The sequence below is a fragment of the Salvelinus fontinalis genome, chromosome 35 (assembly GCF_029448725.1).
Source record: "Salvelinus fontinalis isolate EN_2023a chromosome 35, ASM2944872v1, whole genome shotgun sequence".
NCBI lineage: Eukaryota > Metazoa > Chordata > Actinopteri > Salmoniformes > Salmonidae > Salvelinus > Salvelinus fontinalis.
This window is the reverse complement of record NC_074699.1, coordinates 19,496,716-19,557,663: the sequence shown is the minus strand read 5'-3', so window position 1 is coordinate 19,557,663 and position 60,948 is coordinate 19,496,716. Positions and strand designations below refer to the sequence as shown.

General features: G+C 42.8%; 3 protein-coding genes across 3 annotated transcripts; 1 reads left to right on the top strand and 2 right to left on the bottom strand.

The window, feature by feature from the left end:
- Positions 1 to 602: 602 nt before the first annotated feature.
- LOC129834469 (uncharacterized) lies at positions 603 to 34,299 on the bottom strand. Its single transcript, XM_055899476.1, has 43 exons — positions 34,152 to 34,299; positions 33,751 to 33,843; positions 33,288 to 33,516; positions 32,915 to 33,028; positions 32,649 to 32,829; positions 32,373 to 32,431; positions 32,235 to 32,295; positions 31,480 to 31,638; positions 31,236 to 31,353; positions 31,053 to 31,103; positions 30,872 to 30,949; positions 30,734 to 30,790; positions 30,580 to 30,639; positions 30,428 to 30,483; positions 29,998 to 30,097; positions 29,769 to 29,912; positions 29,517 to 29,611; positions 28,518 to 29,235; positions 28,142 to 28,271; positions 24,719 to 24,765; positions 20,233 to 20,359; positions 19,780 to 19,939; positions 19,119 to 19,383; positions 13,785 to 13,997; positions 11,580 to 11,698; positions 11,302 to 11,363; positions 10,287 to 10,460; positions 9,669 to 9,746; positions 9,504 to 9,550; positions 9,349 to 9,405; positions 8,585 to 9,082; positions 8,269 to 8,347; positions 7,582 to 7,708; positions 7,446 to 7,476; positions 5,910 to 6,050; positions 5,681 to 5,812; positions 4,861 to 5,014; positions 4,713 to 4,762; positions 4,386 to 4,538; positions 4,189 to 4,253; positions 3,238 to 3,357; positions 2,816 to 2,956; positions 603 to 2,692 (listed from the first exon to the last, which is right to left on the bottom strand). Exons 3-43 carry the CDS (start codon positions 33,505 to 33,507, stop codon positions 2,446 to 2,448), a joined length of 5,688 nt encoding a protein of 1,895 aa, XP_055755451.1. The 5' UTR covers positions 33,508 to 33,516; positions 33,751 to 33,843; positions 34,152 to 34,299; the 3' UTR covers positions 603 to 2,445.
- An 839-nt stretch (positions 34,300 to 35,138) lies between these two features.
- On the top strand, positions 35,139 to 44,568 carry LOC129834467 (RNA polymerase-associated protein CTR9 homolog). Its single transcript, XM_055899474.1, has 22 exons — positions 35,139 to 35,302; positions 35,548 to 35,646; positions 36,492 to 36,731; positions 36,829 to 36,946; positions 37,039 to 37,128; positions 37,211 to 37,467; positions 37,562 to 37,669; positions 37,760 to 37,996; positions 38,115 to 38,333; positions 40,274 to 40,457; positions 40,548 to 40,822; positions 40,914 to 41,001; positions 41,143 to 41,291; positions 41,403 to 41,519; positions 41,814 to 41,959; positions 42,051 to 42,122; positions 42,324 to 42,459; positions 42,666 to 42,809; positions 42,955 to 43,079; positions 43,166 to 43,265; positions 43,365 to 43,471; positions 43,574 to 44,568. The coding sequence occupies exons 1-22, from the start codon at positions 35,258 to 35,260 to the stop codon at positions 43,965 to 43,967; spliced, it is 3,450 nt and encodes a 1,149-aa protein (XP_055755449.1). The 5' UTR covers positions 35,139 to 35,257; the 3' UTR covers positions 43,968 to 44,568.
- A 1,525-nt stretch (positions 44,569 to 46,093) lies between these two features.
- LOC129834468 (eukaryotic translation initiation factor 4 gamma 2-like) lies at positions 46,094 to 53,244 on the bottom strand. The gene is made up of 21 exons (XM_055899475.1): positions 53,059 to 53,244; positions 52,180 to 52,290; positions 51,946 to 52,011; positions 51,738 to 51,863; positions 51,381 to 51,483; positions 51,146 to 51,277; positions 50,961 to 51,027; positions 50,723 to 50,874; positions 50,530 to 50,640; positions 50,264 to 50,446; positions 50,035 to 50,170; positions 49,774 to 49,937; positions 49,559 to 49,660; positions 49,326 to 49,454; positions 49,124 to 49,228; positions 48,802 to 49,017; positions 48,443 to 48,701; positions 48,146 to 48,350; positions 47,824 to 48,032; positions 47,599 to 47,720; positions 46,094 to 47,450 (listed from the first exon to the last, which is right to left on the bottom strand). Exons 8-21 carry the CDS (start codon positions 50,804 to 50,806, stop codon positions 47,385 to 47,387), a joined length of 2,091 nt encoding a protein of 696 aa, XP_055755450.1. The 5' UTR covers positions 50,807 to 50,874; positions 50,961 to 51,027; positions 51,146 to 51,277; positions 51,381 to 51,483; positions 51,738 to 51,863; positions 51,946 to 52,011; positions 52,180 to 52,290; positions 53,059 to 53,244; the 3' UTR covers positions 46,094 to 47,384.
- Between the last annotated feature and the right edge of the window lie 7,704 nt (positions 53,245 to 60,948).

Sequence of the window (60,948 nt, the reverse complement as noted above, 5' to 3'; positions counted from 1 at the left end):
GGCACAGATGGATGTTGGGAAAATTGTTTCTTTTTTATTGACTTTGGCACCTCACACAATGATTTCCTCCATCTGCCCATTGCTCAGTCATTAACAAGCTCATGATCCCTGGCATCCTCTGATGTGACTCTGACACACAGCGAAATCCCACTTCCAGCAAAACACCTCACCCCAAACTAGTACAGCAGGAAATGACGCAGGCAGAACTGAAAAATAAGCAAAAGTCGTTTTTTGCCGTATGAGAAGAGTCAGTGACATTTAAACGTCCCAAAAGAATGGACATCTAAAGAGGACATCTATATTTTCTTTTGTGACATTAATTTAATATTAAAATAGAGAGAATCACTCAAGCAGCCTTGACACACTGCAGCTACAGCTTAATGGAGCCAAGTAGATTACATAAGTGGTTTCCTGAGAGATATGAAAGATCTTTCATTTTCATAAGTGTAGGGCGGAAGGGAACAAGCACTGTGTTGAAAAATACAATTACTGTGTCACTCATTCCACCGAGGTTAGCATGAGAATTCTGCCAATACACCTGTTTGCTTCATGTAAACGACACCTGTTTGTCTGACGTACATTATTTACTATGGAAATGAATGCTGGGAGTTTTAAGGCACCTTTATTTCAAGGCGAAGATGACACAACAGAAAATCCTGGCACACAAGTGCAAAGAAGATAAAACATTTCTCATGCTGTCTAAAAGTGCTCTCGTACATGAAGGAAATCTTTTAGTGCTCGGAGGACGCAAACCAACACAGTAACAACAAATACAAACAAGAACCATCAGCTGCTAAATATTGCACTTGAGGAGCTACTTTGGAATGTGCTTGTATTATAGATTTTCCCAAAAAGTATCTGCTTAAATACAACAAATATAGATATTTTACTAAATATTTTCAAAAAATTAAAAAACATATCTCTTTAAATATCTCTGTAAATCTCTTCAGGGGATGTCCGCTTACTGGACCTGAGAGAATGAACATAAAAGTAACAGAGTGGTAGATTAATGTACATTAGTCTAATGTCTACTGATGTCATAAGGTGAATGCACCAATTTGTAAGTCGCTCTGGATAAGAGCGTCTGCTAAATGACTTAAATGTAAATGTAATGTCTTAGGGAACTCATCAGGAATCATCCATCTCCACCCAAGGGGCCACATTCAGTCCTCCAGGATGACATTCAGAATAGGACAAGGAATAATAACAATACATTGTGAATATATACAGTGAGGTCCAAAAGTATTTGGACAATGACAAATATATATATTTTTGGGGCTCTGTACTTCAAAACTTTCGATTTGAAATGATAAAGACTATAAAGTGCAAACTGTCAGCTTTAGTTTGAGGGTATTTTCATCCATATCGGGTGAATCGTTTAAAAATTACAGGACTTTTTGTGCAAGATCCCCCCATTTTAGGGAACCAAAACTATTTGTACCAATTCACTTCTATGTGTATTAAAGTAGCCAAAAGTGTAGTATATGGTCCCATATTCATAGCACACAATGATTACATCAAGCTTGTGAATACAAACTTGTTGAATGCATTTGCAGTTTGTGTGTCAGATTATTTTGCGCCAAAGAGAAATGAATGGTAAATAATGTATTGTGTATTTTGGAGTCACTTTTATTGTAAATAAGAATAGAACCTGTTTCTAAACCCTATTTAAATTCATGTGGATGCTACCATGATAATTATGAATGAATCGGGAATAATGATTCATTCCCCTCCAAAATGCTAACCCTCCCTGTTCATTCTGTTCATTGTGTCATTCAGGATTATCCGTAATCATGGTAGCATCCACATTAAAGTACAAGTGCTCAGAAAAAGAGGATATTCTTATTTACAACTCCATGACACAATACATTATTTACCATTCACAACCAAAACAAACTATGAAAGCATCCAACAGGTTAGTAGAGTCAAAAGGCAAATATTACATTTTGAACTTCTTTAATACACATATAAGTGAATTTGTTCAAATACTTTTGGCTCCCTGAAATGGGGGGACTACATACAGAAAGCGCTGTATTTTCTAAACAGTTCACCTGATAGGGATGGAAAGGCCCTCATATTAAAGCTGACAGTCTGCATTTTCACCTGATAGTCATTGTATCATTTCAAATCCGAAGTCCTGGATCTCACTGTAGATAAGAACATATTTCATCACACTATTATACTTGGCCCCCTAAGCAACAATCATACATCACCATCAGAAACATTGAGGCGGCTTTCCTAACACAACATCAATATGCCTTGATAAAGTTTATGATCATTTGAAGGCTTACCCTCTGAAACCAATAAAAAACTAAATAAATGCTCGCAAAGATACACCCCCCCCCCAAACCCTAGATCTTCAAAAGCCTATATTCAAGTTCAGCTCTTGATGTATCATGGAAAAAAGAGTCTATGGACTGAGAGAAGTATGAGACAGGCTCTTTGTTATTCTGGAGTGGGATTCTTTGGCTGTACTCCTACATTCAGTCCAAAGATCTTCTTCTTGCCCTGAACCATGGCTTTTTCTGCCGACATGTCCCCATGGTTGTTATAGCGATCACTAAAGTATGTGAAAACACTGACGGCCAGGAACGTGATCAGGAACAACGTCAAAACAATCCAGAGAAGTCGGTTACGGCGGAAAACCTTGGGGCAACGCCTGTCAAGGACAACTAGGACCTCTTCAACCTTACTGTAAAGGCAAAATTGAGAGGGGATTCAGAACAATTCAAGCTATACACCCAGTCATTATACAGTGGCTAGTATAACTACATCATCATTTATTTTCAATTGATCTACATGAAGTGAAAATTACCCGTTGAACTTTTCTTTTCTGCTGACTTCTTTTCTTTCATCCTTCTTTTCTGGATTTTTCTCTACCTTCTTCTCCTCTTCCTCCTCCTCCTCCTCCTCCACCTCTTTGACTTCTTTACTTCTCTTCAGTCCCTCTTGGTAGCTGTATTTGGAACATTACACTTGTTTTCTCATTAAAGGCACATACGCTGAATGTAGAGGAAGTATCATAAGGCAGCAGGGGCACATTACATATAAACTACTTCACTATTGCAATGCTGACTGTACTGAATGTACTGTAATATTATGTTGATTTTTCATACTATTATGTACTGACACTATTATGTCAGTACAGCCACTCTTCTGTCAGCGTGCACAGGGTGTGTGACTGTGGGTATGTGTGTGGGTGGTCAGGGTGAGCGGGTACATAGAAAAGGGCCTCACCCTTTATTGTAGGCCTCCTCCTCGATCTTTGCCTTGATCTCTGATCTGATCTCCTCTAGGTTGATGGAGGGCTTGGCTGGGGCAGATGGCTCAGCTTCCTGCTCTGCCACAATCTTTCCACTGCATTGTTTCATTGCGGAAAGAACACAGAACATTTTACCAACAGATATTATGATGAGAGAGAGGAGTGCATCATGGTCATTAGGCTTTCCATCATAACACTGTGGCCTTGTGTTAATGGACAGGCTGGAACGCAGTTGAATGGCAACGTGCGTGGATGGCACCATCACTGCCAGGCAAGCTTGCGTAAAAACCAAAAGTACAAAGGAAAAATGTGTACATGGGGACTCTTTAAACGTCCCTGGCTTTTACTGAGCAGACACTTGATACAATTGTTATTGTCTCTCTCGCTCTGAGAGATCCTGAGATTTTGGCATGGGGCAAACTAAGACAGCACACCACTTGAATGCTCTCTCTCTCAGACTCCCCTTATTACTAAGCCAGGGATGGAGTCTCTGGCCTGGCTTTTGTCAAGCTCCCCAGCCCAAATGTTTAGATTACATCTCAGAATATCCCATCAGCCAGTTGCAGTTGGGTTTTTATGGAATGTTGCACAGCTATTTTGGGTGCATAGACAATCTGGGAGTTGCATAAGGGTTGTGCAGTTATCTGCTGTATATGGCCCCTGGTATCCGGATGGCAATGATTAATCAAGCTACTTCCTGAAGGTCAAGTACACAAGGCAAAGATTCTGAAACAGCACAAGATGTCTTCTGATAAGGATGTATATATATTAAGGCCCCGCATCGCCCATTGTTTCACAGCGCTGTGAACTGACCTTGGGAACCAGGCAATACAGGCAAGGAGATAGATTGTGCTGAGAACAGTATGTACAGTATATTCATGGGTATGCATTTGGCGAACATTATGACAGAGGATGGAGGAACATACCTCTCAGCTATAGCTGGCTGTGTAGTATCAGTGGGAAAGTTGCTTTTCATACTGTTGGCTTCACACTGTAATTAACAAGATCAAACAACATGCATGTCGACGAAGCAGACTGATAATATCCTGTCTATTTAAGTTTACCACTTAATGATGTGGTCAGGTTGACAGGCTGAGAAGGCTGTGATTGGGAAGAAACATACCAGGACAGGAAGTGCTTGGCCCATGGTGAGTTGGGGGCTGGGTCCCATGGCAACGCTGGGGCCGGGACCTGCCATGACCGGGGTCTGACCAGGGATGTTCAGGAGGTTAAATTTGGGGACCACCGCAACACTGACCCTCCGCCTGGGCAAAGCCTGATAAGGAACAATTGGAAGGGAGAGAGAGAGGGTGAGAGAAAGAGGGGAGAAGAAAAGAGAGGGAGAGTTCAGTTGAGAGTTCAGTTGGGGGGGATTATCCTTAAAAAGTGTCACCCTGATATAACCAGTCAAACCCAATGGAAACACTCTGTTCAACACTACAGCACCAACCTTTCCCAGGGTCAGGGACATGGACCTGGATGGCCGTGGGACTCCATCATCTAACCAAAGAACACAGGAGAACGTAGTTGAAGTCAATCCACATTTTGCAACAACTTGCCCTTCATGCACTGGAGATAAAGGGTTTGTGCAGGTGTACCTCCAGTGTCTATGGATCCTCCATAGCAGCGACTAGAGTTCTGGTTGGCCAGCTTCTTGAACTCCATCAGCTCAGCGTGGTCCTTCTCATAGGTCCTCTTCAGATTCTCCACATACTGCATCATCACCTCTGTGGCCTTGTTCATACGTTTCTCCTGTCACACACAGGGTTCCAAAAGGGTTCTTCGGCTGTCACTATAGGAGAACCCTTTTGGGTTCCATGTAAAACCCTCTGTGGAAAGGGTTTTACTTGGAACCCAAAAGGGTTCTACCTGGAACCTAAAAGGGTTCTTTAAACTGTTCTCCTATAGGGACAGACAAAGAACCCTTTTAGGTTCTAGATAGCACCTTTTGTTCTAAGAGTGCAGCAACAGGAGTGTCATTACTGTCTATGGGCTGGAGAGTTAACCATACAGTCACAGCAGAGAGAATATAAGAGGGAGAGAATATAATTTTGAGAGGGACTCCAACACTGTGGAAAGCCATCATCATGTCAGGTCTGGGGTCAGGTCTGGGGTCAGGTCTCGTACAGCAGCAATGATGTTAGTCTATAAATCACAACGGACAAATCCCTGTGTCCTTCCCTAGTCATTTATTGGAGTTGGCTTTGGTGTGAACGATAACCTGAGGGAAGCATAACAGGCTAAATCTTTCACAAACATATCTTATTTGAAAAAATAAAATTCTCATGACAGTGGAGCATGGAAAAGTGTTTTCACTTTCACTCAATGTTTTCTTCTCTCGTTCAGGGGTTTCCTCGAATCATTAAGGTACTCTGTGGAGGGCCCATCCTATCCTATCCTATGCCTGGGTTCCAGTACCTGTCTGACTGCTCCAACCATCTCAGCTCTGCTGGAGAGCCTGGTGGCTAGACGGTGCAGTACTGCTACTGTCTCTATGAGGCACTGGTAGGACTCCCGCTGCTCCATGTTACTCCACTGTGGTGCCGTGCACTGAGGAGGCAACAGCAACAAAACAAAGGGCCTTGATAAATGAAAGTGAATCAACAAATTTCATATTCTGTGTTATCATGGCCTACTAAAGGCTGACCTTCAGAGAGCCTTTGAATTCTTCTAGTTCCTTCTCCGTGTTTTCCTCGGTCAGGGTCCGCTCCCGCTCCGCCTGTTTGAGCCGTGTCTCCAGAGTGTAGTTGTCATTCCGGAATGCCAGCGACAGTTGAACAAACGCGTTCTGTGGGGAGGATATGACTGTGTTCAATGTTCATGAAACGGTCACCAGGGAAACATTAGATACCATTATTAAGGACTGAGACACGCCAACGCACTGGACCACCACACAAAGTAGATCAGAGGGGTCAGGTCAATTATTGGGCTGCCCAAGAAAACATGAATACAGTATGGGACTGAATAAACACATGGATCACTGAAGATCCTTGATAACATGTTAACATAACATAACTGTTATGCTAGCAATGTACAGTATGTGCTAATGTAAAGCACAACTACACCAGCTGGCTACCCAGCTACCATGTAGAACTACACCAGCTGGCTACCCAGCTACCATGTAGAACTACACCAGTTGGCTACCCAGCTACCATGTAGAACTACACCAGTTGGCTACCCAGCTACCATGTAGAACTACACCAGTTGGCTACCCAGCTACCATGTAGAACTACACCAGTTGGCTACCCAGCTACCATGTAGAACTACACCAGTTGGCTACCCAGCTACCATGTAGAACTACACCAGTTGGCTACCCAGCTACCATGTAGAACTACACCAGTTGGCTACCCAGCTACCATGTAGAACTACACCAGTTGGCTACCCAGCTACCATGTAGAACTACACCAGTTGGCTACCCAGCTACCATGTAGAACTACACCAGTTGGCTACCCAGCTACCATGTAGAACTACACCAGTTGGCTACCCAGCTACCATGTAGAACTACACCAGTTGGCTACCCAGCTACCATGTAGAACTACACCAGTTGGCTACCCAGCTACCATGTAGAACTACACCAGTTGGCTACCCAGCTACCATGTAGAACTACACCAGTTGGCTACCCAGCTACCATGTAGAACTACACCAGCTGGCTACCCAGCTACCATGTAGAACTACACCAGTTGGCTACCCAGCTACCATGTAGAACTACACCAGTTGGCTACCCATCAACTAGCCAGTGTGTTGACAGTGCTGCTTGCTACCAGGCCTGAGATGAGCCTATAACGTGCAGCGAAGCTGACAGATGAACTCCTGGTGTCATGCTGTCATGATCAAAGGGTCTCTGCTGCAGCATTCCAAACATCGTCCCAGAGTACTGAGGCAAGTGTTGAGAGGAAATCGGTGACCTCTACTGTCCTAGTGCACAACATGTATCCCCCTGGGAGGGACAGGCGTCTGGGCAGGCGGGGCTAAAGCCTAGTCCAAGTGCTCTGCACTCAAACAACACAGCCATGTTTGCATTTTCTCCATAGAGACAGGAAATTGAGGCTCCCATTAGTCTCAATCATTGGTAGAGACTAGGGGCTTCCTGTACATTACATTCATGAGGCCACAGATAGAGGGAGAACATGCACTATAAAACTGGTTACTACTGTATAATACCCTCTCCAGAGTAGATACTCACCTCAACTTCTTTTTCCGTGAGTGGAGGTGCACTACAATATAATAAGAGAGGAAATATAGGTTCAGTATGTAAGTAGAAAGACCAAAATATATGGTAAAAGGTCATTCCCTGTCAGTCTAAATACTGTGATACCCACCAGCCTGGTAGCCCTCTGTGCAGTTTGAGTTTCCTCAGCATGATGTCTGAGATGTTGGGCATGGCATCTGACTTCTCTTTAGCCTCCTCATCAGTAGGAGACCCTGCAGGGGGCAGAAGAGAGGGACCTGGCCACACACACACACACACACACACACACACACACACACACACACACACACACACACACACACACACACACACACACACACACACACACACACACACACACACACACACACACACACACACACACACACACACACTTAGTTAGTTACAACGTGGCTATCTGGTCTCAATGGGAAAACCTAATTTATTTAAATAATCAGATTACTATTTTGATAATCAACTTACTTCTGAACAACATTGTACTGCAATTTTCTTGGATCACAAACTATTTCACTGATGTCTTTTCAATATTAGCTGACCGGGTTCTCTCACTCACACCATCTGCTGGTGCAAACTTAAAATAACATTTCAGGTTGCCAATAAATTGCAGCTCTGTGCCAAACTTAGAACAGAAAATCTCTCGGGGTCAGTAAGGACTCGCATCCTGTGACGTAGCTGGGAGCCTTGACTCCTTTCCCCCTCACTAGCTAAAAGTCTACTGTCCACTCCAATGGTCTGTTACACAGCACTACACACAGCACTGTCTCCTCTCCAGGTCAGACACGGGGAAACCCAGTACCTCTTTCCTGTTCAGCTGTTTCACTCAAGTCTGCCAACTTTGACCCCACAATGCTTTGGTTCCGCATCAGCTTGTGCTCCTGTATACAGAAGAACAGTGCAAATTTAGATTTTTAAGAGCTTTCATGTTGTAATAACTGTGTCGTACAAAGATGTTTACAAGACCAAAACATTACAAGAACAAAACATTCTCTCTCATGATTTTAGCATTTACCAAAAGGCTCTTAAATCCCCCAAACATGCAATAAATGTCACATTAATGCTATCAGGTGAAACTCAAGGGATGAGCCCCGGTAGTTAAAAGGCTCCCATCGTACCTCTCTTATTTTGGACAGCTTCTGCACGTTGACAGGCTGTACAGGGAAGTCCTTGTACCCAGAGGACATGAGCAGGGCATCCCGGGTCTTGTCTTGAAAGGAGAAGGTTTCCTCGTTTGTAGAGGGGAGACTTGGTGCCCCATTTCTGGCGTTGAGAGTTCCAACAGTGTCCCAGGACACAGCTCTCATTAGGGGAGGAAAGGCCCCGATGGTCTTGATCTCTGCTGTGCAGGGGGCCTGCTGAGTGGGGGGCCGAGGGACAGGCTTGGCCACCCCAGTGGCAGGGGCCTGGTTGGGGGCTCGGGCCAGAACCTCCTCTGGCTTATTGACTAGTACTGGTGCTGGGCAATTCTTAGCTGTTACCCGGGGGTCAAAGTTCTCCTTCTGGCCCCCACTGGGCTCCCTGGGGGGTGGGGGAACAGAGTAGCGAGGAGCCAGGGTGCCTGAGGACACCTTACGCTTCTCATTGGGCTTCCAGTCCACCAACCTCCTGGTGCTCTAAAAACAGCAATATCACAATTCTTTAAACACTGTCAATTCAGGAGAAACTAATTGGATTTTCGTGGAGAGGGGGCGCAAGAATGTCAACATTTACAATTTTCTATCTTAAATGAATTATTGTATCCAACATAGCTATGAGCATAGCTATTCTGGAGTGTAAACTCATGAGTGTTTTTACTAACTACGTATTGCATTTTCATGTATGACTAACTGTTCCAGGGTGCCACTTGAGAATGAGAGTGGTGGTGAGAGTGCTATGCTACCTCATGCTCCGGTGTACTGGTATCAGCCTGCTCCCTCGCAGACAGAACCTCCAATCGCTGCCAGAGAGGAACACAAAACAACACACATCAATCAACATACTGTTAAAACACCATTACTGAGTGCATCAGACAAATATAATTCCAATTGGTCTTACCAGGCTGACAGGCGACGAGGGGGCATAGTTCACCTCTGTGGCTACAGCTGAAAGAAAAAGGTTTACAAAAAAAGCTGTATAATTAAATGTCTTTTTATGCAAGGATTTTCATGCTCTCCTGCAAAGAGAGTGAATATTCTCTAACAGACAGAAAGATGGACGTACCTATTTGAGGGGCTGTGATAAGAGAGCTGCTTCTGGACGGCACAGGTGAGGAGGATGGTGTGTGGTTAGGAGAAAGACCTGTGGATAAAACATACACATGTGTTTTATGTTTGAACAATGAAAGTACAGTATACTGCATCAGCATCGCATTCCAGATAACAACGCAACATAAAAACTATAGATATTGGGACTTCATTTGATATCTGCCACTGTAGTCTGTTACGTGATGGAAGACTGGACTTATCTGGCGTGCATTCAGAATTCTGCAAGACGAAGGCATGAGGGCACGTACGTGATGTTCAGATAACTCCGGAAGTCAAGATAGAAACATACAGCAATTACAATGACTCACTTACGCAATTCAGCTAGCAGACCTGAGGGTTTGTTGGCTGCTCATTTCATTTCATAACCAGCGTTAAGAGTCAAAATATTGTTCAACCAAGTCTACAATCCACCAGCTGATTAAATCTCTTCTGTGTAAATTGTGGTCATTATCTGAATAGCTTAATACTTACATACTGTACACTGTATACTGTACAGTAAGACTTACCGTAAAGTACTTTTATTTTTCCCTGTTTCACTTGTATACCAGTCTGTAAACCAATGAGTGTCTCTCACCTGTGGGGGATTCAGAGAGGCTGCAGGTGGACTTTCGGCCCCTGCGGCTCAGGAAGCGGTCGCTGACTTTCTTGGCCTCCTGCAGTAGCACCAGGTTCTTCTGACGGTCCTCCTCCGAGAGCTGCAGCTCAGGCAGATGGTCTTTCACCAGGTCTATCACATTGCCTGTACTGTCTGAGAAGGATACACATGTACACACACACACACACACACACACACACACACACACACACACACACACACACACACACACACACACACACACACACACACACACACACACACACACACACACACACACACACACACACACACACACACAAGAGTAGTAATTAAAATACAAACGTAGACAATAAGAGACAAATGGCAACAACCAATAGTATTCTCTCTGAGCTCAGCAACAGAGCAACAACCAACATCAATAGTAATCAAAGCAGAAGCATCCCGGCGCTGAGAGCTTTGGCTCTGATTTTCTAAGGACAAAGGGCCCCAGTTCTGTATGCTGTCAGACACTGATGACCAAACTTATACATTTCAATAGATGGAATTAAATTAGCCATACAATGTTATGAAGAAAAACAATGGACTTATAAGTTTTGTTAACATGAGTGTCACGCCCTGACCGTAGATTGCTTTGCATGTTTCTATTTTTTGTTTGGTCAGGGTGTGATGTGGGTGGGCATTCTATGTTTGTATGTCTATGTTTTCTATTTCTATGTGTTTGACCTGGTATGGTTCCCAATCAGAGGCAGCTGTCTATCATTGTCTCTGATTGAGAACCATATTTAGGTACCCTGTTTTCCCACTGTTAGTTTTGGGTGGTTATTTTCTGTTTAGTGTTTGTTGCACCTGTCAGAACTGTTCCGGTTATTCCTTTTTTTATTTTGTATTTAGTGTTCAGTTTCGAATAAATAATATAAACACGTATCACACTGCACCTTGGTCCTCACCTTCTTCCTCTGAATGCCGTTACAATGAGGCTATATTTAGCCTTTAAGTATTTGACTGTACCCACCGACTGTAGTGATGGGTCCTGCCAGGGAGTTTCGGGACAAGCGAGGTCTGGGACTGTGTGGTCTGGGAAAGAGAAACGTTTCAAATTAACAGACGCCATGTTCTTACGACACAGTCTATATTTACATTTACTCTAAACACTTGAAGAAGGATGGATTTTATTTTCTAGAAATATCTCGATGCTGGCTTGGTTAAAGTGGATCATTTTCAAGAGGTGGTTTGCTCTCAATCCATCTTGATATGAACAGTCCTGTTCTCAAGATGAAATAACACATGTACCTGGTCTGTTCCAGAGGGCGACCGTCTGCTTGGACCACGGTCACAGTCGCTTGCTTTGGGAAGACAATGGTGGGAGCAGGCATCGCCACGGTAACAGCTCTACTTTCAACTGGTGTATACTAGATAGAAAAATATGTGAAAAACAAAAGTTTTAAAATAAGTTAGGAGAGGTGTAACTTTAGTTATGCAGCAAGACCAGAACTAGACTGCACGAAAAAGGTTTTGAGTGGACTTTTGAGGGACCGGGATAACAGAAATGGGATCCTGCCATAGACAATCTAATATTGTCTCTCAAATTCATAGATATGGATATTGTTACTGCAATGACGTAAATTGGGGGACATTTTCATTTAAATCTTTCGAAACATTAAATCATGCAAAACAAAGATTACAGAGACATTTGAGTAAACATGTCACCAAATGGCTTGTGTCACTGCAAAGGCATCAAAACTTTCTCATGCTCGAGCCTTTAACCTTCCTGCTTATGTACACATCTATAAAATCTTGTGTACACACTTTCACAGAGATGTTTGGTGACTTGGTTCCCCAAACTGGAGACTTGCTGTTTTCGTAAACTTTTAATGTTGATATTAATGTGAAGACAGAGCCAAACATACACCTTAATGTCTCTCTAGACCCTCCCTGATGTTGACCATGGCTGGGACTGTATGGGGAACGTGGTGGAATCAGCAGGGGGAAAAAGACACTTCAACTTCAAGGCACAACCATTTCAAAGCACTTTTAAGGGAAAAAGAAATAAACTTGTGGTCCTCTGTTATCGGTGGGTATTTCAGTGAGGCACTTAGCTCTGTTGACTAGCAGGTGGTCCCTGGTTTCCAGCAGCAGCATTTTTAGCTCAGCAGCACAATGTCAACAGCCTGAACCCCTGAACATCAGAAACTCTAGACGTCCCTCTGGACTAAACACCCTGAACTCACTGGACCTCAGCATCCCAGGAGAGTGGAAGGACAGAATGAACACTCACTTGAACCATGTGATCTGTAACTAAGTCAACCATGTTAAGTATATTTCCAACATTAAAGGCCATTCATTTTTTATTTATATCCTAGTATCTAGTTCTATCCTGAGAGAAAAGTATGCAAATAAACAGGGAGGCATTAAATTATACTTCACTGAGACCTTTGTCCTGGAAGAAAATGCTAATAAATGATATCCCTATAACAGTCTAAAACTGCTGAAAGGTCAGGGCTATGGTTTAATAAAGGAGGATCATTTTATACGGTTGCCATACCCCCAGGTTAGATTACAGAGGCTCATTGCATACCTCAGTGAAGTCTTATCTAGGCCGTGGTTATGACTGACTGGAACGGATGACAGTGTACTCCTAGGAGGAGTAACTTAGTGGTTCTGGTGAGGCAGCCATCCGCTCAACACAAATCTGTTGTGTCTCTACAGTGTAAACCAAACAGCTGTATATAGCTCCTGACTGTACACAGGCAGCTTTCAGAAAGCCTCTACTTTTTGTCTCAAAGAGTTTCAATGGCATGTTTTCTGGGAGACATACTGGACTAGGCAAAGCCACATTCAGAGACTCATAAAACATCCAATCTATCCACTGCTCTGTACAAGTCTACTCAACTAAATTAACATTAGGGTGGGGAGTCACACAGGATCTGAACAGGTGACAGAACAAAACAACGAGAGACAGTTCAGTCTTCAGAGTAGAGCCAAGATCTAGAGGGGTCTGGACACACTGTGCTAACCTGTCTTGACCACCAGCGCAATGCAAATGACCTCATCAACACAAAAAACAGGGTAATAAGAGACGCCGGAAAAAAGTTTGTGATCTGGACAGAAGAGGAAAGAACATCCCGCTCATGATTTTGCTGGGATTAATTACATATTTTCATTGCTGAGCAAAGCTTTGTTCCTGAGTCAAAAATAGAAGTGTGTGAAAAGCAGGGAGTCATTGGTACTAAAGATACACACATCCATAACACACTAACATGTATTAGCAATGAATATGTGAGCAACACTATGAGCATAGATATGAGTGAAGCCTATTGCTCATATTGCTCATATGCTATTGTTGCTCACATATTCATTGCAAATCCGTATAGCTTGCCAACACTGAACCTTAGGTTCCAGGTTCAGTATTAATGACCTAGTGCCATGTATAGCTCTGAGTGCAACATACCACAACTTTAGAGTGAAGGTTTATTAACGTAATGGATAGGTACTCACTGTGCTGGGTGAGCTGGAGGAACTGTCGAGCTCCTCAGGGGAATCCTCCTCTTCTTCAGGGAGGACGGGCATTACGGGGGGCTGTGGGGCACGGGGTCGTGTCAGGGGGAAAAAAAAGGGGCTCTCAGCTGGAGTGGGTTGGGTAGGGGATTCCTCCAACTGCTGTTCAGTCTGAACCCAGGGAAAGCAGTACAACTCGTGGCCCCCTCCTTCCTGGAACCAGAATTATATGCATGCAAGCAGGAAGTCACACAGGCACAACTGAGAATACACAGCCTCTGATAGCTTCTAACTGCAAGGGAAACCACAAAGAAGCATGACACTTCCTCGAATAGGATAAGTGTATAGAACATTTGCCTATGAATGGGTGTGCCAACTGGTGGCTATGCCTGTTTGAACTTTGATGTTGGATGACAAAACCTATGATATCATAAGGAAAGGGCCTTGTAGACATACATTCAAAGTATGTAAATAGTATTCTGGTCATCTCCATGTAAAAGGACCAACATGTGAAGTTTATAGGAGCATATCACATTTGATGTCAAATGAAAGCTAAGCCTATATTTTTGGGACATGAAGGCATAGATTTTTCAATCATTTTCAATTCTAAAAGTTTGGCATAAGTAATGTATTTGATTTGTGGGTAAACAGATGGAAAATGTGTCTTAGAAAACACCTACCAGAAAAAGTCTTAAAAGGTTTCAGAAATACATCAAACCCCAATGATGTTGATGTAAAGACCCCTGCTAACTAATATCAACACTTATATTTCGTTTTGGAGAAATGATTTTCCTTCTGTAAGTTTAAGAAATATTGCCTAGTGTCTTGTCATTCTGTTACCAAAAACCCACATATCTATAAGATAGTTTCTCATTTCTCTCCCTTATGAGGGAGGATAATGAAATTTCACAGAAATAACAAGTAAAGGTAGGCCTAGCAATTGGTTATCGTGTTTCTACTGATAAAAATGTTGTTTAAGAATTATTAAGTGATTAAAATGATTTTCCATTGTGACGAATTCTATTGCAGTGATTATGTTGCAGATTTTTCAATCACTCTGTTACCAATCATAGTAGTCACAAACCACAGTTGCAGTACAGCACAGTACAGTACAGTAGAGCACAGTAGAGTACATTGTAATGGACTGGACTCTACTGTACTTTTCTTTACTGTACTGTACTGTGCTCTACGGTACTGAACTATACTTTACTCTATTTGTATTTTCTCTACTGTACTGTACTATACTATACTGAATTCTACTCTACTGTACTGTGCTGTACTGTGCTGTACGATGTCCAAACTTGTGAAACATAGACGTCTATGACTGGTACAGATTTGGTCCGGTCTGGACCAATAATAGCCAGTGTGTAGAATAATACCAAAACATGCAAAGGAGGATATTACATTTTTCTACCTTTGTGCACCTATTCAGGATGTATCACCATGAATATAAATTACATTCATAATTGCATTTCTGTATAGTCCAGATTAAGCACCCATGATGTGATTTCTGTTACCATCATTCTACTACCGGGTGTTGATCCATTACCAAGTGTTGATCCACCAAAATATACTGAACAAAAATATAAACGTAACAGGTAAAGTGTTGGTCCCATGTTTCATGAAATAAAAGATCCCAGAAATGTTCCATACATACAACATTTTTATTTCTCTCAAATGTTGTGCACAAATGTGTTTACATCCCTGTTAGTGAGCATTTCTCCTTTGCCAAGATAATTCATCCACCTGACAGATGTGGCATATCAAGAAGCTGATTAAACAGCATGATCATTACACAGGTGTACCTTGTGCTGAGGACAATACATGTGCAGTTTTGTCACACAACACAATGCCACAGATGTCTCAAGTTTTGAGGGAGCATGCAAAAAGATACATGCTGACTGCAGGAATGTCCACCAGAGGTGTTGCTAGAGAATTTCATGTTAATTTCTCTACCATAAGCCACCTCTAACGTTGTTTTAGAGAATTTGGTAGTACATCCAACCGGCCTCACAACCGCAGACCACATGCCAGTCCAGGACTTCCACATCTGGCTTCTTCACCTGCGGGATCGTCTGAGACCAGCCACCCGGACAGCTGAAGAAATGGTGGGTTTGTATAATCGAAGAATTTCTGCACAAACTGTCAGAAACCGTCTCAGGGAAGTTCATCTGCGTGTGTTGTCCTCACCAGGCTGTTGACCTGACTGCAGTTCGGCATCGTATCCGACTTCAGCGGGCAAATGCTCACCTTCGATGGCCACTGGCACACTGAAGAAGTGTGCTCTTCACGGATGAATCCCGGTTTCAACTGTACCGAGCAGATGGCAGACAGCGTCGTGTGAGCGAGCGGTTTGCTGAACAGAGTGTCCCATGGTGGCGGTGGGGTTATTGTATGGGCAAGCATACGCTACGGGCAACAAACACAATTGCATTTTATCGACGGCAATTTGAATGCAAAGAGGTACCATGACTTTTTTATAAGGTCTCTGTGATGACAGATACGTATCTGTATTCCCAGAAATTTTAAATCCATAGATTAGAGCAGTGTTTCCCAACCATGGTCCTTCAGTACCCCCAACAGCACACAGTTTCGTTGTAGCCCTTGACAAACACACCTTATTCAACTCACTGAGGGCTTGATGATTAGTTGACAAGTTGAATCAGGTGTGCTTGTCCAGAGTTACAATAAACATGTGTATTTTTGAGGGTCGGGTTGGGAAACACTGGATTAGAGCCTAATGAATTTATTTCAATTGACTGATTTTCTTTTATGAACTGTAATTCAGTAAAATCTTTGAAATTGTTGCATGTTGTGTTTTTTTTGTTTGTTCCGTTTCGATCTTTTTCCAACTCAAGGTGCCATATCATAGCTAACACCCCATTCTTTCTGCAGACATCTTTGAATTATTTGTGAGTTTTTGGAAAATGTGGTCAATTAAAAAAATAAGAGAGATTTTACTGTCATTCTGTTACCGAACTTTGCATCTGCACTGTTCATCTAGTAAATGTGTTTTAGTAACATTTTCAGTGGCAATTGTTAAAAGTAGACTTCTGTGTATAGGGGTACGGTTTGTTAAAGGCTCAGTGCAGTCAAAAAGTCGATTTTCTGTGTTTTGATATATATTTCCACACTATGAGGTTGGCCTAATACTGTGAAATTATGAAAATGATAATAATACTCTTTCAGTGTAAGAGCTGTTTGAAAAGACTGTCTGTACTTTCAGCCTGTTTTGGTGGGATGGAGTTTTGGCCTACATCACTAGGCTGTAAATGTGTTAATATTAGACCAATAAGAAAGAGAGTTCCAAACCTCTCTGCCAATGACAGCTAGTTTTCAGTTTTCCCCTACCCACTCAGACAACTCCCAGAATGTCCTAGCAAAATTCTTGCTTGAGAAATTGCTCTTGCTAAGAAGCTGTTTTTTGTTTTTTTGTTTTCTTTTTGACCATTTTGAATGAAAAGAATCACAGTAGCTAGGTTTCCATCCAATGTGCGACAGATTTTCATGCAAATTATCAAAAATCGGCATAAAACAATATGCCCATTTTCCAGCAGAGATGTGTTTCCATCAAACAGACTTTTTGCGGATAAAAGGCTGTGCACAATGACGTAGTGCACATAAAAAAGACTTTTGCACATGTGGTTTAACCAACACCTTGCAGATACAGTGCTGTGTAGGCTTCCTACATTATGAGATTATTACGGATAAGAGCGTTATTATTTGTATTTGTCAAATGGCAGCCAAGCATCGATCATTATGAAACCAGAATAAGACCCTCAATATTTATTGGAAAGGAGCATCAAACTCATCACCTTGCACATTAATCACCCCGTGAAGTTCATCATAACTTATTTAATCTGTAGCTTAATAAACTGCATGGTTTCCCGAGTCGTAGTGGGAGGACCACACAACATATCATCACTTGACTCCAAGTTTACTTCGATATGATGGTTATTATATCAATATTTGCTCATACATTTCCACCATTTTCCCGATAATTAATTTTACCCACACAAAAAGATCTCACCATGTCAAACGAACAAATTGTTTGTCGGCATTTATAAAATTGTACCGGCATTTTATGTTTCCATCAGCCCGGTTGTGACTTTTTTTCATGCGTTAGGTAACTCATCCGCATGAAATGGTTGGATGGAAACGTGGTTAGTAAGGTACTTAATTGTTATGAAGAAATGATTTGATATTGAGGTAGAAACGGCTGCATTGGGCCTGTAAACATTTTAAAGTGAAAGAGAGAGTCTCAGCGTCACAATGGAATCGCCCTTCTCTCAAATAACTTGGTTATGATGCGATGAATTATCATTGCAATATTCCAGATGCAGCACAACTCTCTAGCGGCATATTACTGTAATAACGTATCAGACAAACCATCACACAGACATGTCAGCTGCTTCTCTCTAGTGTTAGACCTGACTAACAAGTCCTGGAGCTTCCAGAACAGTGCATAAACAAGTGCTTTCTCTCCCCAGAGGCGGGGGTGGATGAGCCAAGTTAATCTGGGAGAACGGGAATCCCAGAGGAACGCATTCTTCCAGCTATTAAAGTTAGATATATTTGATTCTGAGAATGAACAAAGAAAAACAAGATACCGTTGTCTTGTAACGAATCTAAACATCTACGACAGGCAAATCAAACGTGGAGACAGCGAGGTAGCACAATGGAGGATGAAAGGTTAGAAGGGTTGTAATTAAATCGTCATAGAGCAAGGTTATCTTGAACTACCTTATTTACACGAAAACGAGCATATCTAACCACACAATCACAATCTGATTCTAAAGGGGAAACAAATACAAGTATTTATCCTATCCAACATGCCTATGGAAATAATACTCTGGGAAAATGTCATACAGCAGAGCCAAAATCATCCAAATCAGACATGCCATCAGTCAGAGCTCTGTCGGGGTTGACGGAGGTCACATTCTAACTGGAGTCTCCCTCTTTGAGCCTAATGGTCTTTGCCAGGGCTCACTACAGGACCCCCTGCTCCATTCTAACCCCCCCCCCCCCCCCCCATCCTGCCCTGCCTCTCTAACCATCAGCCAACCCGTGCCCCCCACAGCCAGCAGACAAGCACCACTCACTCTGTTCCTGGGTATGGGAGGGGGTGTTTGTGTAGGAAACCATGGCCTTGGAAGGATGTGTACACCTTAAATGGGTAAAATAACTTGCTTATGTTTCTGTCTCTGCCCATTTAGAATAGTGTGTGAGTGTTATTTTTTAACCACAATGATTTGGGAATCACTAGAGTATTTAATCATAAAAGAGGCTATCCTCATTAAAGATATCATTGAAAAGTATTCAGTCCTAACTTACCTTATCTGAGCCTGTTATTAAAACAGTCGGTAGATCTCGAGAATGGAAACTCCCACAATGCTCTAGATCACACCCAATATCTGTTGGTTGTAATGCGTTGCTCCTCCCACGATCTTCTGGTTCAGAGGCTTTACTACCAGCACTGTCTCCTGGGTTTGATGGCTGACTTCTCCCACAGTCTCCAGGCGGCAATGCTTGGCCACTCCCACAGTCGCGGGCCTCTGACTGACAGTAGTCACGGCAACTGGGATCCTCCGATCTGAGACTGATCAAACACATCAACACACTGTTCTTTATCCATAATCAACAGTTAAATCTCTCCAAAATCATATCAAACACAATTATAACCCGTATTTCAGCTTGAATATTTGTGATAACTTCCACTGCTTCCTGCTCTGTGAAATACCACCACCTCCTCATTTTATATCCAGACAGGTGGGCCTTTCCTAACAAACTTTATGCAATCTTCTGACAGTTCCCGCTTCCTCCTAGGAACAGACTGAGTGCCCTTGTATATTATTGGGGCGCTGGTGTGTGACCATGTAAACACTGGCATCCCTGCACAGTCTCACCTTAGCCTAGCTCTTCAGTGTGGGGGGATGTTAATCTAAACACATGCAATATCCTCTTCCTGTAAAAGAGAGAGAATATAAACACGAACCCTGCTACATTCTCCTCAGTGTGAGCGGCAGCGTGACTGACACAGGCAGACTGAGGGGGTGTATCCGTTGGGACGGTAAGAGGAGGTGCACACTCGTACTGGATGAAGACTTGTGATGGAGACACTGGGGGCGCTTGTGTCTCTGACACTGGGATGGAACCTACGAGAGGGAGGAACCAACACGGTCAGACAGGGAGGTCCCAGTCACACTAACAACATGGTGTAGGCAGTAGCAGACATTTGAAAACAAAACACATTAAACAAGCAGATGGACAGGAGATAGGAACAGAAATGACAGGCAAATGAATGGTAGCACTGTATGACCTGCCAAAAGGAAGTGGAAGAAATGTGAGGTGCACATGAGCATTTCGCTGCACCTATTATACCTGCTGTAAACTGTGTATGTGACGAATATATTGGATTTTGATTTGAAGATGACAGTGGATCTATTACCTAAAAATGCAGGTGCAGGACCATCACTGCTGGTACTTTTGTGCTTTTGGTCTGGGACTAAGTCAGGACATTGGACTTGGCTTGGTTTGTTGTCATCAGTGCAGGGTGGCTCTGAATCGTCACAGCTCTGACAGAGAGAAAACAACATATTCCATTAATCCATTCATGAACTATGCTGTGTCATCCACACTCATCATCTCCTAGTCCCTACCTATGTTTAGTGTTTCATGGGGCTGTTAGCCGTATCAGATCAAGCCGATTTTGACATTAAAAAAAGAAAAAATAGAGAGAGAGAATGCATCAATGGATTTTTCAGACATGCCGGCAATGAGGGATTCAGTGTTATGTGTTCAGTATTCAGTAAGCAGAAGGAAAAAACAATAAGCTGTAGAACATAACACATTCACCCTCTTATCTTTGCTCATAAGTAATCCAGAGTGCACATTTCATTGAGGAATGGCTTCCTGAGTCCTGAGTCCAGACACAGTACAGTAACAGTGTATGCTGGTAAATGTCATGACAAACATGGCTAACGTGGCTAGAGGATGCTGGGAACATGAGGCTAATAGACCCATCCCTCACAAGGGAGGAAGTAGACTGTTTAGCGTTCTTCTAGGAACAAGAGGGATATTGAGACCAGGCCTCAGCAAGATGAAAGTACTTATGTTCTTATTGTCTAATTGTTTTTATAGAGTTAAAAAGCGCATTGTCCACACCCAGGACCAGCAAATGTGAGCTAGAACAAAACCGTGAAAAACTATTTCTATTCAGTTTGAAATACTTATATATAACTGGAGTTGATTGACCCCTTTGTAAGGACATGGCCTTTTATTTTCCATAATCACATTGAGCCAATGAGCCAGGAGAACCATGTGCCATTCTCCGATAAGAAAAACAAGACCCAACACTGACCAAATTAAATCACTGTCCTGTTATGGCCTTCACAAAACACAATGTCCAGATAGGCCAACTTTCTACAACTGGAGCTGTGATGAACCACTCATAGACAACACAAAATGCACCCGAATCTCCTGTCTAACATACACAATAAACAGACAAAGGATTTGTCATAAAAGTTCATAACAAGCTGTTATAAATCTCTAGTGCATTGTCAAACATCAGAGAATGCTGCTATTTTCATTAGTGTGAGGTCAGGTTCAGTACCAGAGGTCTCCTCCTCATCAAGCCTGCGTATTTACTCCTACACACTTCTATATCTGCACATGATGAAGGAGATGACATAGAGAGAACACTTTCAAACATAGTTAAGATACTGATAAAACGATAATCTAAAGAACAGTCACACAGTGACAAATAAAGGCAGTCCAGAAAGACTGCTGTACTGTGGCTGTGCAACATTGCAAAGGTTTTGACACACTGTCAATGTTTCAACTAAATATTATTAAGTAACTGGTTCCACAGCTTTTTTGTTTGTTTTACTCAACTTTTCGGTCAAAGCGTTGCCTGAACTTAAAAACATGTGTTGGCCCAAACTTAGCTCCAACATTAGAAAACGTAGGCAAAAAGTCAGTCAACTTAAAAAAATGTTTGCTTAAATTGTCTCATATGTTCAACTATAAATGATTATTTGGGTGGTGTAGCAGGAAGATCATAATGCCTTCAACCAAGAGGTTGTGAGTTTAAATCCCAGGTGAGAACGTGTTGAACAAAAATTACCGTATAAATGAACATACACAATGCAATCATGTATGTCAACATGTGTCAAATATGTAAGTTGAAAACATTGTACTGTATGGTAACAGCACTCTGTGTGTTACTAGTTATATAGCTTTTTTTTAAGGTAAGATGCCCAAATAATAATTTTTAGTTGAATGAGCATATGGGAAAGTTGAGCACACATTATTTCAAGTTGATCAAGTTGATCAAAGTTTTCTCAAGTTAGAGCTAAATTTGGACCAACAATGTTTTGTTGTTGTTCAAGTAACACTTGGACCGAAAAGTTGAGTAAACAAAAAATATTGTGGAACCAGTTACTTAATAACAATTTATTGAAACAACTAGATTTGTGGGTGTTGTTTTTTGTTTTTTTTACAGTGCAACACTGCAATTTAGAAGCAATGTCCTGGGCTGAGATCGTTTCTGGGAGTCCACAGTGAGAATCAATTTCAAAGCAAACAGAGTCGAGAGGGCCAAGCTGAGCTGCAGGAGTCTAAACATAGAGACAATGAGATGAATATTGCAGTGTAATTGAATCTGATTATTTCCTGCCGGGACCGGGAGTACATCCACGCCTGCAAGGCTCTGTCCACTGGACACACAGGGCCTCTCAGCCTCTCTCTCTCCTGATCAGAGCTATTTTTGGGAACCTCCAGCCTGTCCCCTTTAGCAGGTAGGTCCCTGAGGGCCACAGAGTTACCTCACGGCAAGGCAGAGGGCTGGCCTCGTTGCTCCCTCATGATAAAGTGAGCTGAGCAGAGCGTTCGCCCCGGCCCCCTTCTCCCCTGTTACGTAAGCCCTCTGCCTGTTGCCAGATTTGTTTAAAATTTGGTTGTGTAAAGCACAGGGAGTACAGAACCGGCAGAGGAAGTGGTGGTTACACAGCCACCATCCCAGATAACAGGATATGGAGGGAGTGTGAGAAAGATGAGAGATGGATGGGAAGAGACAGAGGGGGAGGCAAGTGAGCTTGTTCAAAACACCAATGCCATTTAGGCGATCATGGCTATATACAGTATCGCAATAAAACAAATAAATCATTAGCATCTGCTGGTCATGCATAGAGTCCCAGTATGTGCAACTTCCAACTAAGTCTTGTAATTATTGTTCTCCCTTAGCAAACTATTGCTATCTTCCCAATAAGTGACAGCCTGTAAACCCTCAGCAGAGATATGCATATTCCAACTTAACCCCAAAGTGCTGATGAACAGCGCAAATGTTTAACATGCCTGTCAACTCGATGCACATAGCCACAGATACTAATGATAACGTGCATAGCATGCAGCTGCAGACTCACTAATCTCTAAACAAATAAAACGTGCGTACAATACATCATCTCCACCTGTCCACAGAGCAGAGAATAGATCAATAGCTGTACCTGTAACCTCCTGTGAGAGATACCACCTTCACTGCTTAGCTCCACATAAACTCCACATAAAACACCCGACAGAACCTTCCCTCAGTCAAACTGTAATTCCCAGATTTTTTCACAGAAAACCTAGCTATCCCTGGCTGTCTCTTTTCCTTTCCCTGTCGTTTTTTCTAGCACCAGCCTCTCTTTCACTCCTAGGAGCTTTGACCATTTAAGGAGAAGGCTCTGTGTGCCTCTCTGGGCTGCTGCTGTGTATGTGTACAGCTCTTCTCTAAGGCTGCCGCTCCACTCCACTCAGCCCTGACTGATCACATCTCCTGAATTACACTCCAACTCTGAGCTCCAACTCTGAGCTCGTACTCTGCCTGTGAGCGCCAAGTTGCTATTTTTTCTCTCTGTGATCATTCTGTGGGGGCAAAGGTCTGACCAGGGAAGGGTAGAGTTTGGACGTGTGTGTTTGATCAAAACACCTTATAACTCAAACTATCATTCCTCCATCCCCCACCAGATTGGAGTCTAGGACACGGTTTAGGGTGTAAACAGTGTTGCAAGCAGTCACATAACCTCAAGAAATGAAGGGTGGGTGGGTAGCTCCTACTGAGCACCTAAAATAAACACAGACATACACGCACATACATACTCATGCACATGTACACATCTGCATCCTCTGTTCTCTACATACAGAGGCACACAGTAAAAAAGCTCTCATGATAAGCTTCTCAAATGTCATGGATTATCTGAGGTTATACGCTTTTTTACAGGTCATTAATAGACCATAAGACCATAAGAGACAGTATGAGAAACAGGGGACACTACATATCACATAAAGTAAGTGGAAGGTGGAACCAGTAACAGCAGACACATTATGGAACCTGTTTACATTTTAAATCAGATCACAACAAAGAGAAAAGGCCTTCTGTTAGTGCGTGATTATTAAATGATCCAATAATGACACAGCTAGCCTGTATCTCACTGTTCTGGGAGCAGCAGTACAGTTTGCTCTAATATGGGCTGACATGCCTCTGCTACAGTGTGAGGATAATTGTTTATCTCAGGTTTGGGTGCCCAGAAAGGATTAGAGAGAAAAGGAGAAAGGGCTGTAGAAAACATTCTAGATATTCCTCTCGTATTTTACTCAATTAGATCAAAAAGCAAAGTTCCATTCAGAGGCACAGGCTGTCAGCACATGTGGGATCATGCTACTGAACAGATACAGAGAACAAAGAGCCTAGTCATCCAGGTTATAAGACAAACATAATAATGATTCAGGCAGTGAACTGTCACTACATCAGGAAATACATGAAATCGATCAGAATTGTAGGCAAAGTGGGAAGACGTGTAGTAAAATATGAACTTGCAAACAATATCTCTTCTTTGTTACGTTAGCCTATACAACACCAAAAGTACCAACAAAAAAAGAATATACATATATCTTACCTTGCTGCCACTGTTGCTGCCTCCTCCAGTTCGTGAATAAATGGCACCTGTTTGAACCAAACCAGAGAAAGTGAGAAGGGCTCAATTTGCATCTAACTGGTACTGTACTGTATGTCATGTAAATTAATGCCATTAAAATGCACTAAATTTGGGAGTATTCCTCTGAGGATGACGCACCGATTGAGCTGTCTGTCTAATTGGTGGACCGGACAGTATTTCAGAAAGTCCTCTACCTCACCCCCTACCTCCATTTCTAGGGGCAACAATAACCTGGCAACCAGTTTCATGGGACGCTTGATCCTCTGGTTGAAAGCACTTGGCCCACGGCAGACCTATTGTGTCATATCCTTTTGAACCTCTCCTGAAAGACAGTGTCATCCGTCATTGCGAACAAACAGAAATCTAAATGACACCAATGCTACATGCTACTTGAAGCATCCTTATCACTGGAAACGTCCTCATGGCTTTCAGATCTAATTACAGAGGAAATAGAATGATCACAAGGATGTATAATTCATTCATACTGGGGTCAGTGGCAGGTTGAGAAAAGAAACCACATCACAGCTATCCAACTCCAACAGTGGACAGACAGGAAAACATCCGTTCACACTTCACGTTGGCAAAACATCTTGGAAGCACTTCATTCCTGTCTAGTATTTATTTTACAACGTCGCCACCAAGAGCTCTCAGGCTCAGAAAAGCATAAATGATCATAAGAGCCCTTTTGCTTCTGACTATAGTAGAAATGTCCCATTTGCTCCTGCCACTGCTGATTTCAGCAAAACAATTTCAATATATTGTTACATGTGTATGTGAATTGAGCCAATCTCTTGATAGTGACATACAGCTGCTCAACAAGTCTTTGCTCGAGCCCTATAGATATTGCTCATGTAAAAACCCATAAACACCTGTACAAGTGATACTGTACATAATGATAGGGCCTACAGTACAGTATGTACAATATTGCTTTAGTTTACCGTACTACTAAATACAAATGTTTTGGCACAAAATGTTCAGTATGAACAAAACATACTTGAATTCTAGTTAATATGTTCTAATAAACACAAGCCCATATTAAACTGCCCTGGTTGGTATGGAACCGATGTGCAGGGGATATAAAATTGCTCTTAGGGTTTTACGGGTAAATCGGAGTAGAGGGACTTAGTAGAATGTAGATAACAAGGTAAACAGACGAAGGCTACTATCCTACAAGCTTATTTCAGGAGATGTTACAGTCAGTGTGTTGGAATACTGGCCTTTTACTAACACCTTAACAGGCCTACATTCGCAAAGTGTAGTCCAAATATCCTGTTTGGGATAGGGGACACTATTTTCACGTCCGGATGAAAAGCGTGCCCAAAGTAAACTATCTGCTACTCAGGCCCAGAAGCTAGGATATGCATTTGGATAGAAAACCCTCTAACGTTTATAAAACTGTTAAAATAATGTTTGTGAGTATAACAGAACTTATTTGGCAGGCGAAACCCCGAGGACAAACCATCCAGGAATTTTTTTGTTGTTGAGTTCATTGTTTTTTCTATGGGAACTTAGATTTCTGTGGCACTTGGTTGCAGTTCCTATTGCTTCCACTAGATGTCAACAGGCTTTAGAAATTGGTTGATGTTTTTCTTTAGAGAAATTAAGAAGTACGGCTATTCAGAAAGAGGGTCGAGCATATTGTACTCCTTTGTTTGGGGCCCGCGACCTGAAGCTAGCTCCACTTTCATTTTAGCCGCAATTGAACACAGTGTATTCCATCTTAAATTTGATCAATTATTTACGTTTTAAAATACCTTAAATTGGATTAGGAAAATTGTTTGAAATGTTTGAACCAAGATTACAGGTAACGTATTAGATAAATGGTAGTCATGTTGGGCGAGTTGGAACCGGTGTTTTTCTGAATCAAACACGCCAAATAAATTGACATTTTGAGAATATAACGACGGAATAAATCAAACAAAAGGACCATTTGAGATGTTTATGGGACATATTGGAGTGCCAACAGAAGAAGATCTTCAAAGGTAAGGCATGAATTATATCGTTATTTCTGAGTTTTGTGTCGCGCCTGGCGGGTTAAATTATGATTGTCATGTGTTTGTTTGATGGGATGCTGTCCTCAGATAATAGCATGGTTCGCTTTCGCCGTGAAGCCTTTTTGAAATCTGACACGGTGGCTGGATTAACAAGAAGTTAAGGTGTATTTTGGTGTATTGCACTTGTGATTGTATGAAAGTTAAATATTTCTAATAATTTATTTTGAATTTTGCGCTCTGCAATTCCACCGGATGTTGTCAAAAACCCCTAGCCGTAAAAGGATATCTTCATTTCCATGCGGGGAGGGCTGGAGGTTCATCCTGTCTTACTGGATGGATTGCATTTGATTTTGAATATCATGCTAGAGCCGATGCGGTCATCCAGAGCTCCTTTTAGTTCCTTCTAAAGTGAAAGCTGCCAGGAGTCACATCAATGGGGTTAGATGACACACAGCCCACATTCAGAGGTATTACATTAGCCTGGTGCTGGCTTTCAGTAGTCCACATATCACATATCCCACCTGCATTGCCTGCAGTACCTACATGCATTATGTGCCATATTCTATGGTTGTGTGAGAATGCCTGCCAGGTGAGAATGCGTAAGGTAAGTGTCATAATGTTATTTAAGCATCAGAGGATGCTTCTGGCATATTGCTGTTCTCATGGCAGATGCTTAATTTGTTAAGCAAATAGAAGACTTCTCATCACCACAAATAGCCTGGCAGAACAGGGGCAAGGGTCAGGTGATAAACTACACTGTACTGTAGAACTGATGTAGTGATCTGATCGCCAACACAATACAAACACTGACCAGTAGGCCTGTTCATGCCAAACAACTTCCACTGATCTACAACATTCTCAAGATTTTCTAAACTCATCAACTTGACCGAACAATAAACAATAAGGCTGTGACTTTGCATAGATGGACTCTCCTCATGGAGGTCACATGAGCATGGCTCCCTTTCGTGTGAACCAAACAGAGCTGTTCTTCCCTCTAGCTGTGAGAGCAAACCACACCAAATGTTCACTGTTTACATCCTGGTGTTTCTACTGAGGGGCTTTGTCTATTCCTCCCCAGATAATAGGGCTTGGGCTCCTGAGACACAGAAAACAAGGGCAAGGCCCATGATGGTCACAGTAAACCCTTCATGATGAGTGACACTCACCAAGGGGCCTTCAGCCTCTCTGCGCCAGCTGCTTTGTGTACGTTACAGTCTGCTGGGTCTATTTCAGTAGCATCCCCAGCGATTACTAATAAAAAGGAAAGTGGCTAACGAATTTGTTTCCCTCTGTGTTTCTCCTCTTACAGTAGAGTAGGCTAATTAATACAGTCAGTGACATACAAATGCTGTGTTTGCCCTGTATTTCAGTAGTAGTAGTCTCATCATACCGCTTATAAGGGGCCATCGAGACGTGCTGTAGCTTTCGGTCACCGGCTCTGGTGGAGAGGGGTTCCTGGGTCTGTCTCTGCCTACAGCATTAACATTAGGCTGGGCTGTCTGCCCTACAGGACCTGGCAACTTCGGAACAGAAGAGAGAGAGGAAATGCAAATGAAACAGCTGTAAATAACTTTTAAGAGTTTTACAGGAGGAAAATAAACACAGCCTAGTATATCATTGGTAATCATTTTAAAAGCAGACATGTGAGCATATATGTGGGGCTGCATATTCAAAATGCACATGAATGGAAATTCTAAGCTTTTACTGTCAGGGCTTATTTGAGCTCACTATTCTTGTAATACACAGAAAAAACTATGCAAACTGACCTGAGGTTTGGCTGTGACCCTGGCCTCCAGGGCACTGAGCTGACCCTCTGTGTCCGCTGCTCTGCTCAGAGCTTCCTCCATCTTCTGAGTGATGCTCTCCATCCTCTCCTTGACCTGGCTGACCCTTCGCTGACTCTCCCTAACCAGTTCAGCTGCCTCCAGGGCACTGCTGACCATGGCCTCCATCCTCCTGAGGGTCACCAGCAGACCCTCTGAGGTCACAAGCTGGGCTGCTACCTTCTCTGATCTACCTGGGTCCTCCACAGGGTCTGTAGCCACAGCCACGTCCTTATGCTCCTTTGATGCCTCCTCCCCAGTCCAGCCAGGTCCCTCTCTCACCGTGTTGGTCTCCTTGTCCTTGTGAAGAACTCCCACCCTGTCCTGAATGTTTTTGTGCTCAGCTACGCCCTCCTGGGCAGTTCTCAGAGCCGCCTCAAGGTGGCATACCTGTTCCCTAATCTTTGTGATGGTGTGCTCTGCCTGTTGGAGCTTGGACTCTGTCTCAGTGAGGACCTGGCTGGGCTGGGTCAGGGTGTCTTCCAGCTTGGCCTTGGTCCTACTCCCCTCCACCTTAAGGGTTCTCCACCAGTTCACCACAGCTGCCCTCTTGGCCTGGGGCTTCTGCTTCTGCTCCTGCTGCTCCCGTAGCCTCCGCTGTTCCGCCACCTTCTCCTCTCTCTCCTCCCACAGAGTAGTCTGCAGCTCCAGTTCCTTCAGTCTGGAAGAACAGCCTGGACTTTATAAACAACTCACTCACACATTGTTACATCTTGAAGCAACCGAGGATCCTAAAACTGCACTTATCTCTAACATCTTAGACAGAAAGCCAGTAACTACTGCAGATGACATAATAGTAGTCCATGTAATTGCTCAGGCAAGTAGCAACACAGGGCTTTCTTTTTTATTATCAGAATGGGTTTCAATAAATGCAACCATTGTCGTACTTTTATTATGTCAGTAATCACAACAGAAGAGAGAAGGGGATAAAAACTCACATACACATTAACCAGCTGCTGCTTGATGCTAGGTTTTGGCTGCTGGCTGTGGGGATATGGCCTCTCCAGAGTCTCAACAGCACAACCGCCAACAGAATCCTGAGTGATTGAACAGACATCAGACCCTCAAAACAGCTTCCTACACTTTTACCATACAAGAGACACAGGAGAAGTCAGTGTTAGTATTTATGTGTGTGTGTGTGTGTGTGTGTGTGCATGCTTGCACGTGTGTGCGCGAGTGTGTGTGAGTTCTCACCCTCTCTGGGTAGTGTGTGTGGAGAAGGTGGGTCAGCTCAGCAGACTTGATCCTGTGAATTATGTTTTGGATATCGTCCCTCTGAGTGTGAGGGGACCGAACCCCACATATTGGACCAGTCGTCTCCTCCAGAACCACACGTTGCTGAGGGAAATACATCGTTATAATAAACCTATAGTAACGCGATAGGGCTTTTGATAACCAACTGCAGAACTAAAGCCTTTGTCACCTGCTGAATGTCCTGGATCTCAGCATGCAGCGAGCGGTGGTTAGGAACACCTCCACTCCTTCCCTGGAAACCTGGTGGACTGCTACAGTGCATGTCAAACCTATGAATTACAGCAGCACACCACCAGGTTAAACACACTGACCCCACTGACCCCTAGCATGTCCCATTGTGATGATGTCACTCACATACATTCTCAGTAACGAATGAGCTCCAACAAATATGTCACCTAGTTAGGACATCCAATACAATTTGTCTTCTACCCGTTTTAAGGCCACCTTCAGGGTGGCATATACAGGACAGTACCATGTGACCATTCAATCAAAAATAATAATCTTGGAAGGCAGAGAGTGTAATAGCTGTTGGGTGAGATGTTGGTAACAAAAACAATGACGAGTAGCATATGGACACAGAAATGATTGACAGCACTTACCTCAAAAGAGCTTGCTGGGAATGCTCTGATAAATGCATAAACTCTGACTGTAGCCCCTTCAATTACAGGGAAAAAACAATCAGAGCTACTTTCTGCTAGTGCACAGGCATAACTACAGGCAGTTGAAATGATGAATGTTATTATGAAGATACCTCAATGATTCTATGGTTCTCCAGATGAGAGTTCTTCAGCTTATCCATCAGTATGTCTTTCTGGAAAGAAACAGAGAAAAAAGACAAATCTACCAATGCAGTCATTGTAAAACAGAGAATGAACCGTCTATGTGTGACGGTATGGTATACTAACCTTAGTGAGTTCCCTGTCTCTTACAGCCAGCATGACAAGGGTCTCTTCAAGTTCCTCCTGCAAAACAAATGAAAGGATCTCCATTACTGCATTCTTATCTCAGTGATAGACAGAGATGTTCTGGCCAACAGTTCTTACCCTCATCTCAGCATTAACCTTCCTCAATTTGTTGAGACAATCTTCAGAACAAGTCCCCTCGAGTGTGAGTTGTTCATTCTGCAGATATTAAAGGGATTGTGTCACACACATATAATGTACAGTTTGTGGCATGACAAACGTTGTACATACATTATAAAATAATAATAAAGATCAAAGTTACCTTGTCTTCAAGCACTTTAATGTGTGCTTTCAGACAGTCACATTCTTTGCTCTAAAATTTAAAAAAAAGGTGCAATGTACATGGAAATGTATACATTCCAATAAAATGATTCACACTCTGGCCTAAGCCATTTGTATGTCATTTCCTTATATGTCATTTCCTGCTAAGAGCTGAATGCAGTACCAGTTTGCAGCTGCTAGCCTGGGCTTGGCTGGCTCTCTCCTTTGCCTCCCTCAGGGCTCTCCTGGCCTCCTCCAGCTCCTCTACAAGGGACCTGGTTCTCCTTGCTGACCGCTGGGCACTGGGGATGTCACACAGAAAGTTATACAACAGTAAATCATCAGAACTACCATGCCTTGCAATAAGGAATCCATATAATGTTCCAACATATCAAAACAATATATTGCTCCATTCTCACAGACAGTACCTGGCCAGCTTGGCACTTAGTTCAGTGATCTCCACTGTGAGCTGCAGGTTGGTGTCCTCACACTGAGATACAGTCCTCAACAGGCTGTTGTTCTGCTTACTCATTCTACGGTGCGCATGCTTCAGCTCAGACACAGTGGCCAGCAACTCCCTGGAGTCACTAGAGCCAAAGTAGAAGTCAGATTTATAGCATTAATACATTTAAATTTTAAATTTTAGTATTTTAGCAGACGCTCTTATCCAGAGTGACTTACAGTTAGTACATTAATCTTGAGATAGAGGGACAACCACTTATCACAGTGGGACAACCACATCTCACAGGCATAGAAAGTAACATTTTCCCCAATAATGTAGCTGTCAGTAGAGTCAGAGCTAGAAGGCGTGTGTGTGTGTGTGTGTGTGTATGTGTGTGTGTGTGTGTGTGTGTGTGTGTGTGTGTGTGTGTGTGTGTCATTTCTTTTTTAAATTGGCGGGGGGGGGGGGGGGGGGGTACTGTTTGAAGAGGCAGGCTTTCAGATGTTTTCGGAAGATGGGCAGGGACTCTGCAGTCCTAGCTCCAGGGGGAAGCTAGTTCCACCACTGGGGTGCTAGGACAGAGAAGAGCTTGGACTGGGCTGAGCGGGAGATGCACTCCAGTAGGGGTGGGAGGGCCAATGCGAGCTTCGACTGGAAGCTAGTTGAATACAGTAGAGTACAGAAATAGTACTGCATAGAAAGAGTCAAAACATGAGTGACTGAGAAAGCTGAATAACTTACCAATAACACTGTTCTCCTTCTGAGAAGGCAGTTTTGATCTCAGGACCTGAGAAATCCATCCCTGAAAGAACAACACAATCAGTGCTGCACTGTAATCTGAGACGGATTTCCAGGCTGCCTACAAGAGCAAAACCTTACCATTTATAGACACTTTACAAGGGTTTTCCCCTGAAATATGTTTGTCGTCCTCATGCATGCTGAAAGATACAAACAATCATTAGTCTCCAATTATAGGTACACAGCAGATTAGCAAGCTTACCAATGTTTTATCAAAATAAATCACACAAACAGATGCAATCAACTACAAATTTCAGTCATTTTTAGTGGCAAAACTTCTGAGGGATATTGTTGATTATAAGGCTGCTGCAGATGAACATTCTATAGCAGTTAGCTGTCTGAAGGTTTTTTCTTTACCCATCCTGGCTGCACTGGGCAATCCACTCCCTCATGGTGGATTGGAATTTGACCCTGCTAATAGCGGGGTCCCGGCACTCAGGGTCCAGCATACGATTCAAAGCATTCAGCCTGTCCTGTTCTGGGCTCTGGCTAGTCATCGTCTGCAGGTACTGCATGATCGTGGAGACCAGAACCTCTCCTATGGAGAACAAAGACTTAGGAAGCATGCCAGTACACAAAGAGAAGATTAATGTGCAGCTGTTATTACAAGAGGTGATTTGTACCTGTGCCAGCGGTATTGCATGCCTCAAATGTTATATCAAGAAGCTCTTCCTCAGAAAATGTACTTGTGTCCACGGTTTCTTCAGTAGAGTCCTCTGGTCCATAGCTGCTCCACACTAAAACATCCATTACGCTTTGTCATGTACAACTTCAAATAAGCGAAAGCAGAAGTAAAAGTGCAGTGGTGAAAGTGGTTTTAAACTTAGATGTCTATACACATCTTTAAAAATAAAAGCATTCTGTTTACTGCTCTGAAAAAATAAAAGCATTCTGTTTACTGCTCTGAAAAAATAAATGCTTGGTTATCAAGATGTTTTGTATTATGATAATGTTTTATGCCATTGACAATACGTCAATATTAATATCAATGCTTACTTTCATTGCTTTCCGGCACCTGGTGATGGTCTATGGAGCTAACCCCAGAGTCCCCTGAGAGAGCTGGTGCTATGTATCCCCTTCTGTCCTCTCTCATCGGCCTGGTCTGAGTTGATGGCCTGCTGCTTTCATGGTTCTCACCCTGGCTCCTCAGAAGATTAGATTCAGATTGTTTCCCATGAAAGCTCTGATCTCCATTCAGTAAGTTCTCCGAGGCCATAACATCTCTCTGTATAAAGAAAAATATGACAATGCATATAAGATACTTGTCATAGTGGTTTACAAATTAGTCTGAAAAAGTCTGAATTTTGAGTTAGAAGAAATTGTTAGAATCGAAGTGTTGTTTTTGTAAGTAAAATATCAAATATTTCTATTTGATTGTGGGCAGAAAGTCTGAGTTAGCTTGGTAAGGACTATTCTATCTCTGTAGAAGTGCATTATATGCATATAATACCATACTTACATGCACAGTAATGTATTAAGAGCCAGTTAGAATGGGAATGTTCTTTTGTTAACTTATGTTTCCTGGACTCAGGAGTTTTTTCCTTTTGGGTCCCTGGGCAAGAGAAAGGAGTGACCACTCAGAACTTTAACCTAACCAGGGACTAGATTTGTGACAGTCATGTAACTGAAACTGCAGGTCAGTCAACAGCACACGAAGCAAAGAAAGACAGTGGAAACATTATATAACAAAACAGAGAGCGGTTGTCTAAGCTTACTAGATGTCAAGTAGCCTACGTTCGATATTTACAGTTATTAATTAATCAAGATTGCATTATGAAGTTATACAAGACATATATACATACCCTAAGAATGTTAGATATGTTAGAAAGCGGTGAGAATACAAAAAAAACAATGTCTTACCTCCCAGTTGAGGAATATTCCTTTGAAAGCGGCAGAAAATGTGCATATGAAAACGAATAACAACTAGCTACATCTCATCACACAAGCTGGTCAAAAACACACACTAATTTTAGACAGCTCTGTTGCTGCCAGTTTGCAGTGGGAAACGCTCAAGATGCTCTTCAGTGAGTGTAGCCTTTGCCTGTTTTGATCCTTCACTGCCACACATCAAAACCAGCTGACACCCCCACCCCCTCCCCTCAGCTCCACCAATTGATGGCTCAGGCCAGCAAACAATAACTCAGTTAATGGACTTTTTGAATTAACATTAGTCAGTTTATTAACATATCAAATGATTCTAGATCATCTGCATAACATCTCCTGTATAAACCAATAGGAAATCACCAGTAGCAATCAGATTCTTTAGGATAGGACAGGGTCAATGAAGAACTGGGCACAGGTCACATAAACACACCACAGAGGATTATCACAATTATAACAGCTTTTATTATTGTGTTATTTTCCCCTCCCTTAATCAATCATCCAATCAATTTTGATTGATTGTCCTGTCTTTCCTTCCCTTTCTTGTCTTTTATTATTTGTAGATCAGTCAGTCACAATGTGCCCATGATACAGTACGGTTTTGATGTTCTCGAACACGACCACTATGGAGCTTGAATTGAAAGGCATACTGGCGCATTACATAATGTACACATTCTAGTTCCCTACTTTGCGCATGGTAAAATAGTGAACACAACACATTTTATTATTAACAAATATTTACAGGTTTCTAAACAACAAATAGACCTACTACTTTTGAAAATACAACAAAGACTACTGTGAAAATACAGAATGTTTTTCTTTCAGTTGAAAGAAGTTTGGGCTGCCAAGAAGAGAGAGAACAACAGCTGGATTAGTCAGGGGGACATTTTTATTTGCTACCGGTATTGCACCAGTGGGTCATTTTATTCCCACCATTCGCTCACTGTCCTACCCGGACATTGTTTTGTGAACATCCATGTATTTGTTCTAGAGCGGAAGTGGAGCCAGATCCTCGAGACCGCGGCGAAAGCTGAACAACTTTTGGGAATATATTGGTGTAGGGACGTGGATTTCCATCACCCAAGATGTCTCGGGGATCAATTGAAATCCCCTTACGGGACACCGACGAGGTAAGGACTAGCTACGCTGCTTTGTTTGACCGTGGATTGCTACAGCTAGCCTACTAACGTTAGCTAACGTAGTATTGCCCTGTGCTTGTTGACTAACGTCAGCCAGATCGCCAACAACAGTAAGCTAACTAGTAAATGCAGCCACAAAGTAGCTTAGCCTTTCTGATCAAGCTGTTTAGCCATAGGTTAGAGGCCACATGTCATGTGTGTACGAACTGGTGTTTACATAGACATTTGTTCTGCAGGTTATTGAGCTTGATTTCGACCAGCTGCCAGAAGGAGATGAGGTCATCAGTATCCTGAAACAGGAGCATACACAGTTGCACATATGGATTGCTCTTGCTGTAAGTATGAATACATAGACTGGTATGAGAATTAATTCAAGCCTTAAAAAATGAAATGGTTGAAATGACAGTTGCACATATTACTCTGTATGAGTGAAGCATCAAATACAGTTAGATTGTAATTTCTACTGTTACCTGTAACTCCTCCCTGCAGGCTTGCTGCCATGTACAGTTATTTTAACAGTAACAATCCATCTTATGGCATACCATTAGAGAGGCGTGTGAGATATTTGCTGACCTGTGCATGTTTGGAGACACTTCCTATGTTGGAGAGTATATCCGTGGACGGTTTTGATTAGGAAATTGTCGTCTGCATCGCCGAAGGATGCTGTTAGAGGCTACCAAGTCAAAACCAAACATGGAGGTCAATGTTTGCGTGCACAGACACTGTTCTACTACCCGTCTGCAGCAACATGCTGCCCAATCGTGAGGCTGATTAGCTAGACAAAAAATGAAATACACAAGCGAGACATAACATGGAATGTTTTGATTTGGAGGGGGGTGCTAGCATCTAACAATTTAATGTAATAACTTCCTGGGCACAGTCCGGCGACACAAACAACAATTTCCTTATCAGAACTGTCCACCAACCACGGATATACTCTCCAACATGGGAAAAGTGTTGCCAAAAAAGGTACGTGTTGGAAAATATCTCCCACGGTGTCTAAATGTTATACAGAACTCTGGTCCAGGAAATGGGCTATCCTCCCTGGTGAGTTATGTAGTTGCATTCCCACTGACTGGCTATCCTCCCTGGTGAGTTATGTAGTTGCATTCCCACTGACTGGGGGTTTGTTCATGGATTGTTTGTCACCAAAATAAACAAAAACATATTTTTCTTTTAGCTGGAATATTACAAACAGACAAAGACGGAGGACTTCGTCAAGCTGCTGGAGGCGGCCCGTATCGATGGGAACCTGGACTACAGAGACCATGAGAAGGACCAGATGACCTGTCTGGACACCTTGGCAGCCTACTATGTCCAGCAGGCACGTAAAGAGAAGAACAAAGATGCCAAGAAGGAGCTCATCACTCAGGCCACCCTGCTCTACACCATGGCAGACAAGATCATCATGTACGACCAGGTAAGATAATCAGCTTAACAATTTATTGGGTAATGTGAAAGTTAATTTCCCCAACACAAAAAATCATAACCAAGAGTAATCTATTTGTTTGTAACAGAACCACTTGTTGGGAAGAGCCTGTTTCTGCCTGCTGGAGGGGGACAAAATGGACCAGGCTGACGCTCAGTTCCACTTTGTCTTGAACCAGTCCACCAATAACATCCCTGCTCTACTTGGTAAGTAAAACACAAAGGGAAAGATCTACCATTACAACCACAAAGGTTCACTTCCAAATGGGGCCTAACCACTATACATTTTATTTCAACAGGTAAAGCTTGCATCTCCTTCAATAAGAAGGATTACAGGGGAGCACTGGCCTACTACAAAAAGGCTCTACGCACAAACCCTGGATGTCCTGGTAAGCATTTCACTTACACCTGTCATATTATAAATAATATCCCTGGTGTCTCCTAATATACCGTCACTATTTCTCTTACCAGCCGAGGTGAGGCTGGGGATGGGCCACTGCTTTGTCAAGCTCAGTAAGCTGGAGAAGGCCCGTCTGGCCTTTGGCCGGGCCCTGGAGCTCAACTCCAAGTGTGTGGGAGCCCTTGTGGGCTTGGCTGTGCTGGAGCTCAACAGCAAGGAGCCCGACTCCATCAAGAATGGAGTGCAGCTTCTCTCCAGAGCCTACACCATTGACCCCAGCAACCCCATGGTGCTCAATCACCTGGCTAATCACTTCTTCTTCAAAAAGGTGAGAGGGTGGTCATCCTATTCCGGGTATATAGTAGCATGTCTTGACCTGAGCATCGTTTATCATTCACATTGATGTACTTTCTTATTTTCAGGACTACAGTAAAGTGCAGCATCTGGCTCTCCATGCCTTTCACAACACAGAGGTGGAAGCGATGCAGGCTGAGAGCTGCTACCAGTTGGCCCGCTCCTTTCATGTACAGGTAAACGCTAAGGCCTCAGCTTATTTTTTGGGAAGACTCTTGCTTTTCTAATTGAATGGGCATTACATCTCTCCTTCTTGTGTGTTTCAGGAGGACTATGACCAGGCCTTCCAGTACTACTACCAGGCCACCCAATTTGCCTCGTCTACCTTTGTGCTGCCTTTCTTTGGCCTGGGGCAGATGTACGTGTACCGTAGAGACAAGGAGAATGCAGCCCAGTGTTTTGAGAAGGTCCTAAAGGCCTACCCCAACAACTATGAAACCATGAAGATCCTGGGCTCTCTTTATGCTACTTCAGATGATCAGGAAAAGAGAGACATTGCAAAAGTAAGTAAAATAACTATGCGAAGGTGAACCTCACATGAAGTATTCACTTGTAACTCTGTAGATGTCAATCAGCACTATTGCTAAAGTCAATAACATGTAATGTCTTTGTATTCTGCAGGGTCATCTGAAAAAGGTGACCGAGCAGTACCCTGATGACGTGGAGGCCTGGATCGAGCTGGCCCAGATCCTGGAGCAGACCGACATCCAGGGCGCCCTCTCTGCCTACGGCACGGCCACCCGCATTCTGCAGGAGAAGGTCCAGGCTGACGTCCCCCCTGAGATCCTTAACAACCTGGGGGCTCTCCACTTCAGACTTGGGAACCTGGGAGAGGCCAAGGTACAGTTTAGGAGGATGGCAGAGCTGCCTGACTAGAATTAGACATTACATGTTGTAGCAATGAATTCAGTAACTACTCGAATGGCTATTTGTAGTTTTGTAACTTGCCTTTGTGTTTGATGTTTGACAGCTATTGTCGATAGTGACGACATCGTGATGTCACACGATGGTCTAGCATATTTGAATTTTACTGCACCCCTGGAGACTGGCAGCGCAGAACAGCGCAGCGCAGAGAGCACACAGCAAGGCACATGCCGAATAGCCTGTTCCCTATTTGCCATAGCCTAAATGTTCAATACATATGAGGTAGTTAGACTATTAACATAATGCAAGAGAACAATGTAGATTATTGATCAAGCACCAAAGCAGCGCAAAATGTCAGATGGGGCCTAATGTGTTTTTTCCCCCCACCAATGTCGGATGATCATAGGCCTTTGGCATCACGCATTCTGTTGTCGGGCTTATTGTTTTAAACATTAGTTTCCCTTTTCCTCCCCAATCCCCATTCAATTTTAACGTGACTTGTTGGCCTAGGCATATCCTACTCTTTCATGATCAACCATGGAATGAATCTATAGGTGTAGCAGAGTTCCATCTGTTGTTTGTGACTAGCCTAAATAAAACCATAGTAATAATGAGGGAGAGAACAAACAATTTCAAGATGGACTAATCGAATAGGAAGTATAAACAAACCTGGTACGTTTCTGCTTTACTTGACCAAAGTGTGGGTTAAATAAATTGTCAACAACAATCAGATAAAACAAATGATTATTTAGCCTAATATTCTTTATCGCAGATGAATGAACATTGGTTTAGGCTAAAAACAAATAGGCCTATTATCCTTAGGCTATGCCTTTTGCCTATCGACCTGTAAAAATCCTAAATATACAATTAGATAAAGCAAATTATTATTTAACAATCTTTATGACACTTAAAAACGAATGAACATAGGCCTATTCATTTTTAGCGTAAGCTAATTAGGATATGCCTCTTGCCTATCGAACTGTACAAATCCTAAATATAGGCCTACAAAATTAATAGTGGCCTAAACAAGTGCAAAAAAGTATTTCAAGCTTTGATAGCCTATAGGCTAGAATATGTCATTTGAGTAAGATGCATCTGGATTTGAATATAGGCTACATTTTAAAATTAAACAAAAAAAGTACAATTAGGAACCATTAGTTTTTGTTTTATTCTAGCTAATGGTTTCTGGCAAGGAACACCAGCATGTTCAACTTTTCTGCCCCAGAGTAGCGAACTCAGCAGGATGATGGACTTGTAAATGTTGACAGAGGTTTGTAGTCTGTCGATCCTTTGTCCTGATTGTCTTTTTACGTATTCTGAAAGTGACTTTGGTCAGGTCTGCTGGTTCACCTTTATCATTCGGCCTGAAACCAAAGAACTGCCAAACAGGCGAAGACGAGCTTTTCTTTCCCACCAAGGAGCCATAGTTTTTTTTCTTTCTGTTTTAGCATACGGCAGACTGTACTATAGTGAAATCCCATCGTGCCTTTTTTATTTTTGTCTGAAACTGTCAGAAAGTAGCCTAATGAAATGACAATAGACTACACTTGATACGGCTATAATATTCGTTTTTAACTCGTATCGGAGTATTTTTATGAACAAGAGAAACATAGCTCTACCAATTTTCTAAATCGTTCTACAGCTTAGACTAGATAAATAACTAGGCTTTACACTGTTCAGGCCTAGCAATGTGTCCTTTATAGTGCCTTCTTCCCGCCAATTGACTGACCCCTCCTTGCGCAACGCATACCCCCCCAGATTATTATGATTTTTTTCATTATTTTTTTTCACAATACAATCGTATATCAATGATGTTTGGACAGGACGATGTGTCATTCCAGACATCGCCCAACCCTAGTAGACACAACAGAGCTATAAATAGATTTCAGGGGTTTGTTCTGTCTGTCCATGTTTAGAAATACTTCCTGGCCTCTTTGGAGCGGGCCAAAGCTGAGGGAGAGCATGACGAGCATTACTACAACGCCATCTCTGTCACCACCTCTTACAACCTAGCCAGGCTCTACGAGGCCATGTGCGAATTCCACGAGGCGGAGAAACTCTACAAGAACATCCTGAGGGAACATCCCAACTACGTCGACTGTAAGCACTGAAGACACACTATACTTTTTGGTTAATGTCTGTCTCCTTAGGGTGTGTGCGTATCAATTGGTCCTTTGTTGTTGCTTGCAGGTTACCTGCGACTTGGCGCAATGGCTCGTGACAAAGGAAACTTCTATGAAGCTTCCGACTGGTTCAAAGAGGCTCTGCAGATTAATCAGGATCACCCAGACGCCTGGTCCCTGATCGGGAATCTCCACTTGGCCAAGCAGGAGTGGGGTCCGGGTCAGAAGAAGTTTGAGCGTATCCTCAAGCAGCTGTCCACTCAGAACGACACCTACTCCATGCTGGCCCTGGGCAACGTGTGGCTCCAGACCCTGCACCAGCCCACCAGGGACCGGGAGAAGGTATGGCAAAATATCAGTTGATGTGGAGCCATGAAAATCATCACTGTCAGAAACAGTGCCTTCATCATTTGTCTGTTGTTGTGTCCTTCAGGAAAAGAGACATCAGGATCGAGCCCTGGCCATTTACAAACAGGTCCTACGAAACGACTCCAAGAACCTTTACGCTGCCAACGGCATAGGTTTGTTGGCCTTCTCTCACTCATTGTATTCACATAAATGCTTAATACTCAGACTTGACTGTGTTTAACTATAAGCATGTATTTACCTCAGATAACTATTAGCATGTAAATACCTCAGAGTTTGCCGTCTTGTCTGTCCAGGTGCCGTCCTGGCCCATAAGGGCTACTACCGAGAGGCCCGTGACGTGTTTGCCCAGGTGAGAGAAGCCACAGCTGATATCAGTGACGTCTGGCTCAACCTGGCCCACATCTACGTGGAGCAGAAACAGTACATCAGCGCTGTGCAGATGGTAAGGCTCTGTACTGGCTCATAGTACACACTGCAGGGTTTTTTTCTATTCCTATTTTTTTAACTTGAGGAGTTCTATTAAAATGTCTTATCCACTCTTTGTGGTGTTTAGTACGAGAACTGTCTGAAGAAATTCTACAAGCATCAGAACACTGAGGTGCTGCTGTACCTGGCTCGGGCACTCTTCAAATGCGGGAAACTCCAGGAGTGCAAACAGACTCTGCTGAAGGTGAGATTTGTGTGAAACGAGGCGTCTCTCATTCCTTTTAGTAACTCTATGGCTGGGATTCATTTCCCTGAGCTTGTTTATGTGAAAGCAGGGTGACCCTTGTATGAGTGTCCTGTTACTAGAGTTGTGAACTTTTTTTTTTCTCCCGACATCCCGGTTGGAGGATTCCTGGGATCAGAAGGGAATAAACAGGAGTTTCAGGATCCTTTCTGGGAAACTTGGGAATTTATTGAAAGTTCCCGGAATTTTGCAACCCTACCTGTTACTCACTGATGTGGCTGGCTGTGTCCCCAGGCACGTCACGTGGCCCCCAGTGACACGGTGCTGATGTTCAACGTGGCCCTGGTGCTGCAGAGGCTGGCCACTCTGGTACTGAAGGACGAGAAGAGTAACCTAAAGGCTGTACTCAGTGCTGTCAAAGAGCTGGAGCTGGCCCACCGGTACACCCTAAACTCACTTTAACACTTCTCCTAAAATAATCCTTCACTTTTCTCAGCCTAATCTTCTCTTTTCTGTTCTCTTTTGTCTCAGGTATTTCAGCTACCTTGCCAAGGCAGGTGACAAGATGAGGTTCGACCTAGTGCTTGCCTCCACTGAGGCCAGGTCAGTTTGAACAAATATCTCCCCTCAAATCCAAATGCAGGCCAGTACTTACTTCATAGCCTTCAGTAAATCAGTGAACCACTCTTAGCCAAAATTCTGATCACACCTCAGAGGAATTTAGAGGGATGACAGCTGAGCCCAGCCATCAGATGTCGGGTTAAGCCTGGATTGTGAGCTGTGTTTGTGTGGGGGTCGTTGCAGGCAATGCTCTGACCTGCTGAGTCAGGCCCAGTACCACGTGGCTCGGGCCAGGAAGCAGGATGAGGAGGAGAAGGAGATCCGGGCCAAGCAGGATCAGGAGAGGGACTTCCTGCGCCAACAGATGCATAAAGAACAGGTCTGTCTATGGGATGTCACATCTCCACAAGTCCCTGATCTCTTCTATGTTGTACTTGTAAACCATAATGGATAAGCAATTTAAGTTAACATACCCTACTTGAGGCTGGAATGTCTTGAATAACATGTTTCTTTGGTTCACTGTAAATATATTCCTTTATAACAGTGTGACTAACCCACTGACCTTGTTTCCTGCTGCACCACCAGGAGGAGAAGAGAACCAAGCAGGAAGAGGATCAGAAGAAGCTGCTGGAGCAGAGAGCCATGTACGTGGAGAAGACCAAGGGTCTGCTCTCCTTCGCCGATGGAATGAAGGAGGAAAGGAAAGAGAAGAAGAAAGGTGGCGGCCGAGTGAGTGTAAATGTGTCGAGAACAGCTAGTGCAACGCGGAGGTTTGGGTTGATCAATGATTATCTCATGGCACATCAGATCGATATGAATCTCAAACGCTCTAGGGTGCAGTGTGAATATATTGTTCTTGTTTCGTTCTCCCCAGCGCAAGAAAGGGGACTTTGATGAGTTTGTCAACGATGGCTCTGATGAGGACCTGCCAGTGAGAAGGAGGAAGAAGAGGAAGGGTGGCAGCGGGAGTGAGGAGGAGGGCCGCAAGAAGAGGAGGAGGTGAGACTGCTGTGGAAAGTGTTTTATTTGTAGTGACCGGTAGGAAAATGGCCTGGTGTGAGTGGCACTGTGACTGTGTATTTCAGACCCAACAAAGGGGGTGACGATGGCAGTGATGATGAGGAAGGAGGCTCACGGCCCAAAAAGCAACGCAAACCCAGAGCGGGCGGCAAGAAGATCCTAAAGGTCAGTTAAATCTAGTTTGTTACTGTCTTTCTAATGGTATTTTTTAACCCAAATGACCGGCCTTAGGCCCAGAGATGTAACAGTTCTGTTCTTGTCTAGGCCGAGCCTGTGCCACCATCTCTCAAAGGCAAGATTAAGTCGAAGGCCATCATCTCATCCTCCGACTCTTCATCAGACGAGGATGGACTGAAAATTGCTGAAGACAGGTGAGGGCATAAACTCATTCATACATGAAATGCTACATGAAAATACAACTCCGAAGGGTTTTGTGCCGCCAATTCATAATTCTTTGTCTGTTGACCACCCAGAAACCCCAGAGACAGTGGTTCAGGCTCTGATAACGAGGGCGGCCACAAGAAGCGCATCGCCTCCGACAGTGAGTCCGACGCGGGCCGGAACCGCTCTGGCAGCGAAGCTGGAAGCCCCCAACGCTCCGGAAACTCGGGTAGTGACTCAGGCAGCGACCGTCCAGTGAAGAGGAAGAGAGTGCAGCAGCAGTCTGACTCAGAGCAGTCTGATAACGAGAGCAAGAGGAGCCGCTCTGGGTCGGAGAACGAGTCCCGACCAGGCTCACCGGCCGCAGCCTCTGGCTCTGAAGCAGGTTCTCCGGCGGGCTCCCCACGCCGCTCCGACAACGGATCAGAACCAGGGGGCTCTGCCAACGAGGCATCCAACCACGGCTCTGGCTCTGACAGTGACTGAGGCTTCAAACTCAGAACTTACTTTTTTCCTACTGAATTTTATATATTTTTTAAACTGATTTTTGTAAAGGTTTTTTGTTCCGTTTTGGTTTGTACCGTGAAATTGAACTGAGCACATGCAGTGTAGCTTTGTAGCCCATAATGTGGGTTGTCTTTACTAGTTTTTGGTCACCAGACTGTAGAGACTTTTGCATTGATGCTGTACCTCATGTCCTTTTGTTTTGTTGATGATGGATGGAAAATGTGACTTGTAAGTAGTCTGACAGCTGTAACCCATATATTTTATATCTTAAAATGATTGGAAGAGGTGACGTCACGGAAAATTAGTAAATTGGCCCAGAGTTGGGACAAATTATATGTAGATAATAAACAAACACAAAATAAATATTAGTTTTTTTTCTATTTCTGATGATGAAGCTGCTTGTATGACATTGGAAAACAACTTGACACTTATCTTCTGATTATGGGGTAAATGTGTTGTAATTGTTTTGGCTGCATTTTCCTTCTGTGTATCAACATGCCCTCTGCCATTCCAAAAAATATTTTTGGCAAACCTCATGTCAGTCATGCTGTGGTGAATAAAATGCCATATTACAAGTTCAGCTTCAATAGTGAAAGTGTATATTTGTGCATTTTTTTAAATTAAGGTCCTCTATATGGATACAAGAAGTGCTAAGTAATCTGGTGGCACGCCTAGGTGATGCAGTTGTAAATGTATTCATAGAGTTGAGACACATCGAGACTCCAAATACATGGCCCCATTCCGGAGGTACCACAGTGGGGTGGATGAGGCAAACGCATGTTTGACAAGAGGTCCTGTCTGTGGCCAGCCTCTGGAACTGACAACACCAGATCAGGGTATGACGGGGCTGACCGAGCCTGTCTGAAGAACGTATGTTGTAGAGCACTTATCAAACTCGTTCCACGGAGGGCGGAGTATCTGCAGGTTTTCGCTCCTCTCTTGTACTTGATTAGTAAGGAACTCCCCTCACCTGGTTGTCTAGGTCTTAATTAAAAGGAAAAACAGAAACTAAGCCCTCCATGGAATGAGTTTGACACCTGTTGTGAAGGTTTTCTCAGAGTTGTCACTGTGTTGGTAGCCTATACATGGTTCTGAATATGGGTACCAGTGTAGCTCTGTTCAAAGTGCAGATGGGCTGCTTAAACTAAGAATAATAAAAACTCATAAGGGAATGGGACTATAGAAGTAAAGGGAACATCTAGGCCTTGGCTATAGCCTAAAGTGCATTGCAAAACTCATCACAATTCTGGTGAATACCCCCAGCCCACTAAATACACTGATCCAGTGCCTTATTTAGCGGTGGACACACTGTATTAACATACAACTGCTACTAATGGGCCTTATCTTCCCCTTGCAACCACTTACTGACATGCAAAAATGCTACAGTACTATATTTAAGAAATAAGGGCCGAGTTGGTGTGATATGGCCAATATACCACGGCCAAGCATTGTGGCAACGCAGATTGCCTGGATAGTCCTTAGCTGTGGTATATTGACCATATACCACAAAACCCAGAGGTGCCTTATTGCTATTATAAACTGGATACCAATGTAATTAGAGCACTAAAAATAAATGTTTTGTCGTACCGGTGGTATACGATCATATACCACAGCTGTCGGCCAATCAGCATTCAGGGGTTGAACCACCCACTTCATGCTGCGTCACATCCGTCCTTTGCGACCTACTTCAATAAGTAAGTTTCTCTTAACCATAATTTCTTACAAAATGCATACCACATGTGGGCACTTGAAGTGTTCTCCATAAGGATCAGTCCATTGCAATAAAACCCTTCAGTGGAGGAATGGTCCAACAAATAATGGTGTGACAATGTGCTATATTAAGGCAAGAACTCCTTAAAAATCAACAGTTAACTTCCATGGTAACAGGAATTTCTGTAATTGTTGGGCATTCCTCGTAGTCCTACCAAGAAACAGAGGAAGTGTTTGAGAGCTTGCCTTGGTCATTGGGGAGATAAATATAGCAACTATGCACTAACACAGTAGTTGCAGGACTTTATAAACCATATTAAATGGCCTGTTGCTGCTCTTGGGTTCACATTTACATACCTGAATCTCAGTGAAATATTACACAGGACAAGTCTAAGTGAACTCAGTGTTTAAATTTATTTGAAAGTTAAGCAATAGTGGTACACAATAACATTCTTAGCAGTTACAGAACCTTACAGTAACACTTATAGAAAGTTGTACTGTACAGATGTATACCTCGTGATTTCATTAGATCATAATAAATTGAGATGATCATTTTTTTAAAATCATGATAAAAACTATCAATAAATATCTGGATCAGACATTATGGCAAACAGGCTTCAATTTTTCACACGAGGGGGGGGGGAGGGGGGCAGAGTTAAAGTGTAACAAAATCTAATTAATTTCTCATGTTAACTTTATTCACCATTTGAAACGTTGCACTTGTGTAGTTTGAAAATTGTTGCATGAGAACAGACCATGTGTGAGTTCATTTTGCATGGCCCGATGCCCCAAGTGGGCTAGTTTGCAAATGTTTAGACCATTCCATTGGTCCTTAAGTGAAATCGCCACCCACCTGGGGCACTGAGCCATGCGAAACCAACTCACCCGTTGTTTAATTTTCTTTACAGGGAACAACCAAAGTATCACAATGTTTGACAGATACAAAGGGAGGTACACAGCAATGGGGGTTGATAAATTAACAAGGCCGCATCATTTCATCTCTCCCAGGTGATGTGCCATACCTCCACAAAAGCATTTAAAAAAGGTCCAATTTTGAATTCTTACAATCAGGATATTATTGTGCAAGTAAAACCGTTTTTTTATTACAGACTTGTGCATTAGTCCTGACTAAGTGTTTTCACTTGAAATGGAGACATTAAGCAATTCAAACCCAACACATGAAGCCCATAATGAGGAGGTAGAAACACAAGCAAATATAAACCATTAATGTTATGGTAACCATTGGATTACAGTTGAGGATTCTTTGTAACAATCAAGGGATGAGTGAATATTGCAACGACTCATGTATGACGTTGAGCAAAGTGCATCTCTAGTGTTGCTAAATGGTTAACAACAAAATAAAAGCATAGAATTCAGCAGCAGGAACGAGGCCCTTGCAATTCAATTGTCTTGAAGAAAAACAAAAGTCTAGATTCAAAGCAGCAGATACCATTGATCTTAAAAGGGGCTCTTAAAACAGATAGAAAACCATTATTACGCTTAAGCGCGAGAAAAGAGCCAAAAAGGGGGGAAAAAACAAAACATGCATTGGTTTAACATGGCCAAAAACTTAATAGCGGAATGAAGTGTTGCAGTGGTTAGGTATGCATATCGGGACAGGGAAGAAAACAAAAGCCGTATTAAATCAATAGCATTTTTTGCACCATTAGGCTTTTGGCTGGTTCTTCAGTCAGCTTCCTCCTCAGACTCCTCTTCCTCAGCAGTCTCCAGCCAGGTCAGCCACTGGTTCACCTTCACAGGGAACATACCATGAGCCAAAACAGAGATCCATTACCCATTTCTGTGGTGTATTTCTAGTCTAATAAAAAAGCCAGTTTAGTATGCACCTGCAATGGTGTGAGTTGCAATACAAATTGTCTGGGAGTAGAAATGTAATTACCTGGAATAATGCTTTCCCCTTCCCAGGAAACTCTTGAGTTATATCTTCTTTCCATGCAAGGAAGGCTTCTTCTTCAATGATTTCCATATCATAGAAGTGGACAAAATAGCGCAGTAACATTCCTAGAGAAAGAAAACCTATATTTTTAAAAAACTGTTTGAACAAAAACCTTTCTAGGCAAATGTGCTTGCATAAAATTAACCCAAGTAATAATTTGACCGTGACCTTTAGGGAAAGTTCTAGCATTGCAGTGGACCTGCAGTGCGTAGAGGGCACTGACTTGCAGATCCTGGTGATCATGCAGGAACTTCTGCATCACTGGCTTAAAGGCCAGCAGCAGCTGCTTCTCCTGGTCCAGCTGTTCTTTAGTGGGGGCTGATAACTGGTCTTCTTCCTCACTGGCATTTATCTCTTGGGCAATGTACTGCAAGAAACTGGAGGGGTGGGGGGGGGGTGAGCAGAATTTAGACCTAGTCTTAATAACATGCATCCCAAGATGCATAACCACAGAACTGTGCAATGTTGGGCATTAGCCCTTTCCCCATACCTGGTCATGAGGATGTTGACGAAGCCCTTGTCGGTGTGGAGCTTAGGTGAGATGTTGTCCTTGATCCACTTGTAGATGCACTGGGGAGAGGGGTCTGCTTTGATCTGCTTCAGCAGTTCCTTTTCTAGCTTCATGAGTGGGAATAAGAAGCTCAGGCCTTTGCCCTCCAAGATCTCCAGCATGCGATCCTTGTTTTGGTCGATTTCTGCAAATTTCGGCAAAATCACAACAATCTTATTCAAATGTGAAAACTTGATAGAGCTTTCTAGGCTAAGGGTTTAGGAGAGGTTGACATACCAGGCAGCATCTTCTGCATGTTGACCTTGCTTTGCTGGAATAGATCGGTGAGCCACTCACGGTCCTTCAGCTTGGCAGTCTGTTGCAGACAAAGCAGGAAGAGGGGGAAGTGGGTGCCATTCTCCAGAGGGTGGGCTAGCTCGTCCATGCTCACCAGGTCTGCGATGATGGCTCGCGCCGCAAACTGGGCCAAGTAGGACTTCACCAGAGGAATGTCCACTTCGATCTTGGGACACTGGTCCAGAACACTGAGAAAAGCCTATAAAAAAGTACAAAGGCATGTGGTGAGTAAATTCACTGAACAGTAGAATCTTTGATATCTTACAACAAAAGCTCGTTGCCATGACTGGAAGACTGACCCGCATGAAGCTCTCCCCAGTAACAAGGCCCTCTGTGCGGAGTGTGTGGATCAAGGTGCTGGCATGCTCCTTGTCTTCGTCTGGACAGTCAAGAGAACAGATCACGATCTTGCTCAACATCTCAGGCAGGAAGTGTTTGGGAGCCTTCATCTCTCTTACACCGTTCACAGCTTCATCAATGTTTTTGCTGTTCAGGTAATCAGTCACTATGGTCTCCTGATAAGATATAATATGGACAAAGACTGTTAGCTTTCGGAAATTCTTCTATGGGGCAAAAAGTATAACTTCAAGGAGTTCCTTGAAATTGTAAAGTGGAACATACGGTCATCTTAAGCAACTCTTCCTTTGCAGGAGGCGGTTTCTTGGTGGTCTTTGGAGGTTTTTCCTGAATTGGAGGAGGGTTGGTTTTCAGACCAAGCACAGGAGGCTGAGAAATGATAAGACCGTTTAGAGTGGGCACAGACTTTAAATACACATCAACTCCAGCTGAATGCTATAAAAGCGGTATGCGTGTTTGTCTTTACCTGTCCCAGTGGTGGCGTTTGAGTGCGTGGAGGTTGAACACTTGGAGGAATCATTGTTGGTACCTGCGGCTGCAACTTTGGCACTTGGTTTGTGTTGAGAAGGAATGACTGTGCCGGCCTTAGGCTGATCTAAAAGGGGAATAGAGGGTATTATGCATTGTTCTCATCTTTTGCATTAAAGTGTTTTGGCTTGTTGCCTGTGCAAACGGTGGTTTAAAAGAGTGGGTATCTACCAGGTGTTGTACCTCATCAGCGTTGAGCGATCCTTTCTTGATGAAACGCGGTGCCATGTCCTTAGACGGAGCCTGCTGTTGCTGGTTCTGGAAAATTGGATTCTGCCCGAGAAATTTTTTGAAATTACTTTGGATGCAATGCCATATCCATCAAGATTTGAGCAGTTCAAGAATACTAAAAAGCTACTGCTTTTAGTAAAGGGTGCAACTTTCACCTGGTTAGATTTGATGAAGGGCTTGCCTCCCATCTCAAACTGAGACTGGGTAGCAGGGGCTGTGTGCCCACTGTGGCCGTTGAAGAGTGGGTTGGTGCGGTGACGGCCCATGGTGGGCGAATACCGGTCCTGAATCACTCCAGGGCCTGTGCCGATCCCACTCCCTAGTAGCCAGGACACACATGTTAAACGTTGGACAACAGGACTCGAGATGGACAGCAATAAATTCAAACTACTCAGGAGCGTCAGTCATGGATGTACCTGGCATCTGTCCAAACATATCCGCCAACCCGCCAAGAGTTTCCCTGTCAAGTTTCAACCTAGGCATGAAGGGCCCCTCCAAAAAGAAGTCAGTCCTCATTCCCTGGGCCATTGGTGGAATAAAAACACCCAAATCCTGCAAGACACAAAGCAGACGTGTATTAAAACACACCGTGGCATTACAGATTCATTAGATTTAGCTGCACTTAATAAAGAATGGTTAACTAACTTTTACTGCTTCCTGACGAATCTGGTTAATCGTCTTTGGTCCATTATCGATAAAAGCTTTGCGAGCCACCCAATTGTTCTCTCGCAACTCCACTGAATCCTGCACCAGGAAACGAATCCTTGCCGGCAAGTCCTTGTTGTTCATTAAGGATTTCATACGGCCAAAGTACTGATCCATTAAAGACTGCAAGAGAAACAAATTAGTCACACCCAAACGGAAAATAATATTAAGACACTAAATAAAATGACTCAAGAGTATATGCTTACCCTAGCCTTTTCATGATCGAGTCTAGGCCCCACTGTTCTCATTATCTGACAGAGGCACTCCAAATCTTCCCCCATATCCTTAAGTTGGACTCTCTTCTTCTTTTCCAAAAGCTGAAATAAAGACGAAAGATTAGTTAACATGCATTTCATATGGTTTGACATTGTAAAAACAGTACTGATGTATTTGACTTACTGTTTTGATGCACTTATGAAGGATAGATTCATGGATAAGATCGAGTTTGCCAAGTTCCCCAATGAATTTGATATTGCCCAGCATCTTAAACTTGGCAATGGCATGCTGCTCCTCTTCCTCAGAGGTAAGAGGGTTGTCATGTTTGTCATAGACTGAGGGAATAGAAAAGAGCAAAGGTTAACACAATCAACCACACAGGGCAAAGAAAATAGGCACATTTTTTCAAATGTTCACTCACTTTCAACATTTCTGGCACGGTTCTCAAATTCATCTTGAAGCTTAGAAATCAAAAGTCTCCTGAATGTCTGCAACACACATTGTTTCCAAATGAAAAGATTAGATGGGGGTAGAAGAAAAAAAACATGATACAATTGTCTATAATAGTAGTAATCAATCTGTGATGAGGATGACAATGATGCTTACGGTGCTTTGTTTTTGTGACGTTTGGATCTCTGGCGATGGGCCGTCAAAGTTTGGTGCGTCCTCTGCCAAGCGCAGACATAGCTGTGCATAAAGCGAGCTATACTTGGGCTCTTCGAGGGCTTTGTCAACAATCTGTTTGAAATGGGGTGATGTACACTGAACAATATAGCCGTTTTCCACTCGATCAATAATAAACATTAATGGAGACAGAGCTAAGAAATAGATTTTAAATTACCAACAAGATCACTCCTTTTAGGACGAGTTTTGAATCTACGCCCACATTCAGGAGCTCAAGGCATAGCTTGTCAAACTTCTCAGGGGTCAGTTTATTAAGTATGCTGAGGATGGAAAGAACAGGAAAGATGGAAAATACTGCATTCTGAAGACAATGCATTATCTGGTGTTAGAAAATAGCACCACTAACACACATTCATTGAAATCTGCTGACTTGCAAATGGGCCAGTAATTTCTGGTGGCTTTTTTTTTTTAAGCTATGAGGCGCAACCAGATTCAAGTTGGCAAACAGCCTACAAGATTACATTTTTATTTGAATCTAATGTGTGTAGCCACAATTTATTAGGGGATTACATACCCTCTCACTTTCCTGAAGATTGCATCATGTCGTTCTTTTTCATTGGAGGCATTGGCATCTCGTCTAGTGCTTCGTGAAGGAACCCATCTCTGAACGCTAGATCCTGGGGCTTTCCCCAGGAACTCGCTGCAATTAACAGCATTAGTGACATCTGAAGTAAAATTGTTTGGAGTAACATTATGTTTTGGTAAAATGGCTTGAATAGTACCTGTTGCCGACAGTCTTGGGATGGTACTGAGAGGCACCCCTACCTCCTCCCCCACCTGAAGAAGCACTGTGGAACAAATATGATTTACTTGAAGAATAGTGTGAACAAAATGACATAGCTAGGACTACTAAAGCTATAATCTAGTCTACACTATATGAGGGATATCAGTAGGAAGTGAAACAACGACCTATGAGGTCTAAATTGCATTTAACCCGAAACAAGTTACAATCTTACCTGAAACGAGAAGCACCCCCTTCTGCAATCACACTCTCCACTTTGGCGGCTTGACAACGATGAATTCCCGAAAATAATAATATTCAATGGGTGGGGGTAGGCAAAAGCGACCTGAAGAAAATGCATTTTTAGAGTACAAAGTAAATTAATAAATTGACGCATGGCATACACTTCCTGCTAAAGCACAGAGCTGGCTAGCTTCACTCGCAGCTAACGCTACACATCCTTTGTTGTAAATGGCCAGTAACTAACTACTGTTAGCCTGACTCATTTAGCTAACTAAACACATGGCAAGGACTTTGTAATGCTGAGATTCCGAATCCATGGCATGTTTAGCCATCCATGTCTGTTTTGATCAAAAGTGATCTGTTTATTAAGTGATAACTAACTAGCTAGCGAATTAATTATTACCGGTAACTAGCTCATCATTTCCTTTCTGCCTGTTGGTTGTGGTGGACTAGTTAACTACGTTAGCTGGCTAGCTAGTTAGCAAGCAGTTATATCACTTTCAACATTATTGTCAGCTGTCTTGTGATACGATATCAACATTTACAAAGTTGATTAGCTAGCCAGGTAGCTGCCATCATTATGTTTCATGAAAATAACAATATGCCGGTTCTGTGTGCAAGTGCTTAATATTAGTAGTATATTACCAATGGAAAGACTCCATCTTCTACTAATGTGACGTGACAAATTGTAGTTAAAACGCTAGTTACATTACAGACTGTTATCCAGTTAGCATACGCAGGAAACGCCACATTGGAAAGCTAGCTAGCCAAGTAGCTAGCTAGGATAACAATCGGAAGCCATTTTAGAACAGTTAAACGGCCAGTTAGCCAGAACCTAAAGTTAAATACTGACTAGATGTAACGATCATACCTTCACCGAAGGAACGTCAGTTTTGTAGCTTGTGGGGTTTCCAAATGTGAGAAATAAAAATAAAGAAGGAAGGACCCTGTTTGGTCGTGGTTAATTAACTGGAAATACTGAAATAAAAAGCAGTGTGTTCCAGGACCAGACCTCGCACCGGTGAGAAGAATGCTGACTGTAATCTACGTCATGCGTAGATGGGACTTTATTTACTGGGCTGCCAGCCTTTGTATCACACGTAAAACAGAATCAAATACTCCCCTCTCAAGATCACCCACATATATATATTTATTTAATCCCCAAATAAAAAAATGTAACGTGAGTTTACTGGGGGAAATACACGCATTATGTATTTGTGTTGTATTCCTGGACTGAATTCATAAACTGCATTCTCTCTCAATTGTTATAAAGCCTTTTATATAAGGTACAACCCCAAATCCGTAATCACGGGCACCCTCATAGATATCATCTTAACCAACCTGCCCTCCAACTACACCTCTGCTGTCTTTACCAGGATCTCAGCGATCGCTGCCTCATTGCTTTCGTCCGTAATGGGTCTGCGGTCAAACGACCACCCCTCATCATTGTCAAACTCTCCCTAAAACACTTCAGCGATCAGGCCTTTTTAATCGACCTGGCCCGGGTATCCTTGTAGGATATTGACCTCATTCCGTCAGTAGAAGATGCCTGGTTATTCTTTAAACGTGCTTTCCTCACAATCTTAAATAAGCATACCCTATTCAAAAAATGTAGAACCAGGAACAGATTCACTCCAGATCTGACTGCCCTTGACCAGCACAAAAACATCGTGTGGCGTACTGCATTAGCATCGAATAGCCCCCGCGATATGCAACTTTCAGGGAAGTTAGGAACCAATATACACAGGCAGTTAGGAAAGCAAAGGCTAGCTGTTTCAAGCAGAAATTTGCATCCTGCAGCACAAACTCCAAAAAGTTCTGGGACACTGCAAAATCCATGGAGATTAAGAGCACCTCCTCCCAGCTGCCCATTGAGGCTAGTGAACACTGTCGCCACCGATAAATCCACGATAATTGAGAACTTCAATAAGCATTTTTCTACGGCTGGCCATGCTTTCCATCTGGCCACCTCTACCCTGGTCAACAACCCTGCACCCCCCAGAGCAACTTGCCCAAGCCTCCCCCATTTCTCCTTCACCCAAATCCAGATAACTGATGTTCTGAAAGAGCTGCAAAATCTGGACCCATGCAAATCAGCAGGACTAGACAATCTGGACACTCTCTTTCTAAAATTATCAGCCGAAATTGTTGCAACCCCTATTACTAGCCTGTTCAACCTCTCTTTCCTATCTCTGAGATCCCCAAAGATTGGAAAGCTGCCGGTCATCCCCCTCTTCAAAGGGGGAGACACTCTAGACCCAAACTGCTACATACCTATATCTATCGTACCCTGCATTTCTAAGGTCTTCGAAAGTCAAGTTAACAAACAGATCACCGACCATTTCGAATCCCACCGTACCTTCTCCGCTATGCAATCTGGTTTCCGAGCTGGTCATGGGTGCACTTCAGCTACGCTCAAGGTCCTAAACGATATCATAACCTCCATCGATAAGAGACAATACTGTGCAGCTGTACTCATAGACCTGGCCAAGGCTTTCGACTCTGTCAATCACCACATTCAGACTCAACAGCCTTGGTTTCTCAAATGACTGCCTCGCTTGGTTCACCAACTACTTCTCAGACAGAGTTTAGTGTGTCAAGTCGGAGGGCCTGTTGTCCGGACCTCTGGCAGTCTCTATTGGGGTGCCACAGGGTTCAATTCTTGGGCCGACTCTTTTCTCTGTATACATCAATGATGTCACTCTTGCTGCTGGTGATTCTCTGATCCACCTCTACGCAGACGATACCATTCTGTATACTTCTGGCCCTTCTTTGGAGGGCCAATGCCATACAACTCTACTTCTGTGGCCTCTAACTGCTCTTAAATGCAAGTAAAACTAAATGCATGCTCTTCAACCGATCGCTACCAGCGCCTGCCCGCCCGTCCAGCATCACTACTCTGGGCGGTTCTGACTTAGAATATGTGGACATCTACAAATACCTAGGTGTCTGGTTAGACTGTAAACTCTCCTTCAAAACTCACATTAAGCATCTCCCATCCAAAATTAAATCTAGAATCGGCTTCCTATTTCACAACAAAGCATCCTTCACTCATGCTGCCAAACATACCCTCGTAAAACTGACTATCCTACCGATCCTTGACTTTGGTGATGTCATTTACAAAATAGCCTCCAACACTCTACCCTGCAAATTGGATGCAGTCTATCACAGTGCCATCCGTTTTGTCACCAAAGCCCCATATACTACCCACCACTGCGACCTGTATGCTCTCCTTGGCTGGCCCTCGCTTCATATTCGTCGCCAAACCCACTGGCTCCAGGTCATCTACAAGTCTTTGCTAGGTAAAGCCCCGCCTTATCTCAGCTCACTGGTCACCATAGCAGCGCCCACCCGTAGCACGCGCTCCAGCAGGTATATTTCACTGGTCACCCCCAAAGCCAATTCCTCTTTTGGCCGCCTTTCCTTCCAGTTCTCTGCTGCCAATGACTGGAACAAATTGCAAAAATCACTGAAGCTGGAGACTCATATCTCCCTCACTAACTTTAAGCACCAGCTGTCAGAGCAGCTAACAGATCACTGCACCTGTACATAGCCCATCTGTAAATAGCCCATCCAACTACCTCATCCCCATACTGTTTTTTTGTTTTTTTGCTCTTTTGCACCCCAGTATCTCTACTTGCACATTCATCTTCTGCACATCTATCACTCCAGTCTCTATCACTCCAGTGTTTAATGGCTAAATTGTAATTATTTCACCACTATGGCCTATTTGTTGCCTTACCTCCCTTATCTTACCTAATTTGCACACACTGTATGTAGACTTTTTTCTATTGTATTATTGACAGTGTGTTTTGTTTATTCCATGTGTAACTCTGTGTTGTTGTTTGTGTTGAACTGCTTTACTTTATCTTGGCCAGGTCGCAGTTGTAATGAGAACTTGTTCTCAACTAGCCTACCTGGTTAAATAAAGGTGAAATAAAAACATCTAAAATAAATTAAAAAAATCCTTTAATCCATTATGTCTGAGTTAACTGTCTGAAAAAAATCTAAGATATATATATATACATTTTTTTCTATTCTACTTATTTGTGTCCGAGCTATTGTAAATGTGAGTTTGTCTTTTTATATCATTATTAGTTGCAATATCTGGATACAAAAACAGCAACATCTGTGGTGGTCTCCCATGGTTAAACCACTCTTCATTCAATTTCTGTAAAGCCATGGGTAGTATGCGGTTGTTATTGGCCCGAGCCAAAATGCATAGGATGTAGACCCAGACAATGTGCTAATTTCCAGTGCAGTACATTGATTGACTTGGGCTCCGGTACCTCCAGGCAGTATGTTTAGGTTTAGGAGGCTCACTTACACATCTCGGATAAAATGTATTGAAATCGCTGAAAGAGAATATTGGTTTCATGTAGCCTATTGTTGTGAGTTTTTAGGGATTAAACTTGATTCAGTGGGCTATTTTACAATTGTCCTGAATTTCAGTATTCTCATTCAGTGATTTTAAAACGTCAACACTTTTTGATTTACAGTGTAGTGTATTGTACAGAACGTTCTACTCCAAGATTTCACAATAGTCATGATGAACTGAGAGGAGAGCCAGACTATGTTGCTGAAAGAAGTTCCTGGAACTTGCTTGTTGACACTATTGCTTGTTGACACTATTGATAAAAATGCTCATCCGGTCATGTTGAGTCAGATCCTCATGCCTCCGGTAAATGGCTTCTGGTGCTCAGGTTTCTTTTCCTACCACCCACACCATACATACAGTTCCTGACTTATTCACTGGCTGTACCTCAAAGCCCTCCACCAGGGGCTGAAACTTGAATTCATCTTTCTCTTGTCAATGTGTCTATTGGTTTTATGTACCGTTTTGTGTTTAGAATTTTAAGCACTCTGTGTTATCTGTTTTCTAAACAACTGGGCACAGACGTCAATTCAATGTCTATGACACCTTGGTTCCATGTAATTTCATTGAAATGACGTTGAAACAATGTTGATTCAACCAGTGTGTGCCCAGTGAGATGGAGCATAGCCCTGTATAAAGGATTGAATTATCAAGGAAGTTCACTGAGCATTGTGTTTCTCCCAAGTATATTTACTCTTGGAAGCAGAGGTTCTTGAGACCGGCATGACTCAAGACTAGACACATTCCATTCTGCCAGTCTGTACCTGTCTGTCTCTCTTATAGTGTGTCATCAGCCCAGCCCAGCCCCATTGTCTGCCACAGTAGGCATTAGGCAATGCCAGGATGGAATACACAGACAACGATAGATACATTTAATATTTCTTATGCTTACTGGCAATCATTCTGGAAGAAAAAGAAACGCACACCTATTTAGGCGAGGTGCTGGCCAGCGGAGTAGAAAATTTGAAAACAAAGGAGAGCCGCACACTCTAGGAGCTCAGATGCAAAAATGTAATGTCCAACGTTTCGACAGCAAAGCTGTATTCATCAGGGTATAATCATTAACATTGAGGAGGAAGCTGGTTTTCCTACATATATTCTGCTAATTAAATTGCACTCGTGTCAGTGGTGATGCTGCTTTCAAGCATGTCTATTGAAAATAAGGTATTAAATTGTGCTGATATGAGCCATCTGAAATGTATGGTGGACCAGAAGACCTTGACACAGTATCTGGAGGCTCTGGGGAAATGAAATCAGCTTAATCAGAGATTGTCTATGAATTATATCCACGCTGACAGACTTGCTTGACATCTGACAAGTTTTTCTATTTCCCTCTCTGATGAAAAGCCCATTATCTCCAGTCTTGATAGATTCCTCAATGGAAGCACAATGGTGCCATCAGGGTTGGGGTAGTTACTTTCTAAATGTAATCCGTTATAGTTACTAGTTACCTGTCCAAAATTGTAATCAATAAGGTAACTTTTGGATTATCCAAAATCAGTAACATAATCTTTTGGATTACTTTCCCTTTAATAGGCATTAGAAGAAGACAAAAAGGATCTGTCAAACACATTTGGTGTGTCACCATAGTGGTCTCTGACTTGTGGTCAGACTTGCTCATGTGGAACAAACTTGCACCTGTTTTCAATGCTGAATTGAATGCCATTAAGAAAACAGAAAGGCGGCATAATGTTTTTATGTTGTTGCAAACATCCTTTCTGAATTTAAAAGTAATCCAATAATTTATCATCTAGTTTTTCAAAAGTATCTGTAATCTAATTACAATATCTTTGTTGATAACGTAACTGGTTACAGTTACAGTTTTTTGTAATCAGATTACATGAGAGCATTGTGAGCTAATGTCATTGTGAAGGAATTTTTTTACTTATTTCAATTTTTACTTAAATTCAAGACAATGACCAATGCACATCACACTAACACGTTTAGAGAACCTTTCAAATTCTATAGTCAATAGGCCCGAGATTCCTTTGTCAGTGTGGAAGCTGGCTGCTTCATGGTCAGTTTTATTCACCCTCTCAAATCCTTTTCTTTATCTTTCATTGTGGAGGTTGTACAGACTTTCCCTCACATTTCTACATGCAGCTGTGTGACTGTAAGGCTTTCTTAAATCATTAATCGCAGGGAAATAGACCAGCTGTCTTGCTGTGGGCAGCCACTGCTGCTAATAAGGCACAAAGTGATGCCATCAGAAGGCCATTTGTATAAGCTTGTTGCAAGCGAGTTTACAGTAGGCCCTATGTATGTATGTGTGCACCAGTGCCTGTGCTAGTGTGTGTGAGTATCAGCAGGTTTTAGTTTGGGGTCTTCAATATACAGTAGCTATTTACAATACGAGAACTGCCTTGCCCTCTTTTATGTGCATTTGTCATTTTAACAGTGCTTACGTATCTGCAAATATATTACCATCGGTGACTTTTCCTGGTGCGTTGTCATTTCAGTTTCATATGCAACCTCCCACATTATACTGACCGGGGGGGCATAAGCATAGCAAAGGTGAGTCTAGAAATATTTATGAATCATAAATGATAGGTAACATCATATCTTACCCATAGTCATCTTTATCTGAGCTTCTGACTGTTAGAATGTTAGGCTATCAGTAATCAATATTTCTGATAGGCTATCAGTACTCAATATTTCTGATAGGCTATCAGTACTCAATATTTCTGTCAAGGACTCTGATTATTTACTTGCTCTATTACAAATGACCAGTAGATGGTATTGAAGAGCTCTTTATGATTTGGAGCCTCTGCTAGATTCTCTTCTCTACCTCACATGCACACGGAGTGTGCATAAAAACAAGCTGCAAGATGTGCCAGGAATCCAGCCTAACTCTTTGAGTGACTAAGTAGATCACCTATGCATATAGTTGTCAGTTTTTTACTAGTTGTTTAGTCAAGTGACTAAACAAACGGTATGATCAAATCCTAGTGTAAAGTGAACTAATGACACCCCAGTGTGGTTCATTGGGGATGGAGTGTTTCAGTGTTGCAGTATGGGACCCCTTTTGAGGACTGAGGCACACTTGTTGATGACTGATAGGCAGGCTCTCTGACAAGCTGTATTTTGAGAGATGGAGGTCCAACCTCAACAGTAATGGCCTGTCAACCACCTGACAGAGTGACCCATCTTACCCCAGTCTCACGAGAATCCCCTGACTGCAGTGTGCAGTTCGGGGCAGGGCTTATTGTTGGTGGATTCAAACGTGTTTAAAACTAACCCTTCCCGTCTCCTTCAAGGTCACCCAAGTTGAAGTTCACGTTGAAGGTATCATCATCAACAAAAGCGAATCTTAATTGAACCTAACCTACATGGATAAAAAATATAAACCATGGAAGTGAGACTGTCATTATGCATAATGTACTTTGTAATATTCATGTTATACCAGTGCAGTGGTATATTTTTATATAACTACCGCACCGATGTTAATTAGCACCCATTTCCACGTGAGCTAGCTAATTAGCAATAGCACCCTTTTGCACGTGAGCTAGCTAATTGCTTACAATGAGGGAATCTTATTTGGACAAATTTGCCTACTTGAGCAGTAAGCCTAGGTTTACATATACAGTTACAGTGGCAAGAAAAAGTATGTGAACCCTTTGGAATTGTCACGTTCCTGACCTATTTCTGTTAGTTTGTTATATGTGTTAGTTGGTCAGGACGTGAGTTTGGGTGGGCATTCTATGTTTTCTGTTTCTGTGTTGGTTTATTGGGTTGCCTGGTATGGCTCTTAATTAGAGGCAGGTGTTTGGCGTTCCTCTAATTAAGAGTCATATTTAGGTAGGCGTTTTCACAGTGTTCGTTGTGGGTGGTTGTCTCCTATGTCTGTGTATATGTTTGCACCATACGGGACTGTTTTCGGTTTGTTCGTTTTATGTAGTCTGTTCCTGTTCATTGCGTTCTTTACGTTATATGTAAGTTCGTCGTTCAGGTCTGTCTGCATCGTTTATTTGTTTTGTTTGTTTATGCAAGTTTAGTTTGTTTTTCCGTCGTGTTCAATAAATCATGTCATTTCACTACGCTGCGCCTTGGTTCGATCACTACTCCTCGAAGAGGAGGAGGATTACGTTACAGGAATTACCTGGACTTCTGCATAAATTGGTCATCAAATTTGATCTGATCTTCATCTAAGTCACAACAATAGACAAACACATTCTGCTTAAACTAATAACACACAAACAATTATACATTTGCATGTCTTTATTGAACACAGCGTGTAAACATTCCCTATGCAGGGTGGAAAAAAGTATGTGAACCCCTGGATTTAATAACTGGTTGACCCTTCTTTGGCAGCAATAACCTCAACCAAACATTTCTCTAGTTGTGGATCAGACAACAGTCAGGAGGAATTTTGGACCATTCCTCTTC

Coding starts and splice junctions, on each gene's coding strand:
- LOC129834467 (XM_055899474.1), top strand. CDS start 35,258: ATGTCTCGGGGATCAATTGAAATCCCCTTACGGGACACCGACGAG. Junction 41,520..41,813: donor GCAAACAGACTCTGCTGAAG/GTGAGATTTGTG, acceptor CTGTGTCCCCAG/GCACGTCACGTGGCCCCCAG. Junction 43,472..43,573: donor CTGAAAATTGCTGAAGACAG/GTGAGGGCATAA, acceptor TTGACCACCCAG/AAACCCCAGAGACAGTGGTT.
- LOC129834469 (XM_055899476.1), bottom strand. CDS start 33,507: ATGGCCTCGGAGAACTTACTGAATGGAGATCAGAGCTTTCATGGGAAA. Junction 30,098..30,427: donor TCCCAGCAAGCTCTTTTGAG/GTAAGTGCTGTC, acceptor TGTAATTCATAG/GTTTGACATGCACTGTAGCA. Junction 19,940..20,232: donor TCCTGCACCTGCATTTTTAG/GTAATAGATCCA, acceptor TCCCTCTCGTAG/GTTCCATCCCAGTGTCAGAG.
- LOC129834468 (XM_055899475.1), bottom strand. CDS start 50,806: ATGCTGGGCAATATCAAATTCATTGGGGAACTTGGCAAACTCGATCTT. Junction 50,447..50,529: donor TCGATCATGAAAAGGCTAGG/GTAAGCATATAC, acceptor TTTCTCTTGCAG/TCTTTAATGGATCAGTACTT. Junction 49,455..49,558: donor CTGATGAGGTACAACACCTG/GTAGATACCCAC, acceptor TTCCCCTTTTAG/ATCAGCCTAAGGCCGGCACA.